Genomic DNA, 72,089 nt, shown 5'->3' with positions numbered 1-72,089 from the left:
GAAAAAAGACAGGTATTTATTCATGGCTGTACACAGGAGTTCAAAGGGGGAAAAATCGTGACTCACGGGGAGGGGAAAATGTGACTTGCAGTTAGAATTGGGCCTTATGTAACATCTTAACAGGGGATGAGGAGGGCAGAAGGGCGCTAATGGAAAAACAAATGACTTTTTAGAAAGATAAATGGACCCTTAGGAGAACAGATAGGAATATGATAATTTTGTGACAAGGTCTGATGGAGCATGGTGCCAACTTCTTGTCTCTTGAGAAGATTAGAGTTGTTCCTGGGGAGGGTATGGCTGACCACTGAGTTTGTGGGGGAGGTTCTGCTTTTAGACAGATAGAGGGTTTTAGGTAATCAAATGCCTTGAACTCAAAATAATTTTTATGCCAAAGGGGTATATTTAGGGTGGCATATCCCGATCCCCTTGACAACCCAGAACCACTACCTACCCATCCAACTCCCCATGGGTAATGCCGATTTCATGGAGATTCCTTAAAATAATGGAAATAGAACTGCCTTATGACCCAGCAAGCCCACTGCTGGGCATACACTCTGAGGAAACCAGAATTAAAAGAGACATGTGTACCCCAATGTTCATCACAGCACTGTTTATAATAGCCAGGACATGGAAGCAACCTAGATGTCCATCAGCAGATGAATGGATAAGAAAGCTGTGGTACATATACACAATGGAGTATTACTCAGCCATTAAAAAGAATACATTTGAATCAGTTCTAATGAGGTGGATGAAACTGGAGCCTATTATACAGAGTGAAGTAAGCCAGAAAGAAAAACACCAATACAGTATGCTGCTGCTAAGCTGCTAAGTCGCTTCAGTCGTGTCCGACTCTGTGTGACCCTATAGACAGCAGCCCACCAGGCTCCCCCATCCCTGGGATTCTCCAAGCAAGAACACTGCAGTGGGTTGCCATTTCCTTCTCCAATGCATGAAAGTGAAAAGTAAAAGTGAAGTCGCTCAGTCGTGTCCGACTCTAGTGACCCCATGGACTGCAGCCTAGCAGGCTCCTCCGTCCATGGGATTTTCTAGGCAAAAGTACTGGAGTGGGGTGCCATTGCCTTCTCTGCAATACAGTATACTAACGCATATATATGGAATTTAGAAAGATGGTAACGATAACCCTGTATGCAAGACAGCAAAAGAGACACAGATGTATAGAACAGTCTTTTGGACTCTGTGGGAGAGGGAGACGGGGGCATGATTTGGGAGAATGGCATTGAAACATGTATAATATCATATATGAAATGAATCGCCAGTCCAGGTTCAATGCATGATACTGGATGCTTGGGGCTGGTGCACTGGGACGACCCAGAGGGATGGTACAGGTGGATGGAGGGAGGGGGTTCGGGATGGGGAACACATGTATACCTGTGGTGGATTCATGTTGATGTATGACAAAACCGATATAATATTGTAAAGTAATTAACCTCCAATTAAAATAAATAAATTTATATTTTAAATAAAAAGCAACACATTTTGAAAAATGCTTTTCCCTTGACAGTGGAGGCCACTCTCCTTATCCCAGCCTTTTTGAGAAAGTTGCCCTCAGAGGTACCAAGATAACTCTCTCAGCGGCTACACCATGACATAGAGGATGACTCCTCTCACTAAGACAGCGAGAGCAAAGTACGCTTGGCAGCAAGGTGCTCTGACTCTGAGCCATCTTCCCACGGAGCTACTTGACACAGTTCTGACACAGTGACATGACGGGGGCCCTCATATCTGGGGACTACAGGGACAGAAGGCTCAAAAAGTAAAAGAGTGGCAGATTTCAGTTCAATACTGGGAAGAAATTTATAATGATGAAAGCTGTTCCAAGAAAACTAGGTCTAAAGTTATCAGGACCTGTGCAAATGCACAGCTGTGCACAGATTATAGGGCTCATAAACTAAGAAGGAGACATGGATTATTGAACAAACGGTACTGGGGAGAATGACCATTTCTGAAGGGGGACGGGTAGTTAGATTTCATTCAGACTTCACAATAAACAAAAATTCATCTGTGTTAAATATGGGCTAAACACTTTTAAAGAATGTAAAAATATAGACTAAAATGTAAGTGATAGCTTTTTCTAAAACGAAGGTGTTTCTATGGATAAAAGATTTCAGCGAGAAAGATACAAGTCCATAAAATTAAAAATATCTTTCCATCAGGCTCTGTATCAACCTAGAGGGGTGGGGTGGGGAGGGAGGTGGGAGGGAAGTTCAAGAGGGAGGGGATACATGTATACCTAACAGCTGATTCATGTTGAGGTTTGACAGAAAACAACTCTGTAAAGCAATTACCCTTCAATTAAAAAATAAACAAATTTTAAAAATATCTTTCCATCAAAATCAACAATAGCAAAAAGGCAAATTATAACTTAGGAAAGAAATATTAAAAATAACTATGAAAATATAAATATTGCTTTAAGTCATAGAGAGTTCTTTGAAGGTAACTTTCAAAACAATATCATCCAGCAATCCCACTCTTTTCCATCAATGGAAACAACCTAAATCTCCAACCTAAATGACTGGATGAAAAAGATGTGGTTTCACATATATACATACACACACACACACACACACACACATGCAATGGAAATAGCCATAAAAAAGAACAAAATAATGCCATTTGCAGCAGCATGGACAGAGCTAGAGATGATCCCGCTAAGTGAAGTTAAGTCAGAGAAAGACAAATATGATATGATATCACTTAGATGTGGATTAAAAAAAAATGAACTTTGTATTTACAAAACAGAGACTCACAGACATAGAAAACAAACCTATGGTTACCAAAAAGAAAGGGGGGAGGGATAAATTGATGAGACTGAGATTAACAGATACACACTGTTAAGTGTTAGCTGCTTGGCTGTGTCCGACTCTTTGCGGCCCCATGGACTGTAGCTCACCAGGCTTCTCTGTCCATGGAATTCTCCAGGCATCAATACTGGAGTGGGTTGCCATTTCCTTGTCCAGGGGATCTTCCCCACCCAGGGACTGAACCCAGGTCTCCTGCATCGCAGGCAGACTCTTTACAATCTGAGCCACCAAGGAATACCCACTGCTATATATAAAATAGAAAACCAACAAGGACCTACCGTAGAGCACAGGGAACTGTATTCAATATCTTGTAATAACCTATAATGGAAAAGAGTCTAAAAAAGAATATATATATAACTGAGTCACTTTGCTATACACCTGAAACTAAGGTAACATTGTAAATCAACCATATTTCAATTAAAAAAAAATAACTAAAAACAATATCACATCAATAGAAAAAATGAGCAGAGAAAAGATAGAATTACAACACAGCACAATGAATATCTATTGTAAGCGTATGAAAAGAGCCATTGACTATCTCTAGATCCAAGAAACACGAAATAAAACACTGGCAGGTGTCATTTTTTTTTTCTTTTTACTATAAAATTGACAGAGCTTTAAAATGATAAAGCAGGCAAACTTTTATTGCACTTAAAAAAAGATAAATAAGAGGGGCAGGGCTGGTTTTACAGTGGGAAGCTCCCCACCCTTGAAGAGACTGAAGAGAAACTGGCTACTAACCCATAGCGACTTCCCTGGTGGCTCAGATGGTAAAGCGTCCGCCTACAATGTGGGAGACCAGGGTTTGATCCCTGGGTCGGGAAGATCCCCTGGAGAAGGAAATGGCAACCCCCTCCAGTACTCTCGCCTGGAAAATCCCATGGATGGAGGAGCCTGGTTGGCTACTGTTCATGGCGTCGCAAAGAGTCAGACACGACTGAGCGACTTCACTATCTATCCATCTAACCCATAGCGAAGGGGACACTGAGGACGCTGGGCTGCAGGGAGAGGCGGGGGCTGACAAGTGACAAGCACCGCTCTGCTTCTCTGGGCTTTCAGTGCCGTCCCAGGGTTGGATTGCCACACCACAGACCTTCACAGTAGAGACCTTCCAGAAAAACAGGTTCTGCACGACCTTGTTGTCTACATTTCTAAGTTAATGCATCCAGTGCTTATATCCTCCAAGAAGTGGCTTGCGGCAGGGGGCCAAGATAAGCAGTCAAATTAAGGACAAGCTCAGTTTGTCCAAGGTAATGTGATACAGTATGTATCAAAAAAAAAAAAAAAAAAAGCCTGCCTACATCTGTCTGGCAGCTCTTTTGTCAGTGATGAGTTATCGAATGCCGCCCAGTGCAAGGGCACTCCAGAGGCCCAGTTGAGCTGGCACGGCGTGACAGCTTCCTGCGTTCCCCTGGGGAAGCAGCCTCAGTAAGTAGCAGCTACTGCTGCAAACCAGAAGCCTGTGACCAGCAGGTTCACTGCACAAAGTATTGATCCTTAATTATTGATCCTCTCTTAAAAAGAAGACGAGTCTTCCTCTCTCTGGCCTGCTTCCTCTCCCTCTCTCCCTCTGTCTCTCTTTCTCCATTAATACACCTACGCAAGGAGGTATGTCAGGGCGAAAATATTCAAAATGGGTGCTCTCTAATAATTCCCATCGAGGCCATCACTGAACCGTGGGGGCTGGCTGACACACTGTTAGGCTCATCCCCAATAATGTTAACCTTGCCTCCTCCAGCTCAAGGTCAGCTTCGCTCTTCAACTGCATCTAAAAATATTATCGTTTTGAATGTCCTAGAAATTAGCTGCCACCTTGGCTACTGTGTTAGTGCCAGTCCCTGTAGGATTCTACACCACCTGAGAGGCAGGGCACACTTTTCTTTGAGCTCCAGGACAATCCAAACCCTTATGAGTACTGCAGGTCTCAGCCGGGTAGATGGATACTCTGTATCCCCTGTTAGGGGGCTGGGCCTACAGGGACAGGAGACCTGGGACCAGCCCTCTTTCTCTGTCTCACAGGCTCAGCCCCCAGGCTCATCTCTGCTCTTAAACATGTCAGCCAACAGACACACACCAGGAGCCCCATACAACAGGGCCAGTCTGCAGTGCTACCCAACTCCTTGCTGCAAACAAGCCCTGCTTAAGTCCCTGGTGGCCCAGATGGTAAAGAACCTGCCTGCAATGCAGGAGACCTGGGTTCGATCCCTGGGTTGGGAAGATCCCCTGGAGGAGGGCACGGCACCCCACTCCAGCATTCTTGCCTGGAGAATCCCCATGGACAGAGGAGCCTGGCGGGCTGCCGTCCATGGGGTCAGAGAGAGTCAGACTCGACTAAGAGACTAAGCACACAAGCACCAAAACTATTATCAAAAATAGTAAACAATACAATAAACGTTAAAAGATTTAATGAAGTTCTGATTTTTTCCATGTAACTTCTTCAGGTTTTTTTTTTTTTGAGGTACAGTTGACTAAAATACATTAGTTTCAGGTGTACAACATAATCATTCAGTATTTGTATCTATCACAAAATGACCACCACAATAAGGCTAGTTAGTTAACATCCATCCCCACACAGAGTTACAAAGAAATTTCTTCTTGTGATGGGAACACTTTTGTGTGTGATGAGAACTTTTCAATATCCACTCCCTCAGCAAACTTTCAAATATGCAGTGCAGTATTAGCCACTGTAATCACCCTGCTGTACGTTGTACGCCCAGGATTTATCTTATAACTGGGTGGTTGCACCTCCTGCCTTCCTTCACCCATTTCGCCTACCCGCACTCCCACCTCAGGCAGCCAACCATCTCTTCTCCGCCTCTGTGCACTTACTTGTTTGTTTTTAAGATTTCACAGATAAGTGGTATCAAACAGCCTTTGTCTTTCTCTGCCTGATTTATTTCACACAGCAATATGCCCTCCAGATCCATCCATGTTGTTGTAAACAGATTTCATTCTTTTTTATGACTGAGTAATTTTCCATTGTATATATATTCCACATCTTCTTTAACCATTGATCAACTGATAGACACTTAGGTTTTGAGGGTTTTTTAAAACATAAATATATTTTTCAGGTTTTTTTTCCCTATGGAAAAGTTAGTCGCTCAGTCGTGTCTGACTCTTTGTGACCCCACGGACTGTAGCCCACCAGGCTCCTCTGTCCACACACTTTTCCAGGCAAGAATACTGGAGTAGGTTGCCATTTCCTTCTCCAGGGGATCTTCCTGACCCAGGGATAAGTTATAATAAAACATTGAGACTAGTTCCCTGTGCTGTACAGAGAGGCCAGGTCGTCTGCCCAAGTCACATAGCTAGTATGTAATGGAGATGGTGTCTAGACATCTTCTCTGAACTGCCTGGAAGCCATGGCCACTGGCAAAATGGAGGAGGGACCTCACCATCTGGCTCTGATTTTCAAATGAGAGCCTGTGGCTGGAGGTCTCTCTGCCCTCTCTGATCTGCAGGATGTCCTTCCTGGTCCCTGGTGGGCAGCCTCTCTCTGCAGGAGCAACAGGCTCCACGAGGGCTGGGGGAAGTGAGAGAAGAGGAAGAGGCACCTCCCGAATGGACTCATCTTTCCCGACCTTTCTAGGACATCCGGTTCCTGAGCAATAGGAACTCATAATCCAGCTGCTTCTGCACACTCAGGTGTTCACCCAGGTGGCATCCATGCGGTCAACAACCGCTTGTTCCTCCAAGGCAACAGCTGGCTCTCGGGAGCTGGAGAACCTCTGGCCGGGCGGCTGCCCTCATTCCTACTGCCCACAGCCGTCCAGCCTCCTCCTGTGCCTTCCAGCCCTGAGCGCCTGTTTCTTCCCTTCCCAGGCACCACCAGCAGCAGGCTGGCATGGGAGGAGGACAACGTTTGCTTCCAACCATCAGTGGTTGGTCCGGGGGCCCGCCCCGAGCTGTGGATTCTGGGCCCAGCCCTCTCTTCTGAAAGGTGGTGGTTTGACTTGGATGGAGATGTGTAGGCACCTGCCAAGTTCAACACACAGTGGAGACAAACACGGCTCTATCCCTGAGAGCCTCCACCTAAGACCAGGCACAGACAGGGCAGTTCATCTGGGGAACAAGGCGAGGGGTGGAGGCGGGGAGGGGGGATGTCGGGGGATGCCAGGCTCCAGGGCAGCCAGATGGAGGGGGGAGAGGGTGGCTGGAGGGCTGCACCCCCGAGGCTCTGGGGGAGGAGCGGTGGGTTGATCTTTCCACCGCTGCCCACCTCCTTCTTCCATCTAGACACTTTCCCTTTGGCTGCAAGAGCACCCCATAAGGTTTGATTGATGTCTTTGGTGGTTGTTTTAACCGGTCCTCCTCAGAGAGGGTTTTCAGCCTGTCCAGGGGCTGGCGCAGCCTCAGAGCAAAGCAGGCTCTCCCACACCCACTCCCTTCTTCCCCGAGCATCGGGGCCCCCCACCCCACCCCCGGGGTGACAAACCTCCTCCCCCGCACCCAGCTCCAGCCCCTTCTCTGTCACCATTGCACCCAGGGAGAAAATGCACCACGTGTAAAGCAGATTCAGACCAAACAGCCCTGGAATGTAGAAGAAAGCCTTGCTAGGATGCCCAACAGCTCTGTGTTATGTGTCCCGGGCAGAGAGGAAGGACAGGGCAGACCACAGAATTACCACTTCCGGATGGTTCCCACCTCCTTCCTATAATCAACTGCTTTGGCCTCCTTGAAGAGCTCTTTAAGAGTCTCCACATTAGCTGATTTGAGTTTTAGTCATTGTTCTTCAATGGAAATGAATTTTTTTTAAAAAGGTAACCACCCACCCTGAACAGCAGGCACCCAGATAACAGAGAGAGTCTATAAGTTTCTAGATAGAGCTGACCCTGATCTGACACACATACAGCTGAACTTCACTCATTACTACAAAATTACTAGTTATACCAGTCCTCCCACTTTTAATAGCAACTTAATGGCTGTTTATTAAACTCTCCCCAGTTATGCCACAGCACTGGAAAAGGTCAGTTTTCATTCCAATCCCAAAGAAAGGCAATGCCAAAAAATGCTCAAACTAGTGCACAATTGCACTCATCTCACACGCTAGTAAAGTAATGCTCAAAATTCTCCAAGCCAGGCTTCAGCAATACGTGAACCATGAACTTCCTGATGTTCAAGCTGCTTTTAGAAAAGGCAGAGGAACCAGAGATCAAATTGCCAACATCTGCTGGATCATCAAAAAAGCAAGAGAGTTCCAGAAAAACATCTGCTTTATTGACTATGCCAAAGCCTTTGACTGTGTGGATCACAATAAACTGTGGAAAATTCTGAAAGGGATGGGAATACCACACCACCTGACCTGCCTCTTGAGAAACCTATATGCAGGTCAGGAAGCAACAGTTAGAACTGGACATGGAACAACAGACTGGTTCCAAATAGGAAAAGGAGTACATCAAGGCTGTATATTGTCACCCTGCTTATTTAACTTTTATGCAGAGTATATCATGAGAAACGCTGGGCTGGAGGAAGCACAAGCTGGAATCAAGACTGCCAAGAGAAATATCAATAACCTCAGATATGCAGATGACACCACCCTTATGGCAGAAAGTGAAGAAGAACTAAAGAGCCTCTTGATGAAAGTGAAAGAGGAGAGTGAAAAAGTTGGCTTAAAGCTCAACATTCAGAAAACTAAGATCATGGCATCCAGCCCCATCACCTCATGGTAAATAAATGGCGAAACAGTGGAAACAGTGGCTGACTTATTTTTGGGGGGCTCCTAAATCACTGCAGATGGTGACTGCAGCCATGAAATTAAAAGACGCTTACTCCTTGGAAGAAAAGTTATGACCAACCTAGACAGCATATTAAAAGCAGAGACATTACTTTGTCAACAAAGGTCTGTCTAGTCAAGGCTATGGTTTTTCCAGTGGTCATGTATGGATGTTAGAGTTGGACTGTGAAGAAAGCTGAGCGCTGAAGAATTGATGCTTTTGAACTGTGGTGCTGGAGAAGACTCTTGAGAGTCCCTTGGACTGCAAGGAGATCCAACGAGTCCATCCTAAAGGGGATTAGTCCTGGGTGTTCAATGGAAGGACTGATGTTGAAGCTGAAACTCCAATACTTTGGCCACCTGATGCGAAGAGCTGACTCATTGGAAAAGACCCTGATGCTGGGAAAGATTGAGTGCAGGAGGAGAGGATGAGATGGTTGGATGGCATTACTGACTCAATAGACATGAGTTTGGGTAGACTCTGGGAGTTGATGATGGACAGGGAGGCCTGGCGTGCTTCGGTTCATGGGGTCACAAAGAGTCGGACATGACTGAGTGACTGAACTGAACTGAACTGAACTGAATTACGGCTGCTTAGCATATCAAAGGGCTTGGGAAAATACCTGCCAGATAACCTTGGGAAGAAAGACTGACCCAAGTATAATGGCTTAGCATGGACCTCAGGAAAACAGCAAGAAAGAAGGTGAAAGTCATCCTTAAAAAAAACAAACCATGAATTGAAAAGTGATAATACACATACATAGGAGCCTGATGTACAATATTCAACAACTCCCTCCCGCTTTTAAGTAATTTAAAATACAGTGACATGCTTTACACTTGGACTCAGCATGATGTAATTCCCATTGTGATGACAAATAGAGCTCTCACATGTACATACTGTATATAAACACAAACCCTGGTACCCTCTGGGCAGGTTAAGTGATTCTAATCCCTCATGTTCACCAAGCTTGATTTCTACCTTGTGCTGTCTCTAGACTTTCACAGCTGAGTGGGATCCCCCTGTGCTACCAGCAGTACCTACATTGAGATTTTTCTGCACATCAGGCACTTCCCATATTCATTTAATTTAACCCTTAGGACAGCTCTTAGGTTTTGCTATCATTCCCATTTTACAGATGAGGCACTGAGGTTCAGAATGACTTATGTTAAAACTAAAAAGTGCCCAAAGCCAAGATATAATCAATGATTAGCAAATTCCAGAACCCCTAGCTTAATCACTATGCCATACTTCCCTAGCTCGATACTAATTCATTAACTGTTACCTTAACATCTTATTAAAGGGAGTAGGTGTCACTGGGGTACCCCTTCTCCCTTGTTCAATAAACCTTTGCCTTTGTATTAGTTTCCTATTGCTTCTGTAACAAATTGCCACAGACTTAGTGACCTAAGACATCATGTACTGGGCTTCCCTGATGGCTCAGTGGTAAAGAATCCGCCCGCCAATGCAGAAGACACGGGTTTGATCCTTGGTCTGGGAAGATTCCCACACAGCACGGAACAACTAAGCCCGTGTGCCACAACTATTGAACCTGTGCTCTAGAGCCTGGGAGCCACAACCACCGAGGCCGGAGCACACAAGAGCGCACCTCCACAGTCAGAGAAACCACCTCAATGAGCAGCCCAAGCACGCAACCAGAGAATAGCCCCCACTCTCTGCATCTAGAGAAATCCCACACAGTAACAAAGACCCAGCACAGCCAAAAATAAATAAATAAGACAAAAACATCATATACTTATTATCTTACAGTTCTAGAAATGAGAAATACAAAATAGGTCTCATGGAACTAAAATCAGCATCACATGGTTATAGTCCTTCGGGAGATGCTGGAAGAGAATCCATCTGCCTTTCCAGCTTCCAGAGGCTGACTGCATTCCTTGGCTTGCGGCTCTACCTGCAAAGCCAGCAACGGCATCGTTCTGATCTCGCTTCTGTCATCACATCTCCTCCGACTCTCCTGCCTCCCTCTTCCACTTCCAAGGATCCTGGTGGTTATACTGGGCCCACTTGAATAATCCAGCATAATCTCTCCAGCTCAAGATCCTTAATTTAATCACATCTGCGAAGTCCCTTGTGTCATCTAAGATAAAGTAGTCACAGGTTCTGGGGATTAGGATGTGGACACCTTGTGGGGAGGGGCATCATTCTGCCCACCCTGCCTCTAATGACTGTGACTCTTCCAAGGACCTCCTTTGGGTTCCTGGAGTCACTCTTCCCGCAAGCAGAGAGAGCTGGAAGCGTCTGTTAGTGCTGCCAACTATCCTCATTCCTGGGAATGAGACTTCTCATGCTAAAACCAGGATAGTCCTGAATCAACTAGGGTGGTTGGTTGCCTCATCCCAGGACAGACCTTAGCCCGTTGGATTATAAAAACCCAACTCTCTTGCCTCAAGTTTGGACAAACTCTGAGGAACATTAACCCTCCAGGGTTCACCTAAAGGAATGGGCAGAGGCTGTTATTAATTAATTTTGCCTAAAATTACATTCTTGCCTCACTTCTCTCCCCTTCCTGTCCCGCTTTCCCCTCTTTTAGTGAATCCTACTAGGAGCAGTTCTTTAACAAACCATACTTTGAGGTGACAAGCCTAAGAAAGAAAGGTTACAGTCGCTTTGTTTACGTCTATTGAACAAACACTGAGTTCCTCGAATGTTTCAGGATGAAAAGCTAACAGAAGCCCGTCCCCTCCCTCAGGAAGCTCCGTGAAAAGAGTAGAGACAACTGAGTGGAACCCATGCAGTATCATCAGCATTGAGACAGGCACTCAAAGCACCTCACGGAGGGAGTTTCTCTGGTGGCCCAGGGGTTAAGAACCTGCTTCGCAACACAGAGGATGTGGATTCAATCCTCCGTCCAGGAACTAAGATCCCCCAGGCTGTGGAGCAACTAAGCCCACATGCCGTAGTTAGAGAGTCTGTAGTTAGAGACTCTGCGTTCTGCAGTGAAAGATCCCGCAGGCCGCAACTAAGACCCGACACAGCGAAATAAAGAAATATTTTTGAAAAAAGCAAAAACAAACACATCATGGAAAAGCAAAGGAAGGATGCAGACCTTGAGGGAAAAGCCACAGGTAGAGTTGATCATTAAAGACGCTCAGAGTATATTTTGAAAGCTACACAGCGCCATTAAAGAAGACACACATTTCAAGCAATTTGTGTGGGTCAAGGTCAAATCTCTCTGGAGGTACAGCAACAGGGAAACGTCCTCACCAACACTTGTTAGTTGTCATTTTGATAACAGCCATTCTAACAGGTGTGACAGGCTATCTCACTGTGGTTTTGATTCAAAGCTTTTTTGATTAAAAAAAAAAATGCAGAATAGTAAGTGTAGACTTGTATTTCATATTTTCAACTAAACATATATATATAGTACTTGGATAAACAATCAAAATCATTTTTTAAAAGATCACTCTGGCAGAATGGGAGGAGACCTGATGAACGGGAGCACACCAGGGGAAAAGACTGCAATAAGAGACTGATGAAACGCTTAATGCCATAGTGAAGTGACCAGATTTAAGGACCTGGAGTGAGGCAGCAATGATGAGAGAGAAAGAGATGAATTCAAGAGATACTGTCAATGTATCAAATGAGAGAGCTAAGCTCAAGCTCTTGCTTTGAGAAACTGAGTGGGTGGAGGTGCCATTAACAGAATGAAGAACACCAAAGGGAAGCACGTTTGAAGGGCAAAGAGACAGGGAGAATTGGGCCTGTGGGATTTTCTTTGGGAGATGTTTAAGAGGTGTTTGAAAACATTTGGTTAATATCGATTTTTACATACCCAGTGACAAGGCCCCTAGAGGGAGGGGACAGGGAGGGCAAAGTAGGGACAGGATTTAAGCAGCCAGCCCTCTCCCTGTTTTCTTCCTCTTCTAAATGAAGTTTCGTCCTGGAGGAGGCAGAGGCGGATGGTGACCAAGTCCTCAAGTTGGTACACTGAGCTCCCATCCCCCAAACCTGGGAGGCAGCTAATACAGCTGCAGATGCCCCTGGGCGTCCTCTCATAAGAAAAGGAAATCGCCTCCCGGAAAAGCCAATTCTAGGTTCAGTTAATAGCTGAAGTGTTCACAGACGACTCCCTTTGATAGGAGAAGCTGAAAATAATTCACTTTCTCCTATCTCCACAGATCAAACTGGGGAAATTGTCAGAAACTACTCCACAAAAAAAGTGACAGTTTTAAACTGTTTCAGGAATAAGTTACTTCAAAATCAAACCTCATATGCTATTTGGAGTGGGGCGGGGTGGGGGGACCTTCCCCAGTGGCTCGGTGGGTAAAGAATCCACCTGCAGTACAGGAGACACAAAACACCCAGGTTCAATCCCTGGTTTGGGATGATCCCCTGGAGAAGGAAATGGCAACCCACCCCAGTATCTTGCCTGGAGAATTCCATGGATGGAGGAGCCTGGCGGGCTGCAGTCCACGGGGTCACAAAGAGTAAGACACCACTGAGCGACTGAGCTCACACAGAGCACATGCTATCTAGGACACACCAGAGAAAAAGGAAAGGAAGAAAATGTCTTCACTCTGTTAAAGACATTGACATAGTGCTGACATCAGAATTCGCCCATGATATTTAAAAAAAAATCACTCCGATATTTATAAATATATATATGAAAAGTCAGAATATAATAGCAATAGACTCTTAGGATATTTTAGAAAATAATTCAAGTGGGATTTATTCCAGGAAGGTAAGCACAATACAAAATTAGGAAATTTAATATTGTATCTCTTCATATTAATGAATCAGAGGAAATCATGTGATAATCCTGAAAGGTTTCCAAAAAGCACAACATCCAGATTTTTTTAGAAATTCAATAGAATTAATGACATATACGTACACAAAGCCAATGACTTATATCCTGCTTAATAGTGAAACAAGCATCTGATAAAAGGTCTCAAACAGATAAAGACACTAAACAATAAAAAAGCATTAATACTCTAAATGAGAAAGCACCCTTCCCACTATTTGTATAATTGTCATTGCATTCCTCAAAAACACAAGAAAATCAATTGAAAAACTTTTGGAAATAATAAGCAAATTCAATAAAGCGATCAACTATAGAATAAGTGCATTAAATCAGTAGGCTTCTTTTTCACCAAGAAAAAAATTCACTTAGAAATCACAATATAAAAACAGATCCCATCACATTAATGTAAGGTACATATGAGTAAATCCAAAAAACCAGTACATGACCTATCAGATTAAAACTATAAAATTGTACTAAAGGATCTTAAAAAAAACCATAGGAATATGGAGAGGGATGCTATGTTCTTCTACAGGAAGATTAAAAATTTTTAAATGTCACTTCTCTACATCTATAATTGAACTACTGCTCAATCAAAATCCCTAACTTTTCTAGAAACTTGATAAAAATGATTATAAAGTTCATCTGGAAAAACAAAGGTGTAAGCATAGCCAGAATATTCCCAAAATGACAATAATGAAGGTGATTAATTCCATCATATTAAATGTGCTATATAAATCTACAGTTATTAAAACAATGATGAACAGAAACAAAATAAAGGGTTAGTTATATATTTAAAGGATGGAATTTCAAATCAGTGAGGCACTGAGGAAAATAAATATCTATAGCTGCCTCTCTTCTTACATAAAAACAATCTTTTTCCTAAGTCTCCTCCCTAATAAATCATTTCACATGAATCCTCAACCCAGTCTGCTACTGGAGAATTCAATTGAACCTGCATCCCCTTATTTAATTCTCAAATACAAACCTATGAAGCAGGTTTTATTCTACTTTACAAATAAAGAAAACTGAAACTTAGAATATTAAGAAACATGGCCAAGTTAAGTAGAGACCTAGGAATAAAACCCAGGTAGGGGAAGTTCCGAAGCTTATTTCTTCGGCCACTTTTAAGGCCTATTCCCCTCCCAGTCTCTCACCAGCTCCACCAGGTCGAGGTCTGGAATACCCCTTCTGAGGTTGACCCCAGTGAGTAAGGCTGGTGTGTCATGGACAAAGCTAAGTCGTTGCCTAACCATTGCTCCAAGAGTCACAAGATAAAAACTGCAGATAAAAATACCTGAAATAGTCACAAGTTCTGCTCACTATAAAGCAGTCTACCACCACATCACACCATTTTCAAAGAGCAGCACCTATAAAATTCTCTCTGGTTACACATTCTACACCTAAGAATGTCAGGTCTATTCAATTGAAAATATTTCTATTTGTCCTCTCTGCCTATGCCGACTCACCCAGTGACTTGCCACTGAGCAAATGGGACAAGCTCAGAGTTCTTGATTCCACCCAAGAGCTCCAGCAGATTAGTTACCTTCCAAGAAATCTTTAAAGATTATAACACCAAGGCCTCTCATATGTGCACACCCCTAACAGTGTACTAGTCACCCTAGTTTCCAAGGCTCTTTCTCCCTGTTTACGTATGGACTTTCTGAAAACAGAAACTCATTCATATCCTTAAAACCTACAAAGATGCCTGACATTTAGTACAAATTTAATGTTCATGAATGAATGACGGATGGATGAATGATGATTGACAAGTGGATAAAGGCATTCCTCTTCAGACTAGATCAGAACAAATCACAGAGAGGACACTGATGGTCTGACTGTGTGTGTGGCCACTTGTCTAAGGTACTTTTTTGTTCATAGAGGAGTTCTGGGAATCTTGGTTAAACTGATTGAAAAGGAGGCTGCCATGGCAGACCTGGCAGGTAACATGTTCTTTAGTCACTAAGTCGCATTTGACTCTTTGCAACCCCATGGACTCTGTCAAACCCCTCTATCCATGGGATTTCCCAAGCAGAATACTAGAGTGGGTTGCCATTTCTTTCTCCAGGGGATCTTCCCAACCCAGAATCAAACCTGCGTCTCCTGCATTAGTAGGTGGGTTCTTTACTCAGAACATACTCAAAATATAATTTGTGTCCCATTTGTCATTTGGGATTGCAGCCAACAAAGGAAATAATGCTGTGCTGAAAGGAAAAACAAATTAAAAGGAAACAAAGCTTAAGCATGCAACCTAGCTGCAAGCCAAGAATACTTCCTTCTTAAACAGGACGCTGGAGCAATAGGCATGACCCCAAACTTCGGAGGCTGCAGATGCTATATTAGAGTGGCCATCTGGAAGGAGAGTTCTCCATTTCAAACTCAGCTGTCAGTCAGAAGAGGCCAGAGAGTTCAACCAGAAGCTGGGAGACAATTATTATTGAGCCTCTAGGAGAAATTCAACATTATAATTATAGTAACTATTGCTATTATTTAATCTTAAGAGGTCTAACACTGTCCTAGGTCATTTTTAGTCCTTTGAGAAACACAGTCTTCCTTTGTTAATAATAACCTAAGACATCTGTGGAATTTATATGTAGTTATATTCTGTTCACATTTTTCTTTATCTGCATAAAATTCCCCAAGAAATTCATTAACCAGAATTTTTTATTATAACAAACTAACCCATATTTTTAAAAAAATAAACCCAAGGAAAGGTTACCCCTAGACTTTTCTCTGTAACCTGGCAAGCAGGTAACAACTTAAGACAGTCTCAAGAAATCCTTGTTTATAACTAATTTAAATCCCTTGTATCAGATAGAAAGTCCTTTGGAACAGATTCAACCCCAAACTACCAGAGTCCACTCACTCATCTGCAGTAGTAATCAAGATGAGTCTACACCCAAATCAATGTCAACATGACTCGATATGTATAAGGCTATTTGTGTGTATAAATACACACACACACTTTTTCTATCACCATAATATTATTAATTTGTTCTAAAGGTTTTTTCTCCTAATATATGCTACTACTGGATCTTTTTACATTTTAACATTTTATAGGTATTTTCCAACTCATTGATCAGCTTGCTGCTGCTGCCAAGTCACTTCAGTCATGTCCAACTCTGTGCGACCCCACGGACTGCAGCCCACCAGGCTCCCCCGTCCCTGGGATTCTCCAGGCAAGAACACTGGAGTGGGTGCCATTTCTTTCTCCAATACATGAAAGTGAAAAGTGAAAGTGAAGTTGCTCAGTCGTGTCCAACTTAGTGACCCCATGGACTGCAGCCTACCAGGCTCCTCCATCCATGGGGTTTTCCAGGCAAGAGTACTAGAGTGGGGTGCCATTGCCTTCTCCTATTAATCTCCCCTAAACCAATAACAAGTTCTCCTTAAACCTGTAACTACAAAACCTGACCCTGAAGAATAACCAAACCATTTGCTATGGCAACAAATACAAAGGGAGAGGCAAGATCACTGGATATTTACCAACTCAGGATTTTTATCAATACTTTGAAAACATGTAAAATGTTTACTCATACCAACCATCAGCTCTAAGTGTCTCCTCCCCAGGGCATGAGATATCACCATAAATGAAATCTCGTCTTAATTTCTTCTCTAATATGAGCCCTGACTCTTTTTTTCTACCAGGACTTTCACTGAACAATTTTGGATCCATCTTTCTTCACCAAGATACATAAAAATGAGCAAGATGGTGACTTTGCACTCAAAGGGGGAGAAGTGAAGTGAAAGTCGCTCAGTCGTGTCCGACTCATTGCAACCCCATGGACTATACAGTCCACGGAATTCTCCAGGCCAGAATACTGGAGTGGGTAGCCTTTCCCTTCTCCAGGGGATCTTCCCAACCCAGGGATCGAACCCAGGTCTCCCACATTGCAGGTGGATTCTTTACCACTTGAACCACAGGGGAAGCCCCAAAGGAGGGGGAGAACAGACATGCAAACAAAAAGATTAAACGCTGTAGTATGAAAAGCAATAATTACCATTAGTATTTACCATATGCTGGTCATGAAGCTAAACATATCTCCTACAGCCTTCCACCACAATCCTACAATGCAGACCCTAGAATTATTCCCATCTCACAGATGAGGGCCTTAGAGAGACCAGTCACATACTCAGAGTCCTATAACTACACAGTGGGAAGACAGAAGAGACGAGGCAGCTCAGGCTCCATAATGCACAAAAGACTTCAAGGAGCAGGAAGTCCCCAGGCTGAGTCTTGAAGAATGAGTGGAAGGAAGGATGAGAGGGAGGAAGGAAGAGAAAAAGAAAGGGAAAGAAGGAAAGAGAAAGAGGAAGGAATAAATTATATATATATATAAAATTCACTTTGCTGAACACCTAAAACTAACACAACATTGTAAATCAACTATGGTGGTGGCTTAGTGGCTCAGTTGTGTCCAACTCTTGCGACCCCATGGACTGTAGTCCACCAGGCTCCTTTGTTCATGGAATTCTCCAGGCGAGAACACTGGAGTGGGTTGCCATCTCCTTCTCCAGGGGATCTTCCCAATCCAGGGATTGAACCTGGGTCTTCTGCACTGCAGGCAGATTCTTTACCAACTGAGCTACCAGGGAAATTTGCCTTGTAGCAAAGCAACTATATTTATATTTTTTTTAAAAAATGAGGAGGAGGCTTCTGGGCCAACAATTGCCTGGCTAGGGATTTAAAACAGACAATGTTGTAGGAGGTCAAATTTCTAAAAGGGCTTATAGTCACCAACTGAAATTTCTTTTTGGTTTCTTTTCCCATTTAACCAAAGTAACAAGATCACTAAAAAATTGAGTGATGTGAAATGGGGTATACACAGAAGATCCTCTTCTAATTTTCCCCACCCAGCTTGATCTTCCTCTCTTCCTAAGACATTAAGATCAGAGGTTCCTTCTTTTGGGTTAAGGTGTCTTGTCTGCTCTCTATAAGTTCCCTATTAAATGCACAGATTAGACACATAACTTATTACCCGTTAACACTCCAGCATGAACCAGTATATCAGATCAATGCTAGCCCTGGGATGTGATTGCCAGTTACTGACTGCCTAGGTGACCTGGAGCAACTCTCTGAAATATAAGATGAGGATGATTTATCTACCAAATAGGGTTGTTGCAAGGATAGGAGATGATACATGCAAAGCGCTTAATACAGTGCCTAGCATACTGTAAGCACTCAATAAATGTTAGCTCACCTAATAATTAACAAGACCTCGAGGAAGGGTGAATTAGAGGGGTTAGTCTCTAGATGAAGGGAACACCAGCAGTTAGGGCAGACTTGGAAGAGAACATAACAGTGTCCAGAGGGTTAGCTCCAGAGAGATACAGAGGAACAAGAAGTCAGAGACTGGGCAAGGGGAGTCAGAGACTCGAGGGTCCTCTCCACAGTAAGGAACTGGTTAAGTCTCATATGGTCACACTTTGGTTTCCCCATGAAACTTATCAGTCTTATTCATCACTGTATTCTCAGCACCCAGTACCTCCCAAGTGCTCAATGGAATGACTAAATGACTGAATGAGGAATTACCTTTTGTATTTAAAAAGACAGTCATGCCTAGAATAAACGTAGGAGGGACACACTCTAAAATGTTCATTGTAGTTACATTCACAAGATTACAGATGACTATCTTTTCCTTTGTTTTGTTTCAAATTTTCTGCATCCATATTTAGTTTTATAATTTGGAGGTGGGGGGGGGGCAGAAATTCCGACCATCCTCAGTTTTCTGGACTATTCAAGATTAGATTGCTCATACTTTTCCCTCATGAAGAAGAGAACTTGATGAAACAGAGCTTCTCAAGCTCTCACGCGTGTGTTAGTCGCTCAGTCGTGTCCAACTCTTGCAATCCCATGGACTGTAGCCCTGCCAGGCTCCTCTGTCCATGGCAATCTCCAGGCAAGAATACTGGAGCAGGTGTCCATTTCCTCCTCCAGGGGATCTTCCCCACCCTGGGATTGAACCCAGGTCTCCCACATTGCAGGCAGATTCTTTACCATCTGAGCCACTAGGAAAGCCCTCTCAAGCTCTAATGTGCTTACAAATCATCCGGAATCTGGTTAAAATGTAGATTCAAATTCAGCAGGTGTTGGGCTGCGCCTGAAAGTCTGCATTTCTAACAGGTCTCAGGGGATGCTGCTAATGTTGGCCTGTGGACCACAGAGTGACAAGGCAGGTTACAGTCTGATGTAAAACAAACCCCTCCCCAAGCATATACACAAAGAAAACAAAAGCGGAAGAGAAGATGCGTCCACAGCAGATGGCATCTCCTCCTGAAACCATGGCGACTTCAGGACGGTTTTCTCTTAGATTGTGCCTTCTTCAGGATTCTGTTTTGCTCGCTTGGTCTGTTTGGAGGCCGTATTGTTTAAAAGAAGGGATTAGAGTCTATGAAAGCCCTGGGGATACTCATATTTTCTCAACAAAAGGAAGCGCTGTGGCAGGCCTGGCTCGTTTGTTCACTCTGTCTTCCATTAACCACTACCACTGTTTCTGTCAGTCAATTTCTCTTTAGATTAATGTCTCAGAAATTCATTTTGTGTTCAATAAACCTCCATAAATATGTTTGTTCAGCAGGCCAAATTGGACCCTTCGATTTAACTAAGGCTGAGAGCGCAGCCACACAACACTCGTCCCCGTTCCTTCATTGCTCACCGTCACCAGTGGTATTCACTGGTCCCTGCTAAGCTCCTCCATATAATCAAATATTGCTTCTATTGAAATACAATCCTCCCCGAGCACAGAGAGGCATTTCCTAAATTGGCTGAAGAGGATTACAAAGCACTGGAGAAGAAAATAAGGAAAAGTGGAAGCAACCCTTAATTTAAAATTCCCTGACAGCAGTGAATCTTGACTTTCCTTTTAATCCTCATTTTCTCATAGAAATCTTAATACACTCCCCTCCAACCCGCCTTGTCCCACTGCATTCCCACAGTCTGCTCCCACCCTTCTAAATCCTAATATGACAGACTCTGGAGTTGGTTCAAACTCCTCAGTGTACAGATGAGGACTCCATAGACTCCTTGAGACCATAGACTCAGGAGTGAACAAATCAGGTTTGTTGTTGTTTTGCCAGCAGGGTATTCCTGGTAAACAGCTTCAAAAATCAAGTGGTGGGACTTCCCTGGTGGTCCAGTGGCTGAGACTCTGTGCTCTCAATGCAGGAGGCCAGGTTCAATTCCTAGTCAGAGAACTAGATCTCATATGCCACAGCTTTTAAAACAAACAAACCTGAATGCTGCAACTAAAGATTCCATATGCTTAAGATTCCACATGCCTAAGACTCAGTGCAGTCAAACAAATAAATAAACATATATATGTAGGTATGTATGAGCACTCAGTGACTTCAGCAATGTCCAACTCTTTGTGACCCCACAGACCATTCGACCAGGCTCCTCTGTACATGGGATTTTCCAGGCAAGAATACTGGAGTGGGTTGCCATGTCCTGACCTCCAGGGTATCTTCCCAACCCAGGATGCAAACCTACATCTCCCGCATGGGAGGCAAGTTCTTTACCCGCTAAGCCACTGGGGAAGCCACATATATGTATGTATCAGATCAGATCAGAACAGATCAGTCGCTCAGTCATGTCCGACTCTTTGAGACCCCATGAATCGCATCACGCCAGGCCTCCCTGTCCATCACCAACTCCCGGAGTTCATGGAGACTCACGTCCATCGAGTCAGTGATGCCATCCAGCCATCTCATCCTCTGTCGTCCCCTTCTCCTCCTGCCCCCAATCCCTCCCAGCATCAGAGTCTTTTCCAATGAGTCAACTCTTTGCATGAGGTGGCCAAAGTACTGGAGTTTCAGCTTCAGCATCATTCCTTCCAAAGAAATCCCAGGGCTGATCTTCTTCAGAATGGACTGGTTGGATCTCCTTGCAGTCCAAGGGACTCTCAAGAGTCTTCTCCAACACCACAGCTCAAAAGCATCAATTCTTCGGTGCTCAGCTTTCTTCACAGTCCAACTCTCACATCCATACATGACCACAGGAAAAACCACAGCCTTGACTAGACGAACCTTTTTTGGCAAAGTATGTCTCTGCTTTTGATTATGCTATCTAGGTTGGTCATAACTTTCCTTCCAAGGAGTAAGCGTCTTTTAATTTCATGGCTGCAGTCACCATCTGTAGTGATTTTGGAGCCCAGAAAAATAAAGTCTGACACTGTTTCCACTGTTTCCCCATCTATTTCCCATGAAGTGGTGGGACCAGATGCCATGATCTTCATTTTCTGAATGTTGAGCTTGAAGCCAACTTTTTCACTCTCCACTTTCACTTTCATCAAGAGGCTTTTGAGTTCCTCTTCACTTTCTGCCATAAGGATGGTGTCATCTGCATATCTGAGGTTATTGATATTTCTCCCGGCAATCTTGATTCCAGCTTGTGTTTCTTCCAGTCCAGCGTTTCTCATGATGTACTCTGCATATAAGTTAAACAAACAGGGTGACAATATACAGCCTTGACGAACTCCTTTTCCTATTTGGAACCAGTCTGTTGTTCCATGTCCAGTTCTAACTCTTGCTTCCTGACTGCATACAAATTTCTCAAGAGGCAGATCAGGTGGTCTGGCATTCCCATCTCTTTCAGAATTTTCTACAGTTTATTGTGATCCACACAGTCAAAGGCTTTGGCATAGTCAATAAAGCAGAAATAGATGTTTTTCTGGAACTCTCTTGCTTTTTCCATGATCCAGCGGATGTTGGCAATTTGATCTCTGGTTCCTCTGCCTTTTCTAAAACCAGCTTGAACATCAGGAAGTTCACGGTTCACATATTGCTGAAGCCTGGCTTGGAGAATTTTGAGCATTACTTTACTAGCGTGTGAGATGAGTGCAATTGTGCGGTAGTTTGAACATTCTTTGGCATTGCCTTTCTTTGGGATTGGAATGAAAACTGACCTTTTCCAGTCCTGTGGCCACTGCTGAGTTTTCCAAATTTGCTGGCATATTCAGTGCAGCACTTTCACAGCATCATCTTTCAGGGTTTGGAATAGCTCAACTGGAATTCCATCACCTCCACTAGCTTTGTTCGTAGTGATGCTTTCTAAGGCCCACTTGACTTCACATTCCAGGATGTCTGGCTCTAGGCCAGTGATCACACCATCGTGATTATCTGGGTCGTGAAGATCTTTTTTGTACAGTTCTTCTGTGTATTCTTGCCATCTCTTCTTAATATCTTCTGCTTCTGTTAGGTCCATACCATTTCTGTCCTTTATCGAGCTCATCTTTGCATGAAATGTTCCTTTGGTATCTCTGATTTTCTTGAAGAGATCCCTAGTCTTTCCCATTCTGTTGTTTTCCTCTATTTCTTTGCATTGATCGCTGAAGAAGGCTTTCTTATCTCTTCTTGCTATTCTTTGGAACTCTGCATTCAGATGTTTATATCTTTCCTTTTCTCCTTTGCTTTTCGCTTCTCTTCTTTTCACAGTTATTTGTAAGGCCTCCCCAGACAGCCATTTTGCTTTTTTGCATTTCTTTTCCACGGGAATGGTCTTGATCCCTGTCTCCTGTACAATGTCACGAACCTCATTCCATAGTTCATCAGGCACTCTATCTATCAGATCTAGGCCCTTAAATTTATTTCTCACTTCCACTGTATAATCATAAGGGATTTGATTTAGGTCATACCTGAATGGTCTAGTGGTTTTCCCTACTTTCTTCAATTTCAGTCTGAATTTGGCAATAAGGAGTTCATGGTCTGAGCCACAGTCAGCTCCTGGTCTTGTTTTTGCTGACTGTATAGAGCTTCTCCATCTTTGGCTGCAAAGAATATAATCAATCTGATTTCGGTGTTGACCATCTGGTGATGTCCATGTATAGAGTCTTCTCTTGTGTTGTTGGAAGAGGGTGTTTGCTATGACCAGTGCATTTTCTTGGCAAAACTCTATTAGTCTTTGCCCTGCTTCATTCCATATTCCAAGGCCAAATTTGCCTGTTACTCCAGGTGTTTCCTGACTTCCTACTTTTGCATTCCAGTCCCCTATAATGAAAAGGACATCTTTTTTGGGTGTTAGTTCTAAAAGGTCTTGTAGGTCTTCATAGAACCGTTCAACTTCAGCTTCTTCAGCGTTACTGGTTGGGGCATAGACTTGGATTACTGTGATATTGAATGGTTTGCCTTGGAAACGAACAGAGATCATTCTGTCGTTTTTGAGATTGCATCCAAGTACTGCATTTCGGACTCTTTTGTTGACCATGATGGCCACTCCATTTCTTCTGAGGGATTCCTGCCCGCAGTAGTAGATATAATGGTCATCTGAGTTAAATTCACCCATTCCAGTCCATTTCAGTTCACTGATTCCTAGAATGTTGACATTCACTCTTGCTATCTCTTGTTTGACCACTTCCAATTTGCCTTGATTCATGGACCTGACATTCCAGGTTCCTATGCAATATTGCTCTTCACAGCATCAGACCTTGCTCCTATCACCAGTCACATCCACAGCTGGGTATTCTTTTTGCTTTGGCTCCATCCCTTCATTCTTTCTGGAGTTATTTCTCCACTGATCTCCAGTAGCATATTGGGCACCTACTGACCTGGGGAGTTTCTCTTTCAGTATCCTATCATTTTGCCTTTCCATACTGTTCATGGGGTTCTCAAGGCAAGAATACTGAAGTGGTTTGCCATTCCCTTATCCAGTGGACCACATTCTGTCAAATCTCTCCACCATGTCCTGCCCGTCTTATGTATATATGTATATAAAATTCAAGTGGTGCTTCCCTCTGTGTTTTTCCAATCTTCTAAGTTTATTGAGGCTTTCAATGGCTATGTCAAAGATTTCTCTTGGTAAATGTCACATTGCACTTGATAATATGTGGGTTATTTTCAAATATCTTTCGATATTAATTTCTAACATAATTATACTGAAGGAGGAAACAGAACAGGCTCTATCTTGAAAGCAGGACTCCATCTTGGGCCGGACTATGGACTTTTGAGCTATATACCCATTATCTATGGAAACGACATACCAACTGGAAAACCAGGCCCCTGGAAGGAAGAGCTCCAGGGCTCTCCATCGCCTAAAAGAATAGTCTAATTATCTGTGTAACCAAATAGAATCATACATTCTGTTTATTGGGGTATGACCACAGGCCCATTGATAATTGTTCACTGTTAACTACCTAGGCTTAAGACATATGATCATGGATTAACTTTGATTGTATCTTTCTTTTTCCTTTGTTCAGACTAGTTTCAGGGAAACTTATACACTTAGAGTATATAAGGTTTTCACAAAAACTGGTCGGGGTCCTTGGCTATGAGGAGACTCTGCCTTGACCCTGCAGGTGTAATAAACTGTACTCTACTATCTGCATTGTCCTTCTGAGTGAGTTTGTTTCCCGGAATGCATGGCTACAACAACACAATAAGAGAACAGATTTTGTAAGATTTCAATTCCTTTAGACAATGAAATTTTTGCACCTTGCTTTATGCCCTGGATATGTTCCAGTGTCTCCTAGTTTATAGTCTAAAGGAACTTGAATAGAATTTATATCCTACTGTTTTGGGAAAACTGTATAAATCTTAATTATGCTGAATTGGTTCATAGTGGTTTTCAGGTCTACTATATCCTTTTACTTTTCTGTATACTCATTCTATTACTTTTTGAGAGTTTGATATTGAAACTTCAACTAAAAATCTTAATTTATCAACATAAAAATAATTGTAATATATAGTATAACTATATGTAACTTTGTTCTATATTTTCCAAGTCTCCTGTAACTGTGTTATCATACTTTCATAATTTAAAAAATAAAAAGAAAAATAGTCAAGTGGTGCTTTAATAATAATGATTAAAAGTGGCCCTTGGTTTTATAATTTTTAATTAGAGAAATTTTCAAACATACAGAAAAATAGAGAGAATGGTACGATGAATCTCCAAGTACTTGTTACACAGTTTCAATGATTATTGACATTAGACATTTTGACATTCTTATTTCATCTATCTCCCATTTTATCGTTTATATATTTATTTCTGTTTGCTGCTACTAAGTCACTTCAGTCGTGTCCGACTCTGTGTGACCCATAGACGGCAGCCCACCAGGCTCCTCCGTCCCTGGGATTCTCCAGGCAAGAACATTGGAGTAGGTTGCCATTTCCTTCTCCAATGCATGAAAGTGAAAAGTGAAAGTGAAGTTGCTCAGTCATGTTCAACTCTTCGCGACCCCGTGGACTGCAGCCTACCAGGCTCCTCCATCCATGGGATTTTCCAGGCAAGAGTACTGGAGTGGGGTGCCATTGCCTTCTCCGTTATTTCTGTTTAAGCAATCATTTTTAACATCTTGGGTTATTTTTTACTGCTATGCCTCCAAATGATACACATTTGCTGTTCTCTCTAGATTTATCAATTTTACATATTACCTACTGATTTCCTGTTAAGGCAAATCAAGACACAGCTGTCTTTCCCAGCCCTGCATCTTATTCCCTCTGATTCAGTTTCTCTGAAGATTAAATTCTAGGTCCCTTGCAGAAATGGGATGAGAATCAAATACCTAAGTGCCTCTTACATCAGCTTTCAAATAAGCACTGTCTTCAGTGTCCCACCTCACCCAGCATTTTGGGGGGATGGGGGGACCACACGACACTGCTTGGGGGATCCCTGTTCAATCAGAAATTGATCATAAGCAGTGGAAACCCTTAAGTAGTTCAGAGTCTGAACTACTGGACTGCCAGGGAAGTCCCCTCATCCAGCATTTTGAGGCTCCTATGCTATCCATATCTGAGTCTTTCCCGTATTCTGCATGACAAAAGCAAGAAGCAGAGCTATGTGCAGACTCAAATGCACACTCATCCAAATGCTCACACACACCTTGCAGCCACTCAGTTTTGAGCTTCATCCTCTTGGCAAAGCCATGAATCATTTTTCTGGGTTCCAAATGCGTCATAATTCCCTATTTCTTGTTCTCTCTGTTGATAATAATTGGAGAAATTGGATAATATATGGAGAAAAGTACTAGGAAACACCTTCACTCCATCATCCTGCAGAATATTCTACTGACCAATATTTGAAGCTGGCTCCACCACTTATTAGCTATTGCATTCTGAGAGCTTTCTTGAATCTCAGTTTTCTCAGCTTTCCTAATAATCTTCTCTTCCTGGGATGTAGGGACTGAATAAGCATGATGCCTGGGACACACACGAGTCTTGTTACATCAAGGGATGGATAATGGGAAATTCCTTGTGTTGGTCCACTGGTTAAGACTCCAGGCTGCCACTGCAGAGGGCATGATTCAATGCCTGGTCAGAGAACTAAGATCTCTCAAGGTGCATAGCGTGGCCAAAAGAGAGAGAGAGATGGATAGTGGCTGGTACAAAAAGTGCTAGAACTTCAATGGGGCTGGAGAGGAGAGCAGGTCCCATCCCCATGGTGGAGCATCCTGCTACCCTGAGGAAGAACCCAGAGGTCAAAATTCACGGTCGTGCCCCTAGAATTGAAATTCTGCTTTCCACTTCAGTGTTCAATCTGTGCAACTATAAAAATTATGATTTGGCTCAGCAACTGCACGTCTACAAATTTATCCCAGAGACACACTGGCAAAAATAAGGAATGATATGTTCATATGACTATTTGCTGCCATGTTATCTGTAACAGTAGAGAACTAGAAAAAATTTAAATGCCCATGAGCAGAAAATGATTGAATAAAGAATGGTGTATCTACACATTGGAGTGCTGTACATCTGTCAAAATAAGTATTGTGTCAGGAAGTAGCCACCAGGAAAAATAGCTAAGTAAAGATTTCAATGTGGTGGAGTTTGTATACAACTCTTAAAAGGGGTAGATATGAAGATATGCATGTATATGCAAATACATATTTTAAAACAGAAGAATGAACCATACAGTTTTTTAGTGGTTACTTATAAAAAGAGGGAAATAGGATAAAATCCAGGCTTCTCTGAATATACCCAGTTTTGATGACTTTACCTGAAATGATGCACATAATTTACATAAGTTCAAAATGAAATTAAATTTTAAAAATGCAATTCCTAAAATCAAAAACAAAGTTAAGCAAGTGAACATAGATATATATATCCTCTGACAGCCTAGTCCCAAGGCAAAGTATTCTAAGAGATTCTAAAATAATTATCTGTACATCCCTAGAAAGACACACCTTGAAGATGGAAATTCAAAATCCTTGTTTTCAGTAATCACATTGACGGGAGTGTTGGTATTATTATCCAAGAGTTTGTTATATGTGTACTATTTTTTAAAAATGTGTACTTGTGATGGTGTCATTGAGAATAAGGCTACTCAGTGTGAGGAAAAAGAGACACAGATGTCAGATCATTGAGGTTTGCTTTGTAATCCTAAATTTGAATCAATTGCATCAATACAAACATATAAGGTTTTTTTAGCTTCTTTTGGTTTTTATCATTCTTTTAACTTTTTATTTTGAAATAACTAAAAATTCACAGGAACTTGCAGAAATAGAGAGATCTTGTGAATCCTTCCAGTTTCCCCCAATAGTTACTTGGTATTTGTAACTATAGTACAATATCAAAGCCAGGAAGCTGACATTGGAACGTGTGTATATAGCTCTATGTCATTTTATCACATGTGTGAATATTTGTAACCACCACGACACTCAAACTAGAAAATCATTGTCATCACAAAAATCTCCCTCATGCTAATCCTTCATGATTGTACTGACCTCCTCCCACTCATCCCTAACTCCTGGCAAACACTAATCCTTTTCCATTATCTATAATTTTGGCATGCCAAAAATGTTATATAAATGGAATCATACAGTATGTGACCTTTTGAGATTGGCTTTTTTCATTCAGCACAATGCCTCTGAGATCCACCCAGTTCAGTTCAGTTCAGTTCAGTCGCTCAGTCGTGTCCAACTCTTTGCGACCCCATGAATCGCAGCATGCCAGGCCTCCCTGTCCATCACTAACTCCCGGAGTTCACTCAGACTCACGTCCATCGAGTCAGTGATGCCATCCAGCCATCTCATCCTCTGTTGTCCCCTTCTCCTCCTGCCCCCAATCCCTCCCAGCATCAGAGTCTTTTCCAATGAGTCAACTCTTCAGATGAGGTGGCCAAAGTACTGGAGTTTCAGCTTTAGCATCATTCCTTCCAAAGAACACCCAGGGCTGATCTCCTTCAGAATGGACTGGTTGGATCTCCTTCCAGTCCAAGGACTCTCAAGACCACCCAAGTTATATCAATTGTTTGTTCCTTTCTACTGATGAGTAGTAATGCAGGAGACCCAGGTTGGATCCCCGGGTCTGAAAGATCCCCTGGAGAAGGCAATGGCTACCCACTCCAGTATTCTTGCCTGGAGAATCCCATGGACGGAGGAACCTGGCAGGCTACAGTCCATGGGGTTGCAAAGAGTCAGACACTTTCCATGATATGGATGTACCCCAGCTTGTTTAGCCATTCACCCACTTGAAAAATATTTTGGTTCCTATTTTGGGCTATTAACAAAAAAGCTGCCCTAAACATTCATATTATGGTATTTGTATGGACATAAGATTCAGTTCTCAGGGGTAAATGGTCAGGAGTATGGTTGCTGCGTTGTTATATAAGTGTATGTTTCCTTTGTAAGAAACTGCCAAACCACTTTCCAGAGTGGGGATTTTAAATTCCCAGCAGTCATTTATGAAAGAACCAGATTCTCTGCATCCCTGTCAGTGCTTGGTATAGTCACTATTTTTCATTTTGACTATTCAACAATAAAACAGTGATATCTCTTCGTGGTCTTAATTTGCATTCCCCTAGCAGCTAGTCATATTGAATATCTTTTCAGGTGTCTATTTTCCATCTGTATATACCTTTTAGTAAAATATCTCTTCATGTTTTTGCCCTTTTTCTAATTGGATTGTGATTTTGCTATTGAGTGTTGAAACTTCTTTAATATCCTTGATTCATATCCTTTGTCATATATATTATTTGCAAAACTTTTCTCCAAGTATACAGCTTGTCTTTTCATCCTCTTAACAGGGTCTTCTGCAGAGCAAAAGCTTAAATTTTGATGAAGTCAAATTTATCAGCTTTTTTCTTTTGTGAATCACGTATTGGGTATTTTGTCTAAGAACTTTTCACCCAGCTACAGCTCCCAAATATTTTCTCCTATGTTGTTCAGTCTCCAAATCATGTCTGACACTTCGCAACCCCAAGGACTGCAGGGTGCCAGGCTTCCCTGTCCCTCAGCATCTCTCGGAGTTTGCCTACGTTCATGTCCATTGAATCAGTGATGCCATCCAACCATCTCATCTTCTATCACCCTCTTCTCCTTCTGCCTTCACTATTTCCCAGCATCAGGGTCTTTTCCAATGAGTTAGCTGTTCACAACACATGGCCCAAGTATTGGAGCTCCAGCTTCAGCTTTGTTCCTGCCAAAGAGTACTCAGGGTTGATTTCCTTTAAGATTGGTTTGATCTCCTTGCTTTCCAAGAGACTCTCAAGAGTGTTCTCCCATACCACAGTTCAAAAGCATCCATTTTTCAGCGCTCTGCCTTCTTCATTGTCCAGCTCCCACATCAGTACATGACTACTGGGAAGACCACAGCCTTGACTACAGGGACCTTTGTCAGTGAAGTGATGTCTTTGCCTTTTAACACACTGTCTAGGTTTTTCATAGCTTACCACTTGCTGCTTGGAGCCCGCGGGACTCACCACCCCTTCACCGGGTCAGTGAAAAAATTATCAGAGTAGTGGTATTTTAATGGTGGCCTGCAAGGCCAGGGGACCCCACCGCACCCCCTCACAGTGGGCAGGGGGGCATTGGGAGACCGCCGAGGTTTCTCTTTTATCTTCTAAAAATGTTATAGTTTAGCCATATTGTGTCTTAAAATCAGGTGGATTGATTCCTCTCACTTTTTTTTAAAAGATTTCTTTAGCTATTCTTATTTCATTATCTTTCCATAAAAATTTTAGAATACATTGGTCTATTTCTACAAAAAATCTTGCTGGGATTTAAATAGGAATAATGTTGACTTATACATAGATAAATTTGGGGAGAAATTAGTTTTCTGTTTAGTCTTTCAATCCATGAACATGGTATATATATCTCTCCACTTATTTAGATCTTCAATTTCTTTCATTAAAATTTTGCAGTTTTCAGCATACAATTTATGTATGAGTTCTGCTGGATTTATAATTAAATATTTTTAAGTGATCATAAATGGTATGTTTATTATTTCAGTTTCCATGCATACGTTGCTAGTGTATAGAACTACAATTTTCTTTTTCATGTTGATCTTTTATCCTGCAAATTTATTCAGCTCATGTATTAGTTCTGTAAGTTTTTTGGTAGATTTATGAGGATTTTCTATATGGGTTATCATGTCCTCTATGAATACTTTTATTCTTTTCTAATCTGTATACCTGTTATTTCCTTTTATTGCCTACTGCACTATAACTTTCAACTGCTATGCTGAATAAGAGTGGTGAGAGTACTAGGTGAGTTACTCTGAGTGGGGTCTCAGCTCCCCACTCAGCCATTGCTGATGGGGATAAGGAAAATGTATGTCTAGTTTAACTGGATGAGATAATAATCTGTAATAATCATCAAATCATTTTTCTATCCTTCCAAGCTGTAACTTTCATGGTCCTTTGGCTAAAGAGAGGTTTTTCTTGCCCTATTTTTGCCTTTACCCATCAACATTTCTGGATTGCCAGCTTCTGGAAAGGTGGACTGGGTTGTATCCAGTCTGGGATATAAGGAGGCAAAAAGAAAGACCAGGGAACTACAAACAGTGCGAGTCCTCAAGCTCTGAAGTTTCTGGCTGATTCACTTCTTCATATCTTCCAGAATCTTCTGTTTATAATGTCCAGTTTTTCTATTAAGTAGGAAGAGTAAGAAGAAATGCATCTACTCCATCTCATTTGGAACTGGAAGTACAAGATATTTGCTTTTCAAGTAGATACAAATATTTCCAATTTTCCTTCTTCGGAAAACTCATAGAAAGGTTTTCTGAATATGTTCCTTCATTGATATGTCAATTGGTACTCTTCAGCTGCAGTCCATGGGGTCGCAAAGAGTTGGACATGACTGAATGACTGAACTGAACTGAACTGAGTCTTCAGCTGAAAACAGAGAGAGGAAAAGTCTCAGACCTACAAACAGGTGCTCCATCAAATAGAATTCTTCGCCCTGACAGAAAGAGGGCTCTGGCATATCTTCATAGGCTTTCAGAAATTCAATATCGCTCTTTAGAGATCGAGTCACTAACACAAAGGAAACACTTATACTAGAAACACCTAATATAGGCAGCTGGTGAGTAAGTGCTGGAGCACACTATTCTCCTTCAGGTCTCTGGAATTCCCTCAATCTAATCGATGGCCATTGAATCACTGGGATTTTATGCTGAAATCCTCAATAAGATCCAGAAAGATGGTCTGTAAGATTAAAATGTAAACCCCAATCTTCATTCTAACCCCTTCCCACATAATTGTTTTATTCTCTTCTATATACAGATCTCAGAAGTCTCTCAGTCCTCAGAGAACTACAAAAGTAGAAAGAAGGAGAGGAAAATCAAAAGTCAATCACCTGGGACCTGGTCTTTAACTCCTTTACCTGATTGATGTCTCCTAATGTATCCTGAAGATTCATGGCAACTGTTTCCTCTATAGGAAGAAGAATGATAAAACAGAGGAGCCCAACTGCACAGAAGAAATAGAACTGGACTCAAAGCTCACTAAGTTTCTCCAGAAAAAGGAGATGGGTGTCCATCATCTCACGCACAGTGCTGCCTCAGGCAGCGGGCACTGAGATGCACGATGTATCCTGCACACCTTCCAGGATGGGCGCTGCATTCCAGAGTCCTCCAGATGCGCACTGCATTCTAGAAGGGGATGGAGCAGTCACAAAGGGCTCCCACCCCTACCACTCAGCCGAAGAGGCTCACCACTCCTGGGCCTCTAGATCCCTCTCTTCTCTGGGACTTTCTATGTCAGCCCAGTCCTCTCATCATATCACATCTATACCTTGGTGTGATTTTCTACTTATTCTACCTATAATCCAGACAAGCTGGAAAGCTCTTTACCCCTTGGAGATCTGGCTTGGACACTGCCAATTCCATAGCCTTTGAAAGTCTAGAGTTTTCCCAGGAATTTTGCTAATTTCTAGGTACTAATAAAAAGAAGAGGGTGTGACATAGACGGAGAAAATGCACACAACTTCAGCACACAGCTCCATGAGCTTCCGCAATCTGAACATTTCTATGAAATCAGCACCCGGGTCATGAAATAAGTTATTCCCACTGCTACTGATTAGCAGAGCTGAGATTCAGCACAGCTATCTGGCTCCAAAGCCACAGTCCAGAACCACTAAACTGTGCTGCCAAAAACACGAAGATTGGAAAGAGAGTCTAAATCAAAGTTCTGAAGAATCACTTCCACGTGGTTCTTTGTATGTAACTTCCATGTGCTCTTCTGTTCACATCTTCCCGCTTGCTGCTCAGAGCCCAGAGAGAGGGTGTGAGGCATAGAGCCACAGGAGTTGGGCCCAAGGGCCACAGCTGGAAGGGCAGAGTGGGGTCTGAGTCCAGACTAAATCAATGTCTTCTCACTTCACGTGGGGGAAACTGAGGCCTGGAGAGGTTGAGTTACCTCACCCCTTCCTTCAGTAAACCTGGCACAGGATTTTGCTCACGGGTGGGGCTGATTTGTCTTTGGAGTCCATGTCTAGATTGAATGATAAGGTCACTTGACCCTTCAGACTCCCTGGTAGAGCCTGGGGCCCTGGCTGCACCGGTGGTAGTGACAGGAGATCACTAGATACTTAGGCAGTGGCGCCCACTCCAGTGCCCTTGCCTGGAGAATCCCATGGAGGGAGGAGGCTGGTGGGCTACAGTCCATGGGGTCCCAAAGAGTCGGACACGACTGAGCGACTTCACGACGTCACTACGACAACGTAGGCGGAAGGGAGGAAGACAAGAGGATTTGTGCAACAGAGGGTGAGCAGGGCAGAGGCCTCTGTACATTAGGGGCCCAGCAGGGATGACTTGGCTTGACAAACAGGGACAGCCCATAACAGCCTTGGCACTTCCTGTGCTTTCCCATCGTAATATTTATCACACATCATTGTGGGTGCAAAAAGCTCCTTGAACAAAGACACAGTGATGGCCATCATCTGTTCTTCCTCTGAGCCTTCAATGCAGCCTTTCGCAGCAGTGGGTAACCGATGTCCTTCCAGAAGTGGTAACTGGCTGAGTGTCCCAGAGGCAATTCCTTACTAGATCTACCATAAGAGGCACCATGAGCACCGAATTCCCTCAGGAACAAAGACACAGTCACTAGGACTTGAGCAGAGAGATTTTTCTCCAAATGAAATATGATTCTAATTTGCACAATATGCACATTTATAATAATAATAGCTTCATGAGAAGTGCAATAATAAGTCCCTAATGCTAACCTGGGGCAAAAATCTAATACACACTAAATTGGCTCTGTTCCTAGGAATTTTAGTATATTGCATGGTGATGTTTTAGCCAAAATTGTGTAGAGTGTAGCTGATTAATACTCTAATTAAGATCAGAATGGGACAATAGCAAATTGTTGGTATTCCCCCAGTAATGAATAAACAAATGCCTTCCCAATAAAAGGCTTCCAACAGACATCTGAATGAACGATGCTCTATCTTCTGTGGAACCAGGGAGTAGGCCTACCCAAAAGGCTGTGAAGCCTTAAAATGCTGATGTCTCCAAAATCTACCCCATGAATGCCCTTTTGACTACAGAAGCATTTTTGGCCTTTGAAGGAAACCTAGGTAAGTGTAATCATTTTCTTCTCTATTGTACCACAACATGGAGAAACTCTCCCACTCACAGTCCTGAACAGGCAGCCAACTATAAGATTGTACCTTTGGTCACAGATGGTCGAAACAGATATGGATATTTGTACCAGAATGGGTCAATCCCAAGGGGACACGAACCTAGGGAGCTGAGCTAGGAGGACAAGTGGTCCCTGGGTCTGAGGGAACCCCTTGAGGGCAGCCATGGTGCTCACTGAACCTTGGTGAATGGGCAGAACCCCAAGCCTGCAGGGCCAGCAACATAACAGGCACCACGGCAGAAGTCAAAAACCAGAGGACCCAAATGGCAGAGAGAAATCAAAGCACATACCATCTCCCACAGTGCCAAAATAAACCCTCCTTTTCGTGATCTAGCTCGAGCCATTTTCTATTCTTTGCTACTCAACAACTCCAAGAGAAAAGGAGGTGGTCATGTGATTTCTCACCTAGACTCTTGCCTTCACTCCCAGTTAAGAACTGAACCGATGCCTTGGATGAGGACGGAGGTGAGGGACAGCCTGAGGGAGGCTGTGGAGACTGTGAGGGTGACAGGATCAACAAGGATAAAGTAGAAGAATCAGCAGCCAAATAACTGGAAACACAACAAGTCACAGGAAAACGATCAATAGGGGTGAAGGTAAAGACCCATGCTTGGACTGCAGAAAAGGAAAAGAATTAAGCAGACAGTTCAGGATGAGTAGTAGAAGGAGACAATGGATGTAAGAGTAATGTACATTGAAATAACTGAGGGGGCTTAGTCGAAAAACATATCTAACATGTTCAGGCTCATGAATTCAGCAACCACTATACAGACCTACTGTATTAGGTGCTATACAGCCATACATCAAAATTTTATTATGGCCTTCCCATATCTAATCAACAGAGAAGCCCTCCTGTTCAGCTAAGTGCTCCACAATTGTGCTCTTTGGGCTTGGTGTAAGGATCAAAAGAAGGGCTGATTCTTTCATAGCAAGCAGAAGATGGCAGAATCTGGAGTCTAAGGAAAAGGAAGAGGATAGCTAGTGTACTGTACAAAATTCTTGCCACCATGTGGCAGGAGAAACATGTCTGGCAGAATCCTAAGGTATATCTATTCACTAAACGTGCACAAGGGAATTTCCCTGGCGGTCCAGCGGCTAAGACTCCACACATTCCCAATGCAGGGTGCCCAAGTTTGATCCCTGACCAGGGAACTAGATCCCACATCCCACAACTAAGAGTTTGCCTGCCCCAACTAAAGATCCCATGTGCCACAACTAAGACCTGGAGCAGGAAAATCAATATTTTTTAAGTAAAATAAAGCATGCACTGGACAAAGTGTCCCAGTGTCTGACCATCTAAAACTCCCTTCACAGCAGCAAATTCTAAGGAGACCGTTCATTTTCTAATGTGACCCAGTTAGTCAACAGGGCCCTGAGATGTTGAAAAAGTTGGATGAAAGTGAAATTCTTTCTTTCTTCATAAAGCCCTTGACTTCATTCTCTTTCACAGTTGAAAACAGAGAATTATGACAAACTCATTCACAATAAGGAAAGTGTATGGTTTCACAGGAGAGGCACAGGGCTTCCCAGGAGGATCAGTGGTAAAGAATCCTTCTGCCAATGTAGAAGCCACAGGAGGCGCAGGTTCAATCCCTGGGGCGGGAAGATTCCCCTGGAAAAGGAAATGGCAACTCCCTCCAGCATTCTTGCCTGGGAAATCCCATGAAGACAGGAGCCTGGAGGCCACAGTCCATGGGGGTCACAAGAGTCAGACGCAACTGAACATGTGTACATAAGACCTAACAAGAAGCTCAGAACCAGATGGAAAATCAGAGATGAACTAGTGCACCCCCTTTATTTGACCCTAAGCTGTCCAGACTCAAAGTACTTAACACAGCTTAGAATTGTTGAGCTGGTTCCAGAACACTCTAGAATACGTCTCCTGCCTCATCACCCTTCATCTCCCAACCCCCTACCTTCTCCTCCACCACGACCACCCCATACAACATACCTTCCATTACTCACAGAGAAACCTAGAACAAGGGTATGAAACTCTTAATGGCTGAGGGGCCAGGCAGAGGATATCCATGCATAAAGTGGGCCACATGGGGGCTGTGGGGTTCCAGGGAAGGGTCCCCCTACATGGGAGAAGTTGCCACTCAGGCAATTCTACCACGCAGGTGTGCAGTCTACGGTGGCCAGATGTTCTTCAAGAGACACCCTTTTTATGTGAAATGTCCTGGCTTGTAAATGAAGCAAATTAACTTGGATTCTTTTTAAGCACCATATACAAAGCAAAGCCAGATCTGGTCCACAGGCTGAGTCTCTGCACTGGGTGACAGACCCCGTGAAGGAATGATAAGACCCCCTATCACTCACCACTGGGTGGTCTATGATGAGTCAGTGTCTCTGAGCCTTGGGTTCTTCATTTATAGAAAGGCTCTTGGAAGAACTAAGTTTATATTGAGTACACAGCACGGTGGCTGGCCCAGGCAATGCTCTGAGAGACAGCTGCTCACGTCCCTGCGCGTGGGGACACGTGCATGTGGGTGTGGGGAGAATTCTGTAGCGCCTTCCACATGCCCCTTTCCCTACTGTTACGAAAAAGTGCCCGCTGCTCAAGGCAGTGAGGGGGGGGGGCTGTCTTTACCCTCTCTGGACATCTTTACCCTAAATCAGGATTTTTGTAAATAAACCATGTTGGTTTTACATGTTTCTTGGCCTAAGGACAATAAGAATAAACAAATACATAATAAAAATAAACAAATAAAACTCTATCCTTACAAGTAGCATTTAAACAGAAAACATCATAGCTTTGGACAATGAAGGCAGGGTGCTCACTTCAGGCCACAGCTGCGAAGGTCATGCTAGAACACACATGCTCAGATCCAATTTACCACATCCTGCTGGGTGGCCGAGGGCAGAAAGCAGCTGGAAGCTGAGAACACACTCATGTCTCCTATGCAAAGGTGAGTGGGTCACTGCCTTCAAAAGGACTGAGCGGGGCTGCATTTAGCTGTTGACAACGTAATAGCAGGAAGTGGGGCTAGGGCTTAGGGGGAGGTCAGAAGCCACTGGAGCTGGGAGAGTTCTTGGAGCATCAGGCTTGTTCACAGGTGCCCCGCTTGTCCCCTCCCCAGTCGTTATGTGGGGTGCTTGACAGCAGTAGGATGCTTGAGGTCAGATTCAGGCCCAGCTTATTATTGCTCAAATTTTGTGTTTCATTCTCATTTATATTTGGTGACGATTTTCATACCTCAATCATAATAGGCAGAAGATACTCAAAGCTACATTTTCCAAAGTTAGTAAGAAATCGGGTGCAAAGTCATTAGAGTCAAATAACTGGGGACATCTCAATTCATGGCAGGTGAAAACACTGTCTAATTTAAAATTTAATAAATGACACAGAGAATTGATGACCCTTATAGGCCCAAAAGCCCCAAGCATTACGTCTTCACACAGCAAGCTCTCTCTCCATAGTGGTTACTGAATAAAATTCTTGACCAGAGAAAATAGTGATCCATGAAATATTAATAGAATGAAAGTTGAAACTCTTCAAAAGCATGAATTTACTCCTGTATTCTATTTCTTATTCATCAACAGTCTTTCTCCATTGGCTCATTCACTCATTCATTTATTCAGTAAATGTTTATTGAATACTATCCTTCAAGCACACTGCTAAAGCCTTAGTATAAACAGATGATCATCTACCTGCACCCCAACATTCACTGCCAAACAACTCACAGTTGCCAAGACATGGAAGTCACCAAAATGTCCATCAACAGATGAATGCATAAAGAAGATGCAGTATATATACACACTGGAATATTGCTCAGCCACAAAAAGACAATGAAATAATGCCATTTGCAGCAACATGGATGGAACCTAGGGATGATAATACTCAGTAAGTCAAACAGAGAAAGATAAATATCATATGATATCATATATACATGGAACCTAAAAAGATGATACAAATAAACTTATTTACAAAACAGAAATAGATTCACAGACATAGAGAACAAACTTATGGTTACCCAAGAGAACAGTGGGTTTGGGGGAGATAAATTAGGAGTTTGAGATTAACAGATACATACTACTATATATAAAATAGATGAATGACAAGGATCTAATGTATAGCACAGGGAACTATATTCAGTATACTGTAATAACCTATAATGGAAAAGAATCTGAAAAACAATACATAGAGAGATACATACATATGTATAACTGAATCACTCTGCTGTACACCTGAAACTAACAAAACACTGTAAATTAGCTATACTTCAACTTTCAAAATAGTTTAAAAAATGTTGATTGGGAGAAAGAAAAGATGATCTTCAATTACATCATTATAGCTCCTTTGTGAAAATGATGTGGCAGCCGGATCATCCACTGTGGACGTCAATCCATAAAGTCCATCTGTTTAAAGCAGCAGGTGTGCGGGAAACTGTCTTGCTCTCAGGTTTCCTCTGCACTGACACAGCATAAACATCACTTGGCCAAACTGAAAAAAGCTTAAAAGAGGGAGGGAGCATTTGCTTATGAATTTATCCTCCTTTTGGATTCTGAGTTTATTTCACATCTGAGCTGATAACTCTTGAACCAAAAGCCTTCACGTGAAATACACCAATATTGTCCCAGATCAGTCTGTCCTCATGAAGAATGAATCAGAGGAGTAAATGTGACAAAGACCAGGAACTCTCAGGTGTACCATAAATACCATTGAACCACAGCTTGCATAAAGAGAGTTACAATTAGAAGAACCAATAACGCTTGCTGACTCATGCAGATCAATGAACACTCCCATTTACCTGGAGTACTTCGTGCCATTCACTGTGATAAATGTTCATTTATATTATCTTTTATAATCCCCGTAACAACTTTTTCATTACCTCTCCCTTCTTATAGCTGAGGAAACAAAGATCTTTCCAAGGGACTAAACACCTGTCCAAGGTCACAAAGTTAAGAAAAGATGAAGCCAGACATCCAAGCCCAAATGGTCTGAGTCTAGAGCCCCAGTTCTGAAGCACACAGTTTCTGAGGCTCTGCCATATACATCACTTCCCTTGAGAGTCACTACCCATCTGTGTCAGTCAGAAAGCCTCTATTCCCATGGGGAATGACAACTCAGATCTCACAGCTCTCAGGCATACTGCATTACAAGAGAACAGAGCAGAGACACACCAAGTTTGGCTGCAGAGACTTGAGTTATCTGGAAAGACCAGCGCTCCTCCCTGGAGGTATTCTAAGATACTGCAACCAAGACTGAGCTCTGCTCACAGGCTTCTGTTTAACTGAGTGCTTTGCCTGGTGGTGGCAACCTCTGGAAAAATTATATACCGAGCACTAGCTTGAATGTGTGCTGGACCTTCCCAGGAACCACATTCAAATATCTGCAGGAGCAGATATCCATGAAAATTATAAATGCATTTTACATCCTGACCAAATCATCCCATGTTTAGACATGTGTCCTACTGATATTCCTGCACTCAAGATTACTCTTTGTTCACTGTCTGTAACAACAAGGGTGGAAACAATTCAAGCATCCATCAAGAAAGAACAGGTTAAATTAATTATGACAGTCATTTGATGGAATACTACATAGCTCTGAAAAAATGAAGAAGTCATGTATTGATATGAAAAGGTGTCTTAGGCTTATTGTTAAACAAAGAATATAAAATGAAGCAATCTGCATATACATGCTTATACTTAATATACTAAATATGCTTATTCATATAAATATAAATAAAATTTATGTTTATATAAACTCTAGAAGAATACAAAAGAAGCTAACAAAAATAGTGACCCCTTTGTGTGTTAAACGAGGCACAGATATAGGATAGATAGGGCAAAGTTGAGATGCAGCACCATCTGTCTTTTCATAACATTTTACTTTTTGAACCATGACTGGATCACCTACTCAAAAAGGATGACCACATTGAGCCCAACTAAAGATTATTTGGATGTTTTTGGAGATTCAGCTGCTGAGTCTGGTCATGAACAAGAGTGTGCCAGAATCTATGTACACAGATTTGGGGACCATCTTTGATCATTTTCTCTGCCCTGCATTCCTCTGGCTCACACTGGGAGTATTCTGTTTCTCGGTGTAAACCCAGAGGCTGTGATAAAGAGATCCATACGTGTAATGTTCTGACACGGTAAAAGTTTGTCTTGCTCACGTACCCAGAAGGATGTTCGAGCCTGCCGGTGGCTCCCCTCTCTGTGGTCATTCAGACACCAGGAACTTTTCTACCTGCCGCGTTCCCTGAGGCCTCAGCATCACACATATCCAACCGGCAGAAGGGGAATGAGTGTGGAGGGGGCACTGTATGCCCATGCTTCTTTTATTAAAAGCCTTGGCCCAGCAGCAACACATATCACTTCCTCTCATATTCTATTGGTGAGAGCAAGTCACATGACTACAAACGAGTACAAGGTGGGCTGGGAAATACTCTTTATCTGGGCAACCTCTTTCCAACTCAGCATCTTCCTATGGAAGTGAAGAGCAGACTGTAACGCATCTCAGACGCTATCTCTTTCTCTATTACTGAAGGGATTCTGAGAGAGTTCCTAGATGTCATTCACCCAGAAAAACTTTCCCAGGAACCCCTGCTTCAGTCCTGCTGATTAAAAGATAACTTTGCTGGGGCTTGTGGAGATGAAGAAGTTTATCTCCAGTCAGAATGGTAAAGACAGCCACAAGAACTAGTTGGAGACCCTGCTTACCCTGAGCCTCTACATGGCACAGTATAGAAACCAGAGTCACTGTCTTTTTCCATCCTGCGTCCCTGATTCTCTCATCACTGTCTTCTTGCTCTCCTCTGACTTTTTCTGCTTAGTTTTTCACCTCCTCAATGGCAGGAGGACCCTTCAATGACCAACTGTGTGTTATTCTTCTTGATCCACCTGACTCCAGTTTCAGCCCTCATTTTCAGCAGAGTGGCTCCCTTGTTTTCCTGGAGATGCCCCTCCCAGCCCTGTCTGCCCGGTGCCTGACACATGCCTACAAGCATGGGCACACACGTGCATGCCTTGAGGCTGGGAGACAGCTGTTACTGTGTCCAGCCCCAAGGAAGCATAAGCAAGGTGGCCCAGGGGATAACACTACCCACAACCTGTAGAAAGGAAGAGAGAAACATACAGACAGGTATCTGATGGATTCTGAGCTGAAATCCCTCTGCCAAGAACCTAAAGTAACACAGATGTGATCCAGTCCATGGAATTCAGCAGGTGGAAGCAACAGATGCAGACTGCGAAGGCTGCTGCGTTAAAACCAGAGCAAATGAAAGCAAAATTCAACCAGATCATGCATCTCTAGGAGTTACTCACTTTTTCACCACCAAGGGCCCATTTAATTATTTCTCTACATCACATGAGCTCATGTTTGCAAAGATTTTTCCTCCCAGAGAAATTACATTTATTAGAGAAAGATGTCTTCCTTTCCCCTGTGTCTTATTAAACAAAGACATATGCAACTACTGAGCAGAGTTTCTGATCATTCATTTGTTCATTCAACAAATATTTACTAAATCTTCACCGGATGCCAGGCACTGGGGATACAGTAGAGAACACAGCAGACAAGGTCCCTGCCTTCCAATTCTTACCTCAGGGGCAAATGTTCATCAAATAATCATACACAAGTAAGCACAAATTAGAAAAGAGCATAAAGAAGGCCAGGAGGTAGCATGAGGTGAGATTTGCATGAAGTGGGGCTTCAGAGAAGACATCTCTGCCTAAGGGATGCGGGAGTTGGGACCAAGAGGTGTGATGGCCCTAAGTTCAGTAATTCCCTCTAAAAGGGATGAATACACATGGTCTGCGTATCTCCACTGTGCCAGGTACCAGGCCAGGTCATTTCTCAGCACTATTTCATCTCCTCCTCTGCCCAGTGTGTCCAGGTAAGTGAACTGCTCCCTAATTTTTACAGATTAAGAACCAAGACTCCAAAATGTCAGTATCCTGACTGCATCTCCTGGTTAGTAGGAGGCGAATCAGAGAGTCCAATCTGGATCCAAGGTTCTGAGGAAGCAGTGAGGAGGAATGTTTAAGGGGACTCCGCTCCAGTGCTGGAAGGAAAGACACGAAGAGGCACCTGTGTCTGCTATGAAGGAAGGGTGGACGCTCCCAGGTGACACTCAGGTGCTTAAACCCCCTAGAGGGGGCGTGTCAAAAAACCATCACCACACAGGTTCTTGGCACCACCACCTCTCATTCCCAGACTGTGTAAACGGGTCCCCCGTGAGAACAGCCCTGCCGATAAGACAGGGTCATCCTTTTGTACAGATTTCTACAAATGAAATCTGTGATTTGACAGAATTTGACCTCTCAAGCTGAGTCTTTTACAGGGTCCCATCATCGTTCCTGGCAGGACTCCCAATCTCCCTTAAAAAGGAACGTGTGACCTATTTTAAAATTCCTCCAGGGAAAGAGTCAGCATGTTGCCTTGGCAACTGAGGCACCCTCTAGGAGTCCTGCGTGGTTCTTCCTTCAGTCTAACCTACTTCCGCCCTGATGTAATTCAAAGCCCACTCACCCTGTGCTGGACTCCCAGAGCTGGAGGAGCAGACAAAAGGATTCCCACCAAAACACCCTCCCTACCTCTGCCCTGCTCTGTGAGAGTTTGGGGGGCACAGAGAAAAAAGGAGTGTGAAAAGGAGGGGGACTGGAGGCCCACAGGAGGGCCCTCTCACCCAGAAATGGAGGCTCTCTGAGTTTTGCTGACCCTGTCCTTCTGCCTTCCCCTCCACTGACCACTCTCAGCCCTGGACCCAACAGCGTTAAGAAGCCTGCCTCTCTACCAGCCGCTCTACCCTTCATGAACTCCTACGACCCTGACTGTCTATGTCTCCCTGCAGGGCCTGTCTTCAGCTTTACCTGCACGTGCATCTGTCACCCTTTCCCAAAACCAAAGTTCCTGGAAGGGAGGTTCAAGAGGGAGGGGACATATATACACCTATGGCTAATTCATGTTGCTATATGGCAGAAATCAAACCAATATTATAAAGCAAATATCCTTCCATTAAAAATAAATAATCTTAAAAAACCCCAAAGTTCCTGGAGTCAACAACCCATATCTGAGGTCTCTCTGCAGCCACCACATCCTGGCATGTATTATTAACACACATTTCTACTGACTTCAAAGACAGTTTCAAGGCTTCTTTCCCCTGGTCCAGGCTCCCGAGCACATGGCAAACTCCCCTTCACCCACTGTCCACATAGAGAAGAAATTATGGCACCTATAGGTATCAGGACCTTAGTGGGACTCCCCATAAGGCAAAGTCCTCTGTCCTGGCTCTGTTTAGAAGGTGGGAAGCAGATCTTTGGTGGACAGAGTAAGGAACTGGCACAATTGCTTTCCAGGACTATTTTGGCTGCCGATGACAAAAGCCCAAGTCAAAGTGGGTAAAGCAAAAACAAAGGAGGAGAGAAGAAAGAGATTCACTTCATTGAAAAGGCTGGATCCAGGAGATCCAACAACGTGATCTCCATCTCTTAACATCATCCTCTCTATTTTCGCTGCATTCCCAGTGGGTCTTCCCCACATGATGACCATGAGGACCACAAAGAGAACCGCTTGTCTACCCTACCAGGCTTGTGATTTTAGCACAAAGAAAATGCCACCTTGCCAGATTTTCATCCGAGTCCCAGGACTGATGCTCCCAGGGTCCTGTTGAGTACTGAACTATCTCCCCAGGCCAAGCCTGAGTCCTGTCTCTGCCCCTGGCAGCTGGGTGGAATCACCCTCACGAGCCTTGTCTGCTTGAGCAGGGGAGTGGTGGTATCCCAATGCAAAATCAAAGTGGTGTTAGCAGAAGAAGGGGGCATGGAGGCAGGGCTGACAAGCACAGCAGAAGTCCACGGCCATTTGCACGTTCTTTTTTCATCTTTTGTCATGTTCAGAATAGTAAGACATGGAGTTGAAGGATCTACCCCTAAAGTAACATCTTTAGTTCTGAAGGAGTGGGCAGAGCCAGAGAAGAAGCGAGCTGAGAAAAAAAAAAAGTGAGTCTCCTAAAATTGGCACTCACCCTAAGTTTACGGAGAGAGGAGTGAATGGGCGTCTCATTGAAATGCCCAGTTCTGCTCCACCTGGAGGCCTGTCTCGCTGGCTGTTCACTGCCAGCCGGACTTCGCAGCCATCGGAATGTTTTTCTTAATTATACGTCTGTATTTAAAGAACAAATCATGGTGCTTATCATGCTGCCTGCACACAGGGACCTGGATGAGCCTGCTGACACAAAGCAGTTTCTAAGCAACTTGTGGAGCTGGTGCCTAATGCAACAGCCACAAGACTTGGAGGAAAAAGAAAATAAAGCCCAAGGAAACTCAACGTGGAGCCAACCGTGACTGGTTCTTCAAGGCTGCACAGGATCCTAGAGGAGGTTAATTCCATCTCAGGCCGATGGAAAGGGGTTTGTTTCCAGAGACCTGGGACCTCTCTGGTGTGGGATGCTTGATAAGCAGGCTTCTGGAAAATTCCAATAAGCACTCTGTCTCAGTGAGACCTGATGCCTGTAATGTGTGATAACAGAAATGCTGATGTTCGGAACTATGAGAGGCTCTGAGCATTGTAGGCAACTCCAGGGAAGAGGCGAGGAAAGAGGGGCAGGTCAGGTCAAGGCTTCCAGCGCTTCTTCTCCCTTATCCTCGTGTGGCATCACTGCCCCAAAGAGGGGATGCGCATCCCGACTGAAAGAAGTAAAGGTTCCCACCTACTGGACTGACGTGACGGCATACAAAGAGAGTGGACAATCGCAAGCAAACTGGCATCTTGAAAAAGATCGTGGGCTTTCACATCAATGAGGTCAACATCTGCAAGTGGCTACAACACTCACCATCTGTATGACTCTGGAAGCGTCATTTAACTCCTCTTTGTCTAGCCTGTCTCGCTTTTCTAATGGGAATCCTAAGAGGATCACCATAGCATTAAACAAAATAATGATGACAAAGCTCCCTGTTCCCTGGAGGCGCTTAGCAGACACCTATTTGTTCCCTTTAGGTCTTTCCCAGTACAGACTCACTCCATGTGTCCTCCACCTGCCTCTTGTCTATAGAAAAGTTTAACCTCCTAGGCCTTGCTTGAGTTCCAAGAGTAAATTTAATCAGAAGTGAGACAATGCACCATGCAAGGAAAACAGTCAAGCAAGACAAAATAACAACAGTTTAGCCACTAAATAAAGTCAAGGACCTTTAGGTCCTCCTCAAGGACTATAGGTACTATTCTGAGCCCTGTCCTTTGAGCTGTTTTTCAGACACTGAAACCCCCACCAGGTGGAAGAAGTGAACTGTATGCTGCCCACACACACATAGATCCCGACTGGTTGGAGCCAGACAGTTAATGATGGGTGACTCCCAATTACCTCACCACCAACCAATCAGAAGAACATCCATGAGCTGATCACACACCCTGCAACCCTCCTCCCTTGCCCTGTCTTTAAAAGCCTTTCCCTGAAAACCTTCAGGGAGTTTGGTCTTTTGAACCCTAGCTGCCTGGACTCCTTGCTTGGCACCCTGCAATAAACACTGCACTTTCCTTCAATGCAACTCAGTATCAGTAGATTGGCTTTAGTGCATGTTAGCAAGCAGACTCAAGTATGGTCTGGTAAGAGTAGATGCTTAGCAAATACCTATTTCTTCCCTTTCCCTCAAAATCTTCTCTTACCTGCTCCTGATGCTTTTCTTTGCATCATTTAAATCTGTGTGTCCATTCTATAGGCAGCACTTGAGGGCCAGTAGCACACCAGCTGCCGGGGCTGTGCATACAGAAGCCACATGGGCCTTCCTGGCCCTAGAGGTGCTCACAGCAGCTGGAGTGACCCAGAGACCAGACGAAGTGGCCAGAGAATCACAGGTTGATGGATGAGTACCAGACAGGCCAGTGCAACAGGAAACAACGTCAGGCACGTAAGGGCAGTGAAGGGGTGAATGGGGGCCATGGGAGCATCAGGTTTGAAACTTGCAGGGCTAGGGGATACTTGTGAGCCACCAGCCTGGAGAGCTGGAGCACCCTGGAGCTTGTGAGCCTTGCTAAGAGGTTGGTGCTTTACCTTACGTATAGAAAAGCAAATGGATCAGATTTTCATTTTACAAAGGTCACTCTGGCTGTTGGGAGGAATATGAGTTAGAGGAATGGGGTGGGTCAGACTGGACACGAGGCTACAGTAGAAATGGTTGGAATAGATATCAGTGCCCTCACCCCAAAACCTGGAGCACCCACTGGCCTGTCTCTCCACTGCCAAGGCTGGCATCTCTTTGCCAGAGGACCTTCCTTGCCTTGGTTTTGCCCCTACTTTGCAAACTCCACAGTAGGTCAAAAGTGATGACTGGTTGGAGTTAGGTTATGGACACCTTGGCTCTATTACCCTATGGGTAGGATAAGCTCTGAGATGTGTCTACTGCGGCTTCTTCAATGGGGTGAAGGGCCAGTTTCCCACAGCAGTCGCTGAAGTGTGGCACACTCTACGTTGGCCTCCTCCCTTTCTTTGATTCACTTTCCCTCTTGCCCACCTCACTTTCCAAATAAATAGCTTATATATGAATCCTTGTCTCAGAGACAGCTGCTGGAGAAACCCAAACCAAGGTTACCAACAGCAAAACCTTTCCTAAGAAGTGATTTTGACATCAGGGAAGAGAAAAAAGGCACTGGCATTCACAGGAGAACAGGCTTGGGGGATAAAGTTTGCCTGTACCTCCTGTTTCACTCCATTCTGCTACAGTAACATGAAGGATCAAGTGGGAATTGAGAGGTTACATCTTGAACACCATACACATCATCATTTAGCTCTACATGGAATCCCAAAGCCCTGAGATTGTGGGGAGGGTCTTTGGCTCTTCCTTAAGCATCCCCTGGCATTCTCCTCCAGCTGATGCAACAGAAGAATACTTAATGCCTATTTTACACACCCAAGACCCTGCCATGAAACCATCTGCAGAAGCAGAAACCAAGTTCTGGAAGGAATTCAGTGTCAGAAAAATAAAACAAGCTCCAGCATTTTGCAATCATTCATTTGTTAATTAGAAATTCAGTAAATATTTATTAAGCACTTCTTGTGTGCCAGCCCTTATGGTAGGTTCTATGGATATGACCTTGAACAAAGATAGAGTTTCCTTTGTTCTCCTTGTGACCAGATGGATTGTCAATGGTCACTTTCCTGTTTGAGTGCTCTGAGTTATATGCTTAGTTGAGGGCACTAAAGACAGATTCCCTCTTCTTCTCAACATGATATTCCAACAACTCAAAGTAATGGAAAAACACCAACGACCCAATAGCATAGAAAAATGCACAAATGACAGAGACAGTTCACCAAAACAAAATCAATAACTCTTATACACATGAAAAGATTCGCAATGTACTCACAATAGAAAAGTTATCAGCTCATCAAAGATCAAAACTTTGATTAGCATACTGTATTGGAAACAATGTAGAAAAATAGGCATTTCATATATTGCTGATAGAGGCATAAACTATAAAATCTCTGTGAAGGAAATTTGGAAACCTCCTGCAATAGTACAAATGCATAATGCTATTTCATTCCAATTCATTTTTCTCTAAGGTAAACTCACACTTTTGTGAGCCATGGCATATGTATAAGGACAGGGTCATTGCAGCATTTGACAAAATGGTAATCAACTTAAATTATAATATGTCCATCAATGTGGGGGAAAAAAGAAGCTGTTTGTGTACTATAAGGAAAGTTCTCCAAAATTGTGTTAAATTTTTTTTAAGTAAGGAAACAACAATATGTAAAATATGCTACCATTTGCAAAATACATATGTATATATGTATATAGTAGACATTTGGAATATATATATTCACTTATTTGCCCATGCACAAAATAGTTCTGGACAAAACATAGGAACTATCTAACGCTGCCTTGAAAGAAAAGATTCAATGGCTAGAGAATAGATGAAAAGATTTTTTTTTCATTCCAAACCTTATTATATCTTTTTAATTTTGAAGCATGTGGATGTAGTACTTAATTTTAATTTATATTGTATTTTATATTGTAATTTATACTGTAGTATTTACAATAAATAATATAATTAATCTCTTGAAAATAAATTTCATCAGAGCACTAAAGCATTAACTGTGCCTTGTCTCTGACTAGGTATTAGTCAGGGTAAACAATGCCAGCTGCTGTAACAAACAATTCCAAATCTCAGTAGCTTCAAAAAACATAAAATGACTTACATCAAAGCTGGATACCGCTGAGGCATCCTGTTCAAAGCAGTCTGATTCCATCTCATGGTCTTTGATGTCACCCTGGTTTCATCCAGCTGGCAAATGAAGTAAAGAAAGACTCTGAGGAAAGTACACTGAACATTCAATGACTCCAGTGCAGAAACGAAACTCATTACTTCTGCTCACATTACATGCAGAAGGAGACTGGGAGATTTAGTACTCCTGTATGGCCAGGAGGAAAATGAAATGGTTTACAGAGCACAAAGCATTCTCTCTGCCACAAAGGGTCATACTGAACCTCCATGGCAACTACACTGGATTCTGGAGATTCTATTGGTCATTTCCCTAATCAACTCTTTATATCTGTTAATTAAAAAAAATAAAAGATCTTTCTTTTAGGGTGGTTATACATTTACACCAAAACTGAGAGGAAGGTACAGCAATTTCCCATATACTCCCTGCCCCTATGCATGCCGAGACTCTCCCATTATTAACATCCTCCACCAAAGTGATATTGTCATTGCAACTGGTGAACCTACAGCAACAAGTCACAATCACCCAAAGTGCGTATTTTCCAGCAGTGTTTACTCCTGGCTTTGTACAGTCTACAGATTTTATCTGTTAACTTTTGCTATGTGACGAATCATCAAAAACGTAACAACTTAAAACGCCCATGATTCTTTAACGATTTGAACTGGTCTCAAATGATGGTTCTTCTGGTCTCACCTCATTCACGCCTCTGCAGACAGCTGCCAGGTCAGCTGGGAACTGACTGAGAACAGCCTCAGCTAAGATGGCTTGTCTCCACTCAACATGACTGTCACTCTCTAGCTTGCTAGCCTGGGTTGTCACGTGACGGCTGATCATGCGCAGAACAGGCACCATGCCACTGCCACCACTTTGTAGTGGTCAAATTAAGCTACAGAGCCATCTCAGGCTGAGAGTGTACGTAAATGAACTCCACGTCATGGTGAGAGGAGTTGCAAAGTCACATTGTAAATACGGGAAGGACAGTAACCATGCCCGTGTTTGCCATCTACCACGGTTCTGTTCAGAGCTTCCCTGGTGGCTCAGATGATAAAGAATCTGCCCGCAATGTGGGAAAGCCAGGTTCGTTCAATCCCTGGGGCAAGAAGATCCCCTGGTGAAGGGAAGGGCAACCCACTCCAGTATTCTCGCCTGGAAAATTCCATGGACAGAGAAGCCTCGCAGGCTACAGTCCAAGAGGTTGCAAAGAGTCGGACACGACTGAGCGACTAACACTTTCACCTTCACTTTTATAGTTCTATACAAAGACCTCTGAGAAAAAAAAAAATTGGTTCACATCCATGCCAAGGCCTTCCTGGGAATAGTTCTTGCTGAAGTTGTCAACCAAGGTCAGTCTTCTGCTAGAAAAGGTCATGGAACTGCCTTTACATAACCCCTGACATCAAAACCTACACAGGTATCGACAGAGTTAAATCATAGGTGCTAAAGTAAATCAAGGAGAACTCCAAGATGACAAAAACACAGGACAATTTATGGAGAAATTTGTTAATAATACAAATCATTCACTCAGAGTTAGAACTGGCCTTAGAGATCATTTATCCTACTGTTTTTTAAATGTCTGACATGAAACCAAGAGAGTTCCAGAAAGGTGATTCATAAGATCACTAAGGAGAAAATCATATACCAAATACGATTGGAAAGGAACTCTGAGTCTTTGCACCCCTGCTTTTACAAAGGTTACCACGATTTTTATAATGAAGAAGCCATTAGCATCCTTATTGCAAAGATCCTTCTACTCACTATACAGATGTTCGCTTAGAATTGCCCTGAGGTTATCTGGATTCATTTGATTTTTACTACGCAATATCTTTTGATGTTGAAGGAGCCAATATATGTTGAAGGCCTACTACACAGAAAGCATTGTGTTAAATCCTTCAGTATAGAGTCTGTTTCTCTCTGCCTTAAGACTTAAGAGTCTTTCAAATGTCTTCTCTATGTCTGTTTTTATTCTAGACAGATGCCTGTCGATTCACCTTCCAAGTCAAGCCTTTATTCCAAGCCAAGTTTCCAGTCTCCCTCACTGTCCCATTCAAGGGTCCGTTCCTGCTCTAGTGAACATCAACCTGATTTTTTATATATATAAATGTTTTTTTTTTTGGCTGTGCTGGGTCTTTGTTGCTACAAGCGGGCTTTCTCCAGTTACGGTGAAGGGGGCTCCTCGCCAGTTGCAGTGTGTGTGGGCTTCTCAATGCGGGGGCTCCTCTTGCGGCAGAGCCTGGGCTCTAGAGCGTACAGGCTCAGTAACTGCAGCACACAGGCTCAGCTGCTCCATGGCACAAGGGATCTTCCTAGACCAGGGATCAAACCCATGTCCCCTGCACTGGCAGGCAGATTCCTAACCACTGGGCCACCAGGGAAGTCGTCAACCTGCTTTTTACATCCACCAGTTTTATGCTGCCTCTCGTCAGCACTAGCCCACCCAGGTCTCCAATTGCTCTCTCAGTCTGAGTAGCAGGAGGTCCTCACTAGCCCCCCACACTCCCACTTTCCATCTATAGCCATGGCCCTTCTTTGAAAACACCTGCTTCATGTCCATCTGTTATTAAAATCATACAGCAAACCAGGAATCATTTTTCCACTTCTCTTCAAGCCTGGTTCTCTTTGACTCACATGATATCATCTCATTTCTGGAAACTCCATTGCTACATGATAAATAATAAAAAGATTAATAGGAAATGACTGAAATCTTTATTTTGAAATAAGAATCCCACATGGCAACAAGAGGTTAGTTGCTATGAGACAAATCTCTGACATCTGATCACGTAAAAATTCTATTCTTGGCCCTGCCATCTATTCTTGGCCCAGCCAGGAGAATTAATTGAGTCACTCTATCTCTCTGGGCCTTTTTTTCCTCCTCTCCCTCCTGTTGGTAAGAGGGCCACTGACTGCCTACCATCTCCCTAAATTTCCAGCTCCCAGAAGAGCTGGTTGGAAGTGCTGGTGAACAAGTATGCCAAGAGTTAATGGGAATGTCCCCATCCCAAGAGAATTCTGGGACGGCTTGGCTAACTCCATCTGTTGAGGCTCCATAAATGTCAGAAGTTAGCAGGGAAGTTCTGTCTAGCTGGTCAATGAATTGGGATTTCCTGTGTGCATTAGTATACCATTTAGGAGGTAGATTAAGAATATCTACCTCCGGGCTTCCCTGATGGCTCAGCTGGTAAAGAATCTGCCTGCAATGTGGGAGACCTGGGTTCAATCCCTGGGTTGGGAAGATCCCCTGGAGAAAGGAACAGCTACCCACTCCAGTATTCTGGCCTGGAGAATTCCATGGACTGTATAGTCCATGGGGTCCCAAAGAGGTGGACACGACTGAGCGACTTTTTCACTTTTCACTTTCCTAAATGGTGCGACCACTGTGGAAAGCAACACGGAAGTGTGACTGAACGCAAGTCTAGGTGTCCGAAGCGCACAGAGACCCAACAATAGTGAAATGTCACAGTTGGAAGAGAGAAAGGCTTGCTGTGCGGCCAGGCAAGGAGATGGGTGGCTCCTGCCTTAAAATCTCTGAACTCTGAAGGCTCTCAGCAAAGCCCTTTTATAGGTGAGGGAGGGACATGGCTAGTTGTCACAAACTTCTTAGTGTGGAACCTTTTGTTCACAATGTTCCTGTAAACTTCAACTTCCATCAAAACAAATGTTATTCTCTGTTCTGCAACTTTTTATCTAAAGTTGTAATATTCTTAAAGGTCATGACCTGAGGATTATACAAATAAGGCAAAGGGAGGCACTGAATTTGGTCTCCATTCCTCCTTGCGACTTTTAACACTTAACAAATCTGTAAGCAAAGCTACATCATTACCTCTCATTTCACTGGTTCAAGGTCCCAAGACTCAACTTTCACCCTCCCAGGGCCAGACCCTGGCTTAGAGAAGGGGTCCCCACGCAGGCCAGTCACCCTGCACAGGAGTTCTGGTCCAGCCCCCAGCCTGGGTCCTCCCGCCAGTGCCCAGCCCAGCTTAGGAGGCAAATCTCAGCCCAAGACGCCCTCAGAGCCAGGCCCCCAGACTCCATCTGGCCATCATCACTGAGGGAGCCAGGCACCCAGCACCCAGCAGACCTCAGGCTCCTCAGGCTGAGCAAACTGGTCATAGCAATGCTGACCGCTGGTGCAGTGGTACCGGCCAGGTGTTAATGGGCCTGTGTCCACCCCACCCCTATTACAGAAGTTCCTCAAAAAACTTAGAACTACCACATATAATCCAGCAATCCCTCTTCCGTGTATTTATCCAAGAGAACTGAAATCACGATCTCAAAAAGATATTTGGACCCCTATGTTTATTCAGCCCTATTCACAATAACCAAACGATGGGAACTACCTAAATAGTCCACCAGTAGAATGAATGAAGAAAATGTGGCATCTGCACACAGTGGAAAATTATTCAACCAGTCAAAGGACAAATGCATGAATCCGATCATAGGAGGTATTTAAAGCAGTCAAACTCATAGAAACACAAAGTAGAATGTGCTTGACTGACTGCGGGGAGCAGGACATGGGGAGCTGCTCAATGAGTACAGAGTGGAAAGTTCTAGAGAAATTCTACACAACACTGTGTCCACAGCTGACAATATCGCACTGTGTACTTAAAACTCTGTGAAGAGGATATACTTATGTTATATGGTCTTTACCACAATAAAAAAATGATAATAGTAAAATCTATCCCCTACCTTCCTATTGGTCTATGATAGAAAAATTAAAAATGGTCAGAAGTGGGTAAGAGCTATACAAATGTAAGAGATCATTACTTTGGTTATTACCCCATCTTGTTTTTTATCTATTTCAGAATACAAGATTATTCTCTAATTAAGTCTAAATTGGTGCAGGGGGAGGCTTTGTTTTAGCCCCGATCCACCAGGACTCCTCTGGTGCCAAAGAGCAGACAGGGCAGCAACACAAATGAGCCGAAGCCAGCAAGACTCCTTAACCACGGACAGAGAGGAGCTGATAGTGTGAAGCTGAGAAAACACTGCCTTACAGAGCTTTCCTCAGCTCATGAGTACATCCAAAGGCAGAGCTGTGCTCTTTAGCCAGGAAAGCAAGGGTATTCTTCATACCCTGGTCAGAGATGTTTCAGAGTCCTGGAGAGTCAGAGGCAGGAGCATACAAAGAAAAATGCCACTGCATCCCCAGCTTAGAAGGAAAAAAAATACCAATTGATCTCCAGAAGCTAGCCCAGAGCTTAGCACTCATCAGTCTAAATACACAGAAAATATTGGTTGTATAGGGGAGGGATGGATGGATGGATAGAAGAGGGGAGTGGGAATGAATGAACAAGCAAAAAAATGTTTCCAAGTTGGGCTTCTATCTTTAGGAAGAGATGTCTCTCTGCCAAAATGATCGTACACTGCTATTTCAACAAGTACCCAGGCAGACTTTGCTCATGAAAAGTTTTTCATCGATGTTCACCACAATGCCTCTGCAGACTTAAAGGATGACTTTTTAAAAAATTATAAAAAGTACTCCTTATCATACACCATTCCCAAGGGGATGTATTCCAGAGACGCAAGGATGGTTCATATTCTGCAAATCAGTGTGATACACCACATGAACAAAAGGAAGGATAAAAATCATATGATCATCTCAATAGATGCACAAAAGTACAAAACGTACTTGACAAAATTCAACATTCGTTTATGATTAAAAACTTTCAATAGAGTAGTATAGAGGAAACATACTGCACCACAATGGAGACCACACATGACAAACCAATAACTGAAATCATTCTCCATGTGGAAAAGCTGAAAGCTTCTCCTCTCAGGTCAAAAACAAAACAAGGATGCCACTCTTGCCATCCTCATTCAACACAGTATCAGAAGTCCTGAGACAGGAGATAGATGGGCTGCAGGGCAAACAGCTGGAGTCTGTTCCCTGTGGACCCACACTCTGAGATGAAGATTATAGAATAATAGGAGAGGCTGAGCCTTCCCATATAGGAGATAAAAGACCACATATTCCCCATTCCCAAAGTCAAGACCTTCCAGACTAATAAGACCCTTGGAGGTCAAAAGTGGAATATCAACCTTCCCATAGGCCTCTTCACTAGAATCCAACTTGGCTGAGAGATGTGCACACACATATTGGAGGACCCCAAAATATACCAAATACAGATTCATAACCAGCTAAATCAAAATGATTGGCCATAGGACACCCACAAGAAACTCTGTGTTAAACTGTTTAATATCACAAAGGTGCAACTCTCTGAGTCCACCCCTGTGTCTATCCACATACTGTATTCTTTTCCTTCTAAGAAACACTTTGTTTCACTACTTGCTGTCTTTGTGGGAATTCTTTTCTGCAAAGCCAAAGGGCCAGGGCCTTGTCACTGACCAATAGTCTAGAAGCTAGGATTCAGCACTCTCTGCTGTGGCCCAACCTTAATCTCTGGCCAGGAACCGAAACCCTGCTTCAAGCTGAGGCCACCCGAGATCAGTCCCAACCATGATAATTAGGCAAGAAAAAGAAATATTAATACAAGGCACCCAAATTGAAAAAGAAGAAGTAAACCTATTACTATGGTTTGCTCTATGATGCTCTGTAGGAAAAACCCTGACTAGACCAAGAAATTAAGAACTAATCATTGAATTCAGTCAAGTTACACGACACAAAATCATATAGTATGTTCTCCTTTTTGTCTGGCTTCTTTAACATAATGTGTTTGAAATTAGTCGGTTATTGTGAACAGCAGAAGCTCATTCCTTTGCACGCTGAGGAAGATATTCCAATGGCCAGATCACATATGGAAGTGTTCAAAGTCACTGATTGCCGAGGGAAGGAAAACCAGGACCAAAATGCAAGATATCTACAGACTCGCTAGAACAGCTACAAACAAATGCGGACAGCACCAGTGGCAGTGAGGGTAAGTGGGAACTGGAACTCCTGGACACCACGGCGAAGGAGTGTAAGCCAGGAAAGTCACTGCGGAAGACTGCTTGGCTTTCTAGTGAAACTGAAACACTCGCCTGTTCCATGAACTAGCGATCTCACCCCTTGATATTTATGTACTCAAGAGAAATGAAAACATAAATCCACAAGACCTGTACGAGAATATTCATAGCAGCTTTACTTATAAAAGTCCCAAGTGGAAACAGCTTTGTGTGTGAGCTGCTCAGTGGTGCTTGGCTCTTTGAGGCCTCATGAACTGTCACCCTCCAGGATCCTCTGTTCACGGGACTCTCCAGGCAAGAATACCAGAGTGGGCTGCCATTCCCTTCTCCAAGGGATCTTCCTGACCCAGGGATTGAACCTGGGTCTCCCACACTGTGGGCAGATTCTCTGCCATCCAGGGGAACAGCTTTAATGTCCACCAATTAGAGAGTGGATAAATAAATTGCAGTGTATCTATACAATGGGCATAATGCTCTGGGGCTTCAGTTTATGGAAAGAATAAAGTTTATCCCTCTAACAATTTTGTGTATGGCATAATGTGGGCACTGGCTTACAAATATGGGATTTTTGTTTTTGTTGTTACATAAATAAGAAACAAAGAAAAGTAGGTGAAAAAAGACATAAATCAACATGCTGACTGCCAACTCCTCAGTCAGTTCAGTTCAGTTCAGTTGCTCAGTCGTGTCCCTAAGCCTACTTAAATTTCTCATCTCCCTGGATCTAGCTGCCATTACTCTGACTTACTACAAGTGGGAAGTAGTCAGGAAATAAAACCATTTTTGCAACAACAACAAAAAGTAACATAAAGCTTTGTTTTAGAGCCTTAACTTTCATAAAAGAGCCAAATTTCCTGCACATGTTTAATCTGTTCAACTCAGACATTTTAAAGTACCTACTTCCACATCCTTTCCATAATCTTTATTCCATTTTATTAGCAAATGATTCATTTCCTAGTCTGTTTTCATCTTGAAACCACCTCAAAACTCTCTGGAAAGAATCAGGAAAATAATCACATGCACTCATAAAGAAACATAGATGTTTATACACATACACGCATTCAAATACGGACACGCACACATGTCGCCTTCACCTACGTACATAGGGAAGTCTTCATGTTTTCTACATGGATGTACGGTAAGCATCATATCAAACAATGAGCCACTTGATAGCAAATATGCCAGATCACACATCCGAGTGAGGTTCCCTGAAGGGCAGACTCTCTATCCTTATGCTGACAATGCTATTCTTGCTCAAAACATTTTTGGATTTTTGGAAGCTACATAACATAGCGAAGAAATGAAAAAATATTATAGCAGAGCCTGGAGGAGAAAACCTACCCTAAAATATTTGAAGAACCACTGTTCAAAAGAAGAATTACACTTATCATCTCCAATTTATAGATGAGGAAACTGAAGCTACATCACTTGTCCAAGGTCACTTGCCAATAAGGAGTGATGTCAAGTCTGTCCGTGATCTGCTTTATCACTGGTCCCCTTAGAACAGAATGGGACAGACTAGTGATGAAGAATGATAAAGACGGAAGCAGATGTTTCCCACTCTGGTGGGCGAGTACTGGTGTACAGTGGGTGCTTCAAGAGGAAAATGTTCAATCAAGCCCCGGGGTGGGGGATGGGGGAGTGGTAGGTATCAGGAAGGACTTCACGGAAGAGCTACCACTCACAGGAAGGGGCTTTAAAAAGCTGATTCAGCTCTTTGCATATAATGGGTTTTTATTTGCTCACCTTTTTCCAAGGTCATTTCAGAAAAAAGCCAGGAGGGACTTGGAACATCCTTAATACAATTGGCTGGCCCTCAAAGGGTGTCTAACCCCTCTAGCGTGGATAGGACGAGGAGACAGCCTTGGAAAATGGGACCACTGTGGGGATTTAGGGCTTCCCTGGCGGCTCAGAGGGTAAAGAATCTCCTTGAAACGCAGGAGACTTGGGTTCAATCCCTGGGTGAGGAAGATCTCCTGGAAGAGGTCATGGCAATCCACTCCAGTATTCTTGTCTGGAGAATCCCATGGACAGAGGAGTCTGGCAGGCTACAGTCCATGAGGTCGCAAAGACTTGGACATGACTTAGCAACTAACACTTTCACACTTTGATGGGGATTTAAGTGGGCTCCCGATGCCTTCTCCCCTCTGCCTCTCAGATTCCAGAAATCCATGCTCAGATCTTCTTTAGCAATCATGTGGTAATCCAAGAAGTGTAGGTGCACGTGTGCACGCGTGTGCGTGTGTGTGTGTGCTGGGCGGGCGGGGAAAAGGGCCCAAGGCCTGGGGCCGTCTCTCCCTCAGCTCAGAGCATCCAGCTCCTGCACACAGGAAGCTGAAGCTGCCTGGCCCTTTGATCGGGACCCCATGCTGTGCCTGGTTCAGGGAATTTTTAAATTCTCTTTCATTTTATTGAGCGGCTTCCCACCCCACCTCCCATCCCCGAGCCAGGTCTCAAGATTATTGGGTCCTTCTTCTTATTGATTTGTTTTTCTGACCTTTGTAGTAGATACAGAAATATATGGATGGAAGAAAGAGAAGGGGAGGAAGCTGAGGCAGCCTCGGAAGGGAGGGCGCGTGGCGAGGGCCTTGTGTCTGTCCACATTTCACAGAAAAGAGGCAAGCAGGATGGCAGTGCCTGGTGCCCGGGAAGGGGAAGCCCCTGGCTCATGGGGGCAGCCACTGAAGACCAGGCCAGGCCACCACTCCGTGTCCCCCACAGCACCAGAGACTGACACCACCCTCTGTTTCTCTGTATACCTGCTTCCTGAGCCTGCTCCGTGAGCACCCACTCCCTGCCAAACTGCACTAGGAGCAGGAATGCACCCATTCTTTCCTTGCCCTCCCTCCATGAGTCCCATTTTTGCATTAAACCCACATCCTCTGGCCAACCACACTGGTGCATGTCCCATCCTTGACACGGAGGAGGAGGAAGTGAGGATTTGTGGATGCGTTGCATCGGCACTGAGAAAGGGGTTTTATTATATGACCAAGCGCTGGGCAAGACTGTTCCTCCAGAAACAGAAGCTGGGGCCCACGGTGCAGCCAACTGGAAGGCCATGCTGGATATGAGTGTGATTCTTGCCCCTGACCTCTCCTCAAAGCCAAGGAAGAAGGCTTCAAAATGAGGATCTGGGATTCCTACAAGAGGGTTCCTACAAGTCTGGCCCCTCAAGTCCCAGGCATGAGCTGTGCCTACGTTAGCAGGGACATGCCTAGAGAGGTGGGGCATGGCAGAAGAGGAGCACCTGGGACAGCCTGTCTGCTGAGGACGGTGCCGTTAAGTCCCCCACAGGTCAAGCAGACATCACAGACTGGACTGGACTCGTCTTTCTGGGCTGCATGCCAGGCAGGGGAGGGCGGCAGCAGGAGGCTGAGAGGTAGGCTCCACGGTGAAAGCTGAGTGGGGTGTGGGAGCGGTCAGTCTCCATCAGGGAGTGACCGCAGGGCCCTTCCAGACCCAAGCCCCTCACAAGCAAGCCTGGCCTTTGGACTTGGGTCACAGAGAGCATCAATAACTGGTCAGGGTCGGCCCAAGAAACACCATCACTGGGACTTACCTGGTGGTCCAGTGGCTAAGACTTTGCGCTCCCAATGCTGGGGGCCTGGGTTCTATCCCTAGTTGAGGAACTAGATCCCATATGCTGCAATTAAGACCTGGCACAACGAAATAAGTAAATAAAAATAATTTTTTGTTTTTTTTTTTTAAAAGAAACACCAACGCCCATCAAAGGGAGCACCCAAGAAAGGACTATTATAGAAAGAGATGCTTGACTTCTCTCCCCTTTACCAGGGACAACATCCTGCAGGAACCAGGCTCTAAAAAGAAAGTAGGGGCTCCAAGCTTGCCTGGGGGAATGGAAGTAATAGACGTGAGATTTCAATTGAGTTTGAGAGTTAGCAGGCTCTAGGAAGCCCCCGGACTCCTATCTCCTCACCGCTACCTTTGGGTACACACAGGCTTGACTTCCAACTGCCAGAACCTGCATCTCTATACCTGCAGGCTCCCTCTGCAGTAAACACCTCTCCGCCCTCAGGGGGGTGAATCAACACCCCTGAGAAGCAGCCCACATCCACTGACACATGGGCATCTCTCATTTGGGCAGAATAGACCCTGAGTCACTTGTTCTACACTGTATTCATTATCTTTGAGTGCATAAGAACTCACTCCCAAAACCTAGCAGCTTGAGATTGGCTGGTCTGGCTCCAGGTCACTCATGAGCTTGTAACCAAGATGTCGGCTGGGGCTGCGGTCAGTCCCAGGCTTGACTGGGCCTGCATGATCTGCTTCCAAGGTGGCTCATCCACATATCTGGCCACTGGCAGGAGGCCTCATCACATCACATCATCCATCATCACACATGCTTGCCCATATGGCTTCTTGAGTGTCCTCACAACCTGCGGCTAGCTTTCCCCAGGGCTGTAATCCAAGAGAGACCAAAGTATAGAGAGGAAAGTCTGTTATGACCCTGCCTCAAAAATCAGATCCTGTGTTAATTATCTACAGCTGCGTAACTAATGACCCCAAGATTTATCAGCTTAAATATGTATTAAGTCACAGTTTCTATGGGTCAGGAATCTGGGAACAGCTTAGTCGGGGGAAGGGGGTACCTTTTGGTGTCTATGGGAGTCTCTCTCAAGGCTGCAGCCAGGGCTGAAGTCATTGCAAGGCTCGACTGGGGAAGGATCCCCTTCCAGGTTCCCTTGCGTGGCTAGTGGCAGATCACAGGGCCTTGGGGGCTGTTTTCTGGAGACACTAGTCCTCACCACATGGGTCCCTCCATAGGGTAGCTCACAGCACAGGTGCTGGTTTGTTCTCAGAGCCAGTGGAGAAAAGAGCAAGAGGGCATAACCAAGGCAAAAGCCAGAGTCTTTCTGGGACCTAATCTTGGAAGTGAGAACTACCACCTTTGTTATATTCCTTTGGTTAGAACAGAGTTACTTCTTACTGGTTACAAGTTCTACTCCTCCAGGAAAGGGACTTCCACAGGGCATGGACTCAGGAGGTGGAGATAACTGAGGCCATCTCGGAGGTTGCCCATCATGGATGGCATCACTCATTTCTGCCCTGTCTTTCTGGACACATGGGCCACATATATAGCTCACTGTGGGAGGGAGTTACACAGGGGACATGAACTTGGGGGGCCAGGATCACTGGGGGCCAACTTGAAGATGGCTTCCACAAAAACTGTTGCCAGAGAGCCTGAGTGAGGTTAAGCACCTCTTGATAATACATTCTCAAACGTCCCTCTTCCCTTCCCTGGCCACTTCCCCACTCTCCTGCTGGTCTTTCCTGGCATCACCTCCCACATAAACCACCTGCACATGAGCCCTTATCTTGAGGTCTACTTTTGGGGGAACCCAGGTTAAGACAAAGAGTGAAACTTTAAACTAAACTCATACAAAAGCCCTGTGTGTGTGTGTCTGTGTGTGTTAGGAACTGATGCAAAATTGATTTCTTACCATGGAACACACCAAACATTTTGAAAGCCATTGCAGTAAGTACACGATTTCTGAGCATGAGAGGCTTCATTTAACCCTGATGAAATCTAGAGGACTAGGCCTTAGAGAAGATTCAAAGCTGATAGAGAGAAGCCGAAGAAATATGAAAAGTCGGAAAGTACACTGAATATCCAGAAACAATAACATGCGAAATGAGACTATTCCCTTGAGCTCATCTCCCCTTGTGTTTTGGAGTTATGCCCTCATGCCTACCTGCTTATCACCTTCCTTCAATAGGGGCCTTGTGTCAAGGCGTCCATATTCTGCTTGGGCTCCAGTCAAGCCTTGTGCCCAGCAAATATTTCATACATTCATGAGGGAGACTTGCTCAGTAACCAAAATGTAAAGATGAAATGCAAAACACTTCAGAGCATGTTGGGGGATGGGGGTGGCAGTGGGGAGTTTCCCAGGAGGAAGCTAAATCACTTGAAACAACTGTACGTTTTCATACATTTTTCAAAACTCACTTTGAGACTGACTGTAGATAGACAGGTATCAAATGACTCTTGACCTCTAAGTACCCAAAAAATGCCCAGGAGAAATCAAGGCCTTCCAATGCACTCAGTTGTGGTTCTATCAAGGGCTGGCTGGAGGAGCTTAAATCCAAATTAATTACCCAGACGTCTCTAGTTCAGAAGTTGGGCCACAGACAAACTCATCAGCATGCAACGGCAGCACCATTCCCACGGTGAGAAGAAAAGGGAGCAGGATAATGAGGGCAGCAGATAAAAGGGAGGCCACGGAGGAGGATCTTAATTGTATCTTAATTGAGTCACACACTTTCTCCTTCAGGCAGATCTCAGCCCTCAAGTCAAAAAAGAGAGTGGCCTTTCTGCTGGGGTGCTTCCTATGTCCCAGCCACATCCCGTGTCCAAGGTCAATATACTGTGGCATTCGATTAGGAAACAAGCAAATTCGTGAACTGCTGCCGCAATAATGCTAGACAGCAAACCACCTCAGGTCTTAGCAATAATCACGCATTTCCACTCATGCTTCAGTGGGTCCCCAGGTCATCTGGGGTTGGCAGATCCAGGCTGGGCTTGGCTGAGTGTTTCTGCCCCAAGCTTTGGCCTTCCCTGAGGTTTGGCCCATCTCTGCTCCACATGTGTTCATTCCAGGGCCCAGACTCAATGGGATGCAGATACCGAGAAGGTCTTCACTGAGCATAAGAGAAAGATTTGATGTGTCTGAGACCTCTCCAGGCCTGAGCTTAGAAGTGGTACCCACTCATTTCTGTCCATAGACCACCAGCCCAAAGAAGTCATATGGCCAAGCCCAAAGTTAAGAGGTGGAGACGACACCGCACCCACAATGGATGAGGATGAGGGTGTCAGGCAGTTTAAGGATGCAGACTGATAATGTCATCTGCCAAAGCCTGAGTCTCCCTCCACACTGAAATTCCAATCATTTTGTGTTGTTTCTGGTAATCAGGAAGTATAAAGGTGGGCATGGCATGTGCACACCCCTGGCCCCCACGAATCCTGGAGGACACCCCCCACTTCACTTGCACTGCAGGGCTGGTTGGGGTGGACCTTGGCACTCGGGAGACTGTACTGTCAGAACCGGTTATCACTGTGTTATCCAGAGAGTGTGACGTGGCCTCTGGCTTTGGAATGTGAGGGTAATTGTGGGTTATGTGGTCATTCCCAGGGAAAGAAGAAGGCGGCCTTTCTTCAAAGACAGATGGGCTACTCTACAATTACGAATGGTCTACAACCATATTGTCCCTTTTACACTGGGTTTGGCCTATGTGGTTGGCTGGCAAGGCTATTTCTGGGAAAGAAAAGGCTTCATTTATTTTCTGAAGGTAGGGTCAAAAAAGGGGGAAAAAAAAAAACACACATTTTTTGGGCTTGGATTGACAACTACAGAAAACTACCCCCAGACTGCACCAACCTGCATGGCTTGAACTCAGTTGTGACAAAAGTACCTCCTCAGGTCCTGTGAGCCACCCCTGGCTATGCCCAGGGTCACAAGGCACAGACCTGCAGGGTGACCTGGCTCCAGGGTGCCTGCCCAAGGAGTGAGTGGCGACTGGATTCCAGCCCATCCTCCACTTGGCAAGCCAACCCCCCAGACTAGGGCTGTATCATCCCATAGGAAGGAGTACCTTTGATTGTCCATCTGCCCACAAGGGGCAGCTTTTGGTAATTCACAGAAAGACAACTCGCCAGCAAAGGGGCATGAATCTCCTTGGAAGTCAGATGCTCGGCTCTAGCAGATGGCCCAGGGCTGCCTGGCACAAGGTGGCACACTGGACTGCTGTTTCCCACTCCTCAGCACCCACATCCTTTGCCACATGACTCTGCAGGGCCCCCCACTAGACAAGGAGGGCCGCACACCTCCGTCTACTCACAGGGGTCTTGGCTGTATGACTTGCTTTGCTTGGTGGAATATCAGTGGAGCTGTGGTGAGCAGTGGCTTTCAAATGCACTTACTTCATCAAACCTGGCCCCCTGAGCCTCTGCCACCTGCCACAGGAAGGGCATGCTCCCAACAGCCACTGGTACTAGGTGAAGGAGCCCCATGGAGACCCACAGCCACCTTCAAGGTCCCACAGATCAATAAGCAAAAGTAATAAATGTGTGCTCTTTGTTATGCTGCACTATTGCAACAAAAACTAATACACACGGTGATTCACAGAGTGAGATAAACTCCCTCAGAGCAAGAAGCCTGGGTAGTGCAGCTAAGAGAAAGCATCTGGGGTGAAAAGAAAACAGAAAAACCAAGTTGATATTCTGCCAAAGGACTGAGCAGAGAGGCCGACTCCAGCTGGAATGGAACCTGAGGACATCAGATGAAAGCCAATGAATTCAAAAGAGGAGCTGGAAGTGACGCCCTGCCAGATTCAGGAACTGAACTCCTGGGACTTCACAGAAGCATGCCTGAGGCTTCCACTGTAGCTGAGGAGGGGCTACCAAGAGTTCTGAGTGTGCCCAGATATTTATGATGTTAATCAAGGTGGCCCCAAAGTGAGTGCCACTCAAGGGAGCAAAGGCTCACCATGCTGGGCATCATGGGGGATGGGGGACAAGGATGCCCAGAACGCCCTGCTTTCAGCACAAGGGCTACAACGCACTCCCAGGGCAGCCCTTCTGAGGACGGCGGACATTCTGTCTGCAAGAGTCTTTCCACGGAGTCAGCCAGTTTTTAACGAGGGCTGTACACCAGGAAGTGCAGCCACCTCACTGCCCATTTTTTCCGCCTTGATCACAGTCCATCCAGCTGCAGTCGCTTTGGCTTTTGCTAATACAGATGCACATCTCACCACTTGCAGCGGTGAACTACAGAACGTTCAGGTTTTACTGGCTTGTGGGGAGAGATACTGGAAAGGAGAAAGGAAGGGGATTCCTCTGCTACACGGCTTCCAAGCCAAAACCAAATACCCAAGTCAAATGCTTAATACCCAAAGGTCACCCGGGAAAACAAGCCCAAGCGTAACGTGCGCCACACTTGGACAGAAAGGACACAGTAGGCACTCTCCAAGTGTCCCGCTTCCCTGGTATGACTGTGCCAGACTCCAGGGCCATGAGGACAATAACACTGGGGTTCACTCCTTTAAACTGTTTACAACGGTACCCAGAAAGAATCGCTTTGCCAAGAACTTTTTCAATAACAAGAAGATTCTAGGAGAAGAACAGCAGGTAAAGGAGATTTAATAAAATGTAAAACTGTAAACTACTTTCATGTAAAACTGAGCTTCAGTAAAATGATACCTATTGAAAACCAATCACTGGGGCTTTCACATGAGCCACTGCTAATCCCCTCAAAACCTGCAAGCTAAGTGTCCTCATTCCTGGTTTGACACACACAGGAGTGAAGGTTAGAACCATAACATGACCAACTGTCAGTTACCCAGCCACTAAGTGACAGAACCTGGGTTCGAATCCACTGCTGATCTGACTCTGAAATTTATTTTCTTTCCATGATACTAGACTGACATTAACCCTGTATTTCATATAAAAGCAGATATAAAATCTCAATGTCTAACAGATGTAATTTTCTTGAGTTTTCTAGTACCCAACTTAATGTCTCTCTCCAGTTCAGTCCACCAGGGCGATGGTAACCCAAACTCAAGCAACTGCTGGGCCCTGTCCTCCCCAGGCTGCACAGCGGGCACTCGAGATGCTCCACAGCACGTCTCCCCAGACACGTGGTTTTAGCCCAGTGGCAGATGACATGTCCACAATGGTCCCCATATGCTGCCAGCACCCAAGTCGAGCAGGAGCCGCCACACCTCTCTGTTCTGCTGCTTCAGTGGAGGGGCGCCCTGGCCTCCAGATCATCTAGGAAGACAATTTTGAGACCCAACCATCCCAGGGTCCCCAGAGAAACTGAGCCCCAGCTTCTGCAGGGCTAACCTGCTCATCACTGCCCCTTCCACTGGCTTTTCCTCCTTTCCTGACTCACTCCTCCCACCCCCTCACTTCTACTTCCTGGAATCTCCTCCCAAATAAACTACTTACACTCCCTGATGGCTCAGGCAGTAAAGAATCCACCTGCAATGCAGGAGCCACAAAAGACTCAAATTCCACCCCTGGGTCGGGAAGATCCCCTAGAAGAGGTCATGGCAACCCACTCCAGTATTCTTGGCTGCAGAATCCCATGGACAGAGGAGCCTGGCGGGCCACAGTCCACAGAGTCACACAGAGTCAGACACGACTGGAGCGACTCAGCACGCATGCACAGGTGAATCCTTGTCTCGGGATCTGTTTCCAGAGAAACTCACACTAATGTGGTTTAGGTCCAGGTTCCTGGGGATTTCTGCAGGGTGAAGGCATAGCAAGGACAGATGGATGGATACGGTTTAACCAATGGGCCCTTCACTTGCCCCCTGAGGTGTCAGCAGGGACATCCCCACCCCAACATCCCAGCCACCAGGCTACGGAGCTGTGGCTGAGTTGCCCTGTGTTCTGTCCTCTGGCTCACTCAGGCCCTCTTTTCTGTTTCTGTGCCAGGCCACACGGGGGTTACAGAATCCTCTGAAACACTCCATATAGCCATTCCCACCTCCCCAGGGCTCCACCCAGGGAAGAACACAGAGGCCTCCTCTCAGGTCTCATCGACTGGTGTTGGCTTTGGCTGCTTCCCCGAAGCTACACCAAGAAACCAGAGCTGGGGTCCCTCTCTCTAGGACCACCAGAGTCCATCCTTTCATCACTTTGCTTCTGGCTCCCTTTATCCCCACCCAGGGAGAAGCCGTCTCCCCTGAAACATCCCCCTCCCTCATGCTATGTCCCCTCAGCGTTTCGTCTATGCCCAAGTCCCCACCATCCCCCGAGGGCCCCAGTTTGCAGAGCCCAAAGTCAGGAAGAAACCGGCAGGCTACGTTCTGCTTTCTGCTTGTCACTTCTGTCTCTGAAACAATTATTTCAGGCTGGTCCCCTAAAATCCTTGGAAGGTTTGGGGGTAGAGGGGGGACCACTGTAGTAAAAATGAGGGAACTAAAAATACAAATATCCATTTCCATTGTTTTAATATCATCCTTCCACCTTTACGGGCTTCCCAGGTAGCTCAGATGGTAAAGAATCCACCTGCAACTCAGGAGACCCGAGTTTGATCCCTGGGTCAGGAAGATCCCCTGGAGAAGGGAATGGCAAACCACTCCAGTATTTTTGCCTGGAGAATCCCATGGACAGAGGAGCCTGATGGGCATGGGGTCACAATGAATCGGACACGACTGAGTGACTAACACTTTCTTCACTTCTATTCTTTTCCACCTTTATGAGACACATTAAAAATAATCCCTCGTACAATGCAGTCCTAATGTGAAATCCCACTGTTTCTTCCCCAAGTGACTGGAGGAGAGTCCTTCGTTTCCTCCAGATCCTCCCTGTGCCCTCGCCTTCTGGACTGGCTTCCTCATTTCCTGACACCAGGGTTTCTGCACTTTGAGAAGCGCTGCCCAGCCCCTCTGCTCACACTCTGAGTTCAGGTTTGACTACGATTCGGGAGACGCTGGCTTTCCTTCTCATCAGCCTTTCTGTACAATGACTGCTGTGACTGGCAGTTGCCCAAGAAGCACTGCTCCTGCTTTTCCGTCCCCACCCCCACGGTGGCGCTGTGCTGGGAAAGGCACTTTCTGCCCCTGTGGCATCTGACCGCACACCCACCAAGGCCCCGCCTCAGCCAGGTCCCGTGAGGGCATGGCTGGCCCAGGTTTGCGTCCAAACCCAGGAGACAACCATGCCATCAGCTCTCAGGAGAAAATGAGGTCCTGATAAAGATGGCTTCTGACACTCACAGAATCACCGCGAGGCCCACGTTTTTAACTGTCTCAGAAAGGAGAATCCCCTGGTCAAAAGGAAACAGCCCTCTGCCGCTTCCCCAGGTGCCCTGACCTTGCCGCCCAGTGTGGGGCTCAGTGGGTGGCTTGTGGCTGCCACTTTTAAATATCAGCTCAAACTCTCTTTAAGAACCATTTCTAACTCTGGCTTTGAGACAAGAAATAGCACCAAAACCCATAAAACGTCCCATACAAAATGTACCGTACCACCATTTTTTTTTAATGAGGAAGATCTCAATATGTTGATATGAAACCATAACCAAGATACATCGCATGGGGAAGCAAGCAAGTGACAGAACAATGTATTACGGATTTTTAAGCAGTTTATATAAATATTTACTGCTTCCCTGCTGGATCAGTGGTAAAGAATCCTCCTAGCAATGCAGGGGACATGGGTTCAGTCCCTGGGTTGGGATGATCCCCTGGAGGAGGGCATGGTAACCACTCCAGTATTTTCGCCTGGGAAATCCCACAGACAGAGGAGCCTGGTGGGCACAGTCCGTGAGGTCGCAGAGAGTCGGACAAGACCTATCAACTAAACAACAACAACAATATAACAATATATGAAGAATGTCTCTTAAAAGAAGTATTTTTAAAAACCAAAAATGTCAGGAGTTCCTGAGGAGGGAGCCTGGCAACTCAGGATTATTTCTCCTTTTCACTGAACCAGCTTCACCATCTCCCTATATTACTTTTAAAAGGAGGCAAAGAAAAAGGAAGCACACTGTTAAATTGAACAGAGGCTCATAAAAAACAATCTATGGGCACCATATTTACTCAAGGAACTTGTTGAAAATGGCAATTCCAGTTGGTCAGGGAACTCTAGGATCTGCATTTCTAATCAGACCCTGGGTGATCCTCACGTCAATGGACTGTGCTCTGAAAAAAAACCTACCACAAAATGCTAGCCTCACAGGGCTGCAGGGCAGGCTGCTGAAGGCTCTGGAAGAACTGGTGGACGGGAGACAGGCAGTGTTGAGGGCACCTGGGCATCCCGAGGGCCATCCCTGGAAGGGCAGCAACTCTGCTCACCATGACACCGAGTCAAGTAAGGGACAAGCCGCTTCCTTTCTGCACTCACCTCTGAGATCCATGACAACCATCGCACTGGATGGTGGACTTGGTAGCAGCTTACTTTGTTCGCTTGCTCCTTTTCCTTTGTAGAAAATGCTCCCCTAACCTAAATGGTGAGCAAAATTCAAAACAGCATAATTATAAAAGAAAAGGGAAGCTGAGATTCACAAGTGGCATGAAATCTAAACTCGAACCCAACAGACCTTTGTAACAATCTACCAAAAAAAAAAAAAAAGACAGACAGAGAAAGCAAAGGCAAACAATTCCAAAATGATTTAAAACTAACTGACATCTGGTTATAAAGGAAAGACTCGTCAGGCACCCAGACTTGAGGTGATGATGGACTTCTAATGAATCTTAAAAATTACAAAATTGCAGTGACTACTGGGAAGTAAAGATGTCCCCACTAAATGGTGGGGGTGATACAAAAAGCACTAGCTGGTCCTTTAGGTTGATTTCCTGGGGCTGCGAAGGCAAGAGAAACAGGTGCAGAAGAAAAGCAGGGCAATCAGTTGTTTGCAGGCCAATCTGGAATTTTAATTCACGCAGGCTCCAGGTGCCTGGGCCAACACAGTTCTCAGCTGCTCTTAAGTGCTTCACAAACTCTAGCAGGCACTGGTGATGGGACGAGCCCTAGCCAGAGGTTCCAGGAGCCCTGCCTAGTCCCGGCATCCTGCATATGTCCCCGAGAAGAGCAGGGAAGAAGGACAGGGTAATCAAACAAAAGATGCATGCTGGGACTCCGTGGTCCAGCATGCAGCTGAACCTGGGACCCCATTGGACCCCAGCCCCACCCCCCCACCCCCCAGCAAAAAGGAGAGAAAAGCCTATTTTGCCTCAACCTGAGAATGAGGCAGCTTCATTATAAGATTAGCTGCTGGGATGAACAACACTCTCTTAATAATGCACACATCGCTATGACAACCATCCACTTCCGCACCTAAAGATAACTTCATGGTATGGCCATGCTTCTGAGACAGGAAGGAAGGGGGCAGGGCACAACCATTAAAAGTATGACACAACCATTAAAGACCAGATACAACCGAAACCGGTTAGGACCTACTAGGCCCAAGACGGCAGAAGACTTGACTTCCGGGAGACTTTGAGCCTTATTATGTGCTCACTGTATTATATTAGCATACACTAAATGGCACATCCCTGGGCGCCATGACAGATCCAAGGCCAACCATAAAAGGCCCGAAAATGGGCTGTGGCCCAACTCTTAGAATCCCCTCTGCTTCCCCAAGAGAGCTAGAACTTCCTCCCGTTCCTTAGCCTATGAAATTGTCCAGCCCCTAAAAATTAACCACCCCCACACCTCAGGGCCTGTTCTCACCTTTGTGAGCTCTGTCTGTGGAGCATGTATCTCCCGGGGCTGCTCCTGCCTTCTGAGAGGATCCCCACTCTGCCAGTGTCTCTCTCTAAATAAACCTTTTTTACTTTACTACCACTTGCTCTTGAATGTTTTCCTGCCCAAAGCCAAGGACCCTGCCTTGGCGACTGTCTAGGCACTGAAGGAAACCCGAGACTTGACCATCCTCTTGTGCCCCATTTTTCCCTACAATATGGCCTACTTTGAGAAGAAACGCAGTTTCCCGTGGGCTCCAACATTCTGCTCCTCACTAGTGGCTCCCGCTCAGTGCAGAGGCTGTGCCTGGAAGTGCCGTACAAGCCGGCGCGCGTTCACGTGTGTGCTTGCACGTGTGTGTGCGCGCGCCAAGGGGTAAGCAAGGAGTTCAGGCCTTCACTGCGGTCCTGGGCGCAGGGATACCGTCCAGTGCTCAAAGTTGGTCGCATTTCTGTTGGGCCCAGACACCGGAGCGCGTTGACACAATTATTCAGGAAGACAAGCTTGGCCAGGATTAATACTGTGATTAATTACGGCGGGAGCCCCAACAAGCGAGGGCGTGCAACGGAGGGACGTGACAGCCCCCGGCGAGTTGGCCAGCTCACCGGCAGGACGGCCGAGGGGAGTGTTGAGTGCGGAGCCGCATGGGCCTGACTGTAATGAGAAATGAGAAAAGTGTTGAAAAATTGATGGCGCCTGCAGATCGCACAGGCTGGCGCGCAGCGGGGTCCCTGCAGCCCGCGCCGGGCTCCGTATGCTAATGCGGGCGCCCGGGCCGCAGACGGGGAGGAAGAAAAGCCGCACAAAAGAGAGAAATGCAAATGACAGACGCGGAGATCAGTGCCGAGAATCCGGGATTAACTGCGTGGAGCTGGTGCTCGCCTGAGTTTAACCCTTTCTGGACTATATTGGGGCTTCAGAGGGTGGGGTGGTGCTGCTGGGAGCTCGGATGTGGACCTGGGTCCAGGCCAAAGTGGAGATTCAGGAAAATGGAGATGGGAAGAACTAAGAAGCTGGCTGGTTCTTCAAGGGTGGTGACTTCTCTGGAGAAGGTCGGGGGTGAGGGTCGGGGTGGTGAGGAATTGACCCCTGGGGTAAGAAATGCACTGGCCCAGCTATGCGCTTCCTGGTACTGTTGGCCCCACAGGCAGCCAGAAGAGATTCTCCCATGTAGGCAGTGGTAAAAGAGGCCAAGAGGAGATAGCACCCAGGAGGCTGCTATGACTAGTACCTCCACCTGGGCAGTGGATATACCGATGGTTCCAATACGATTTATGGGTTATTGTAAATATCAGATGTGTGCACTTTCCTGCATCTCTGTTATACTCCAATCAAAAATGAAACGAGGAAGGAAAAAAAAACGAAGCCTGAGCAGAAGAGCAGAGATCTGGTTTAAAGCTTTGCAGACTTGCCTTCTCTGGGAGTGGACAGCAGAGGAAATACTTCATGGATAGTGGCAGGCTCAAAACACAAGTCAGGGTTGTAACGATGTGGGTGCCCTCCTAATTGGGGGTATGGCAACCCACTCCAGTATTCTTGCCTGGAAAATCCTGTCGACAGAGGAGCCTGGAGGGCTACAGCCCAGGGGGTTGCAAAGAGTCAGACACGACTTAGCAAGTAAACAAACAATACCTGTTTCACTGTGGTCAGTACTCATGGAGAGGAAAACAGGCGACCACAGAGACAGACTCATTCCAGCCCTCCTTCCTGGGAAAACTTGTTAGGATGAGAAGTTGGCAAGAATGCCCCAAGCAGTCCGAAGGTGTGTGGCATCAGGGCCTTAGACCAGCTAGGAGGGAAAAGGGGGTCCAGAATTCCAGACAACAGAATTCCATGTAAATACAGGCCAACCTGGGAAGAGGCTGGTGATACAGGGTCACACAGACATAAATATATACATTTCAAGAGAGAACAGAATCAGAGATTACGTATATGTAATAGAACTTCAGTTACATTTCTATATCCAGCTATTAATAGTATTTCCCTTCATGGGAAAGAAGGACTTGGACTTTCTCTGTAGTGTTTGAATTTTTCATACTCTTTTACTATTAGGGGGAAATGCATAAATGTAACTTCATTTTGAAAGGAAAAAATGGCAAAGCCAGTGGGAATCATGGGAGTAATAAGCTCCACCATTCCGGTGGCCTCATTCCCTGAGCTAGGCTTCTGGGTGAAGTCTTCCCCAGATTCTTCCCATTCATGAGCAGCAGCTGAAGTCCCTGCCTGTGAGTCCAGGGAATTCCCATCTGCTTCCCCAGGAAGCACTGCCCTTGATCCCCACCATTTTACAGATGGAGGCACAGAACTGCAGGTCCAGAGGAGATTGGGGGATTGCCATTGTGGAAGATGGGGTGAGTTTATCGACCACCTGCTGGATGCCCACACTGTGCAGGACACTGCCACACGGGACTTCTGCCAAGCTGCACCCTGTCGTTTCCCTGATGAGGAAACCCTTTGTGAGCAATTTGCCTTGCCTAAAGAAAGTCTCTCGGGGGAAGAGTATGGAAATCACTGTCCACCCCGAGATGTGGCCACACTCTTTGTGTCTAGCCCAGGGTCCGGAACAGCAGAGGGCCCACAGCTGTGTTGAGAGAGAAATTAAATCTACAGCCAAGGAGAGGCAGGCGAATGTATACACACACCAGGAAAGGAGGCCACTTTGGGTGGTGGTTATATTTTTTCCCCTGGGACAATCAAAATAAGGCAGATTGTCTGTGCCAGAGTTCCTTTGAACCAGAAATTAC

The 72,089-nt window shown here is 44.7% G+C and overlaps 1 long non-coding RNA gene across 3 annotated transcripts; it reads right to left on the bottom strand.

Annotated features, from left to right (window-relative positions):
• Positions 1-38,231: 38,231 nt before the first annotated feature.
• Positions 38,232-70,003, bottom strand: LOC123330981. Of its 3 annotated transcripts, none has more exons than XR_006547352.2 (4): positions 69,572-70,003; positions 68,005-68,103; positions 48,216-48,301; positions 38,232-38,537 (listed from the first exon to the last, which is right to left on the bottom strand). It is a non-coding gene; the product is annotated as an uncharacterized LOC123330981 (long non-coding RNA). The 3 variants fall into 3 exon arrangements; XR_006547351.2 differs by lacking the exon at positions 69,572-70,003 and adding an exon at positions 69,334-69,548; XR_006547350.2 differs by lacking the exon at positions 69,572-70,003 and adding an exon at positions 68,288-68,623.
• Between the last annotated feature and the right edge of the window lie 2,086 nt (positions 70,004-72,089).

Source organism: Bubalus bubalis, chromosome 21, assembly GCF_019923935.1.
Source record: "Bubalus bubalis isolate 160015118507 breed Murrah chromosome 21, NDDB_SH_1, whole genome shotgun sequence".
Classification (NCBI taxonomy): Eukaryota; Metazoa; Chordata; class Mammalia; order Artiodactyla; family Bovidae; genus Bubalus; species Bubalus bubalis.
This window is presented reverse-complemented; position numbering and strand designations above follow the sequence as displayed.